At 37.9% G+C, this 72089-nt stretch overlaps 2 protein-coding genes across 4 annotated transcripts in view; one reads left to right on the plus strand and one right to left on the minus strand.

Annotated features, from left to right (window-relative positions):
* Positions 1 to 278: 278 nt before the first annotated feature.
* Positions 279 to 34663, plus strand: tmem259 (transmembrane protein 259). 3 transcript variants are annotated; one of them, XM_056468036.1, is made up of 12 exons: positions 279 to 911; positions 1017 to 1281; positions 7586 to 7882; positions 13553 to 13715; positions 18744 to 18854; positions 24574 to 24696; positions 24784 to 24884; positions 28911 to 28968; positions 29064 to 29147; positions 29277 to 29409; positions 31413 to 31512; positions 31601 to 34663. In XM_056468036.1, the coding sequence occupies exons 2-12, from the start codon at positions 1057 to 1059 to the stop codon at positions 32291 to 32293; spliced, it is 2088 nt and encodes a 695-aa protein (XP_056324011.1). In that variant the 5' UTR covers positions 279 to 911; positions 1017 to 1056; the 3' UTR covers positions 32294 to 34663. The 3 variants fall into 3 exon arrangements, with proteins under 3 accessions (XP_056324011.1, XP_056324013.1, XP_056324012.1); XM_056468038.1 differs by having other exon boundaries at positions 279 to 1281; positions 13553 to 13661; XM_056468037.1 differs by having other exon boundaries at positions 279 to 1281; positions 7586 to 7876.
* A 10214-nt stretch (positions 34664 to 44877) lies between these two features.
* Positions 44878 to 72089, minus strand: part of grin3bb (glutamate receptor, ionotropic, N-methyl-D-aspartate 3Bb) — a 221657-nt gene continuing 194445 nt past the window's right edge. The window contains exons 6-9 of the mRNA XM_056468617.1: positions 70146 to 70297; positions 58453 to 58617; positions 57453 to 57520; positions 44878 to 46370 (exon numbers count right to left, since the gene is read on the minus strand). Coding sequence (XP_056324592.1) covers positions 45857 to 46370; positions 57453 to 57520; positions 58453 to 58617; positions 70146 to 70297 — 899 coding nt within the window. The 3' untranslated portion in view covers positions 44878 to 45856. The remainder of the gene's footprint in view (positions 46371 to 57452; positions 57521 to 58452; positions 58618 to 70145; positions 70298 to 72089) is intronic.

The raw sequence follows: 72089 nt of genomic DNA on the forward strand, positions 1-72089 counted from the left end.
ACTTCTTCTGCGTGACCTGTACCGTAGATGCTGTACTGAATAGCTTTTCCACTCTATTATGACGTGACGCAATAATACATTAATGCGATTTGGAGAAATCATAAACAACATTAAGTGCATGTTCTTTATGTTTATATATTTATTTATTCGTTCATTCATTCATTCTGTTGTTGTGGAATGAGTTTGATTTTTGAGGAAAAAACAAATCGTTGGGCCAAATCACGTGACTCAACGCGGAAACGAAAACAGAGTGGACATGCTTCCCTCATTAAAAGCTTCTTAACTGCTGCTCCCAAGTCCGCTCCGCTTCAGAAAATGGTTGTGTAAACAGATGATTCGTAAAACAGCTTACAGTTGCTGCCATCGGATGGTTCTGTTGGGAAATCATCAAGTATCTGATGTCTTGTTTTATCGAAGAGTGTCAGCGTTATGTGAGAAGGCGTTTGTCAAAAAGTAAACAGAACATACGGGTTCTTCACTGGAAGCTCGGCTAACTTGTTAGCTTATGACTATTAGCAGACTACGCTATATGTGCTATTTCAGTTTTCATTCATTTTTTAAAGTTCAGCTAGACTGTCTAAGTGAGATTTAACTTCCATACCAAATATTGTTAGTTGGTCTGGTGTCTGAGGCAATAAATGAACGAGTTTGGTTGGGGTGACAGTGGATGCTGGAGGCCTGAGTCACAATTGCAAGACAAATTGAGCTTAAAACACAATTTAACGCACTGGCATGCTCCTCTGGTCTGACAATATTAAAGCTGCATGTCCAGCAAGTTTGTAAATGCTTCAGAACTAGAGTAGTCTGTTAGCTCGTGAGATTATGACATGGTAGGAGTGGAAGGAGCCTTGCCCACCAACATCCTAACAACATTCAGCATCTCCTGGGGCTTTTGGTGCCGATACCTGAAGGTCAGTTCAATTTTGGAGAACCAGGCACATCAATAGTGTGAGCTGATGTTGTGTGCTTGGCCTGTTCATCTGGATCTTATCACATAACTTTCTCCCTGACCTCAGTTGGTCCTTCTCCTTATCAAGTTACTGAACAATCATCACCATGTCTGACAACCAAGGCAATGTGAACAACAACAACGTCCCACTAAACAACAACAATAATAATGGTGGGCCAAACCGGATTCGTAATCCCGCAATGAACCAGAACCCCTTGATTAACGTGAGAGACAGACTCTTCCACGCCTTATTCTTTAAGATGGCAGTCACATACGCCAGACTATTCCCACCATCCTTCAGACGAATATTCGAGTTCCTGGTCTTGTTAAAGGTGAGATTTGACATTTGCATTGAGTGTGTTGATCCTCTTTATTTTTTTTAACCCTTGTGTTCTGTTGGGGCTGTTTTATCCACTCTGGGGTGATTTTTGAGTCTTAATGACCACAACTTTCTCTGTTTCAACAAACGTAATGATTTTGGTGACATCTTATTTTGATACATATTTTGAGAAAACGCTTGACGGATTTTCAAAAAATAAACTATACACTGTGGGCAAATTTACAGTACTACCCTCTCGTTATGTTTTTGCCCCACTGACTTCCATTATAATGACACCATATAATCATACATAGAAAGAGGAAGAGGTCAAATTTAATTTTTTTTTACAGTTGATCATCACTTGGAGTGCAGAAAAACAGTTTCTGTCTTCTATATGGACTATAGTGTGAGAGAGAGAGACCTTTGCACGCTTGTATTAAAATGTCTGAGAAAATCAAAATGAGTAGCTCAGCTGTCAGAACATGGTAAGCATAGCAAGTGTACCCCCCAAAGTGTACTTGTGCACACATACTATAATCTGCTGTTTTACACCATAGAACTCCATATAAAAGTCAAACTTTTGCACAGGCCTATCTAAAGGGTTAATGCTGCCAATAGACATAGGACGATAACCGTTTTCAAGGTATACAGCGGTTTTTGAATAGTCAAGGTTTTAAAACCACCAAAAGTTTTCTGTAATACTGTTCCTAAGGTATGAGTAAGATTTTTTATTTAGATTTTTTTTTGTTTTTGTTTTTTGTTTGTTTGTTTTTTAGGACAACAGTATCTCCAGCAACAAAAATATCCAAAGACACTGTTGTTAAGAAATCAGTGTTTTTCAAACGAAGGCAGCAGAAGTCAATCATTCATTTTCATTTGTTTAGCCTGACATGTTTACTGTTCCAAAATATTTTTAATGTTTCTCAAAATAAAATATATTGTGTTTTAATGAGAAAAAAAGTATTATTTTTTTTTTATCTAGACATTTAAAAATATTTTTTTAGAGCAGTAATCACAATGTCGTCAAACAGTAAAACCGTCATATTTTTATCCAAGGTTATCATACCGTCAGAATCTTATACCGGCCCATGCCTAACTGCCAACTGATAATCAACAGTAAAAATTATAATGGAAGTTAACAGGGCATAAACAACCAGGGAGTAAATTTTAAGAGTACACAACAGTTAAATGCGTAGTTCTTTTCAACTTAGATGCAGTGACATTCTAAATGAGCATCAGGATAGATGCTGGGGTCTGTATTTTGTTTGTGGATTACTCAATTAGCTGGAGGTGGTCATAGACAATTTGACTCGATCCAGGATTGTTTCGTTTTTCAAAACTCATCTGAGATTTGTTGTCATAAAAATATATTGTATACAAAAACTCTCTAAAGGTTTTCTCTCCGCAATGGTTTAAAAAAGAACTTTTATAAATACTTACTATTTTAAGGTACCGATGCATCTTTAGTACAGTTTTGTTTTTATTTTATAAATTATTAATAATTTTCCAGTAGTGCACATGTTTTGTCGGCTAATACGCCAGTTGCAGATACCTTTACCAATATCAAAATGAATTTAAACAGCCATTTATTAAAAAAAACAACAAAAAAACTTGTTGCCTACCATAATGTAGAAAATCCGCTCTAAAAGTTAAACTAATTAAATTGTTAAATATTCTTGTTGACACTTGAAAGCATAAAGCATGCAGCCCCCAACAAATGTGGAAAGTCATTGCGCATCATATTTAGCAAACAGTTTACTATGAATTTTATGTAAATTTGCTCACATTGATAATTGAATATTAATCAGATGATGTCTCTAAGCTGCTGTGCCTTCAGACAATTGTTGCATTACTGATCATAATGTTGAGGATCGATAGATCTGTCCATCACAACACGCGCAGAGATCTCAGATCAGTTCATTCAGCTATTTTCATTTGATTGGGGAACTTGTTTGAACAACCAAATTAGCCAGAGATCAGTTATCAAGATTAAAAGATCCAGGATCTGCCAACTCATCTTAGGTCATTTAAGCGAGGTATGAAGAATGGACCCCTGGTCATCAGTAGGCATGGGCCGGTACAAGATTCTGATGTATGATATTCTTGGTTAAAAATATCACGGTTCACGCTTACCTCGAATTGTGATTACAGCTCTAAAATATGTTTTTTTAAATGTCTGGGTAAAAAACATAACTAATATATCTATATAAGAAAACACATAACCTAAGACAGACTATGCAGGTATTTTTACATTAGACGGAACAATAAGTCCTTTGATGATCAACCTTTAATGATCCCAAACCTTTGAACAGTATAAAAATAAATATGAAATGTAAAATATTTACTCATTTACAAATATGTTTTTTTCCTTAAAATATTTAATGTCCGTTAACAAGGCTGAGATCAGACTTTGGAACTGACACAAGGTGCCTCGACAAGGTTAACTTGCAAAATGTCATGGTTATCAGCCAATGGTGATAATCTTAAAACTAACAGTTATTAGCTTATTAATCAGCCTGAACTGTCATAAAACTACTGTAATGTGTGCGCACAAGAATAAATGCATACAGATGTGTTTGACTATTGACGTGCTTCAAGAAATACCTGTTAAGTTGGTGAGGCAGCATTTTAATTGTCTCTTGGTTAACCACAAGAACATTGTTGCAGCAATGATCTTGCCATAGAACAATTGCACAAGTTATTGATCTGTCTATTTATCTGTCTGTTTGTAGGGCTGGGAAAAAGGATATTTTGCAAGGGTTTGAAAGTGTGGCATTATCCAGCTAAAGGGATGAGTTTGTAAATGTACCAAATAGGGCTGCACAATATATCATTTCAGCATCAATATCGCAATGTGATCATTTGCAATAGTCACATTGCAGGATATGCAATGTTGAGTCATACTTTATTATTTATGTGTGATTTTGATGCATGTGATTGTATAATGATTTTAAAAGCATTCAGCTATAAGACATTGTACCATTTGTGTCCTTAACTATGATTAAGTTTATTGAATAATTTTTATTTTTTATCATTGAGTTACTGTACTTGAATACTGTTAGACTCAGGAAACCGTAAAGCACTTTATTTCAATTGTATCTTTTTCTTGATTATATTTATAGGTTGTTATGCATGAAAATACTCACAACACATACAAATACAAAAATGCGCTGCAAATAGCACAGACCACAATGAAAATGTGTCGAGGAACCCCGAAAAGATTATAGATTGTTTATTAGATTTTATAGAGATGCAAATAGTAAACATTAATTAATCAATCCCTGACTAAACACATGCATGAAAATACTCACAACATATGCAAATAAAGAAACGCACTGCAAGTAGCACAGACAACAATTAAAATTGTGTTGGGGGACCAAAATTTTATAGATCGTTCATTAGATTTTATGGAGATGCACTCCCACTGCAGAATCATCCTAATCGATCTGCCATTATACACTCTTTCCAAATAGAGAGAAGTCATCTGGTGAAATTGTATTCAAATCGCAATATATATTGCAAAATAAAGAAATATCACAAAGTTAGATTTTTCCAATATCGTGCAACCCTAGTACTGATTATTTTGTTTATATAAAACATAATTAAAAGTCAAGGGATAAAAACATTTTTCTTTATTTTCACCAAATGAACATAAATAGCATTAGCATGAGAAATGTATTCCTATAAATACAGTTGAAGTCAGAATTATTAGCCCCCCACTCACCCACCCCCTTTTAATTATTTTTTCTTTTTAAAATATTTCCCAAATGATGTTTTACAGAGCCAGGAAATTTTCACAGTATGTCTGATAAAAATTTATCTTCTGGAGAAAGTCTTATTTCGGCTAGAATAAAAGCAGTTTTTTTTTTTTTTTTTAAATCCATTTTAAGGTCTAAATTATTAGCCCCTTTAAGCAAATTTTCTTTCCCGATAGTCTACAGAACAAACCATCATTTTACAATAACTTGCCTAATTAACCTAACTTGCCTAGTTAACTCAATGAATCTAGTTAAGCCTTTAAATGTCACTTTAAGCTGTATAGAAGTGTCTTGGAAAATATCTAGTGAAATATAATTTACTGTCATCATGGCAAAGATGAAATAAATCAGTTGTTAGAAATGAGTTATTAAAACTATTTTATTTAGAAATGTATTGAAAAATCTTCTCTCAGATTAAAAGAAAATGGGGAAAAAATAAACAGGGGGGCTAATAATTCAGGGGGGATAATAAATCTGACTCCAATTGTATATTTACCTAATCTCAATATTGCTTTAACTGAAGTTCTAGCCCAATTATAACTTTGACTAAATTATGCTAAATAAAAATACAACTAGACAGAATTTTTAAAAATATACAGTTGAAGCCCTCCTGAATTATTAGCCCCATGTGTTTTTTTCCCCAATTTCTGTTTATTGGAGAGATTAATTTTAAGTTTCTAAACATAATACTTTTAATTACTAATTTCTAATAACTGATTTCTGCAATTTAAAGGCTTAACTACGTTATTTGGCAAGTTAGGGTAATTAGGCAAGTCACTGTATAACAGTGCTTTGTTCTGTTGACAACTGAAAAAAAGATTGCCTAATTGGGCTAATAGTTGATCTTAAAAAAAAACTGCTTTTATTCTAGCCAAAATAAAAGAATTAAAGGGCACCTGTGATGAGAATGGACTTTTGTAAGCTGTTTGAACAGAACTGTGTGTAGGTATAGTGTGTCCACATTCACACATCATATTGGTCAAATTTCCTGACGTTAATATAGGAACCAAATTTCTGCAATTCAGAGGCCCACCACAATGTTGACGTAAGAGTGCGGTTTTCCCCGCCCACCGAATTGATTGACAGCAGCGTATTCACCTGACTTCATTGTAACGGTTATAATCATGATCACAAGACTGGACATGTTCAAAGCAACTGTGACTAAAAGGTTTGTTCAGCTCTCCGTGATCATCTGCACCTCAAGGATAGGTTTTACAAGTTTGAAATGATTTTAAATCCGTTCATGTTTGTAATAAAGAAAAGACCGTAAAATCGATACGTAATTCAACACTACAGCCGCATGTCAGTGCAATTATAAAAGAAGACACTTCAATCCTGGTTTGTGGAGGATTATTTTGTACATTAACAACGGATATCTATACAGCAGTGTATATTGGCGTGTGTCCTGTCACATTTGCCACTCAAAAACAGTGCTAAGCTAAATGTGTATGTGTGCTCGCAAACTTTAAAACGACATTGTGTGTGACTCATCCTTGAAGAAAGACATGAATTAACTCCACAACAAATACATCAAATAACTCCTGGAATAGTGCTTACTGTTGTAAATGAGATCTGCTTCATTCTTGTCTGTCACTGTACTGTTTATCTACATGAGATACAGCAGGTAAAGGCTATGCACATCAGAGCAATCTCTGCGACTTTGACTTGCACATGGAAACTGTAGGTGGGAGAACCAGCTCATTTGCATTAAAGGCACAGGCAACAAAAACAGTCTCCTACAGTCTCCTAAAAGCTCAAATTTCCTAGATTTAGAAAGGTGTATTTAAAATAATCTAATGGGTATTTTGAGCTGAAACTTTACAGACACATACTGGAGACACAAATAACTTATCTTAAATCTTAAAAAGGGGTAAAATAAGACTAAGACTTTCTGCAGAAAAAAATATGATTAGAAAATAAAAAAAAAATCAAAAACCACAAGAGGGTGAATAATTTTGACTTCAACCTTATATTTATATCATGTTGTATACTAGGCATGGGACAATAATCGTTTTCAAGGTATATTATGGTTTGGTTTTAAAACTGCCAAAATTTTCTGTTATACCGTTCCTAAGGTATATGTAAGATTTTTTTTTATTTACATTTTTTATTATTATTATTATTTATTTATTTATTTTTTGTAGGACAACAGTATCTCTAGCAGAAAAAATATCCAAAGATGCTGTTTTAAATTGTAAAGAAATCTGTGTTTTTGAAACTAATGAAGAAAACAGAAGTCAATGATTCATTTGAATTATTTAGCCTGTCGTTTACTCTTCCAAAATATTGTAAATCTTTCAAAAAATAAAATAGATTGTTTTCAAAGGAAAAAAAAAAGGTTTTTTTTTTTTTTTTACTCAGACATTAAAAAAAGAATATATTTTAGAACAGTAATCACGATACCGTGAAACTGTGATATTTTTATCCAAGATTATTATACTGTCAGACTCTTATACCGGCCCATGCCTACTGTATACTAATTTTTAAACACATTGTTGCCTAAACTTAGTTGTGCACATTTTTGCTCTATACTCACTTTTTTTTCATGTCTTTCTATAGGCACTGTTTATGCTCTTTATCCTGGCCTACATCCACATTGCCTTCTCGCGGTCTCCAATCAACTGCCTTGAGCATGTGCGAGAGAAATGGCCCCGTGACGGCATCCTGCGTGTAGAGATCCAGCGCAACTCCAGCCGTGCTCCTATCTTTCTGCAGTTTTATGAGACTGAGGGTATCCAGGGACTCGTAAAGGAACCAGAGGAGGATGGACATGAAAGCAGACAGCCAGTGGTGCCAACAGATGCTGAAGAGGAGGAAGAGATGACCATGGACATGTTTGACAATAGCACAGTACGAGTGAGTTTATTACATAGTTATTTTTGAACTGACTAGAACTGGACCTGCATGCTACCACTAAACAGCTACTGTAATTCATCCATTGAATATGTTCTAAAATGATAACATTTTCTGATCTGACTTTAATTATTTACCTGTTTAGCTCTTGTGAAGCAGCTTTGTCACAGTCTGCATTGTATGAAGTGCTGTAAAAGTAAAGGGAACTTGACTTCGCACAGGAAACTCTATAAAGGATTAAGAGCAACACAGAATGGATAATTCTCTTGAATATTTTACAGTACCATTTCATTCCAACTATAATTATGTTACCAATGGTGCTTTCACACCTGGCTTATTTAGTTCGGTTGAATCGTACTAGAGTTTGTTTTCCCTCTTGTGGACCAAAAGGGGACCAAATAAGGAGTGGTTAGTTTGTGGTGAGAATATGATCCGAACTAAAATAGACCCAACCGCAAAAAGTACTGCGCCTTTTTGGACTAATCCAGTTGCCGTAGTCTGATGCGCTGTGCAAAATATTTGTTGACAGAGCTTTACCAATAGTTTTAATCCGAGAGAGATAGAGAAAAACATTACCTGATGGATCGTTGGTAATACTTCCGGAAGATGACCATGTCTCAGTTTAGCTAAATTAATTCACACCTCCTCCTGAAGTGACTTGCGATGTGCCTTCGCCCTTTGAAATACATTAAAACATTGTTTTCCAGATGCAGCCACACACTTCATTCTTGAAATGAATAGTTTCTCTAAAGTGATGTATACAAACTTTATAGTATACTATGAGCAGGGATACAATCAGCCAGTGCAGTCGTTCAACATTTGGGCCCAACCCCAATTCTATTGTTGTACCCCTACCCATACCTGTCAACATTGGGATGTGAAAATAAGGGATATGCCCCCCCCCCATCCCATCCCTAAATTACTACATATGTTCATTTTGAGCTGTTTCATTGTAAATAAACAGTTAAATTGTGAGTAATATGTTTTATTATTATTATTTACAAAAGAAAAAATAAATATAAATTAGCAGCAAATACATTAGCAAACAGTTCAGCTTATTAAATTAAATTAAATTAATAGCTATTATGTTGAAATAGAATCAAGCTATCAAATCTCATTAGCCACTTCTTCACTGTATAACTTACACATTCTGATTAAAGAGCAATGAATGACTCTCTTATTTATTTAGATTTTTTCGTTCGATTACATTAAATAACAGGTGCCACTTTAAAATGCACACATCTAATATTATAATGAAAGGATTCGATTGCTTTCCTAAATTTTTCTGCTCATTTAGGACGAAATTAGTTGTGTTTGGAAAAAAAAACCCACCAAGATCAACATCTTTAAATATTATTATTATTATAATTTATTATGTGTATATGTCTGTTCAAACATGCACCTAAACCAGACTTTCGCTCCGTTTCAAATCGTGTGTACAGAATCCGTTTTGGGAAACAGTGTCTATTTATCATGGAGCGCGTCAGCTGACAGTCATGCACCGCTACATGACTATTTTGAGGATTGCATATGAAGGGGAGACGGCACCTGTAATGAAAAGGAAGGGAATCCCGCCTTTTTTATATTTATTTCAAAGTGTTTTCATGCCTAAACAAAGCAAAAGCACAGAACAGACTCTCATTTAAGATTAAGGGGCGGCCCCTTGTGGTTCGGTGGTATGGGTTGCATATTGCCACCCTTCAGAGAAAGACTGAAAATACGGGAGAAATACGGGAAAATATGTTTATGGGATGATAGCGGGATAGAACTGTAAAATACGGGAAAAACAGGAGGGTTGACAGGTATGCCCCTACCCCTTCCCCTTGGCCCTTAAAACCGAGTGTGAAGGGGAAGGGCTTTAAAATTTAATCCTAAGAATTGGGACAGCACTACAGCACCTGCACACATCATCATATGTCATTGTGATATCTTGCTTCATATGAGATCAGACGACCGCGACTGCTGTAATTATTCTAGTTGTGTTATATTTTGGTATTTATCTTCAGGAAATCACTGAAGGCATATATTATGTTATCATTATGATCTAATGTGGCAATAAGATTGTAACTATACTGCGCATTACACAGTGGCTATATTCATCAAACACACCAAAACAACATTAAAATAAAATTATAGCAGACACTGTAAAAAGGTCATTCCCAGCCACTAGACTTTTCTGACAGGGTATTTGAGTGTCGAGTGTCAGAATGTTTTGGGATCGCTATACAGGAGTTATTATTATGGTTTTTAGATCGCAAAATTTAGCGGTTTTTATTTTAGCATTTTTTTTAAAAGCATGACGGTAAAACACGAACACGGTTATGAATGTATTAAAACATGTGCTTGTTTGTTGTAAAAATTTGTAATAATAACAAAAAATACTAATTTGTGGATCTCCTTTCGGGTGCTGCGATCCTGCCGTTGTGGCTGGTGTATTCTGGGAAATTTTCTTACCCCTTGGTTTCGAGTGTGGTCCTGAAAAATCTTTGCTCGAAGGGCTATTCACCCCTTCACCTTAGCCTTATGCCTTCAAGCTAAAGAGAATTGGGACACCCCTACCCCTTCACGAGAACGCGCAAAACAAGGGGTAGAATTGGGAATGGGCCTTTGTGTCTGCCAGTTTGTTTACTTGTGGGAGTTGAAAGTGGCATTTTCCCACACGTTGATTCTGACCAATTTAAAAGCAGTTTAGGAAATACATTCAATGACATCTGGCCAATGGGTGATGTAGATTTTGTCACATGACTGCATTTTAGTTCTTTTCAACTGGTTCGGACCAAAGCAGTCAGTGTGGTGTGAAAAGGACCCAAAGACGGCAGAAAATGCTACAATGTATAATTTCTTGCCCTTGGTCCTGTCCAAATGAACCGAACCACAGATGTGAAAGCACCGTTAATTGACAGTTATAGAATATAGCCTAGGTTTCAAATGTATTTTTTTTATTTGGTCCCACTCTCAACTTTAGGAGCAACCATCAAAAATGAATGAGTACTTCAACTTCAAATTGTATAATACTGCATTTATTGAGTTTGAAAACAACACTAATCAGGACTAAAAACCAGCAACAATTATCAAACTAATGCTCAATACTTCAAGCTCAATAATTCACAAATGAAAGTTTAATAGTAAGTAATCATGATGATTATAATAATAATACATAAAATTTCTCTCCATCTCATGAAAAATTAAATTATTAACAAAAAAATAACATCTGCAGTAAGAAATATACTCATTGCATTATTGTTTTTATATCCATGTCAAGTTCATAAACAAATCATACAACATTGTAAAAAATTTAAAGATGCAAAGTAGTCACCAGTAACCAAATGGAAAATCTATATGCATCTCTAGAAAGAAAGGTCAAAAGGCATCCCTAGCTTCTACAATTCTTTATAAGTTTTGGTTTTAGTTTGTGTCTATGACAATGACCTAGGCACATACTACAGGCTCTATTGGTTTGAGAAAGAGACTACAATGACGAAATAATAATTTTACTTCTAGTTGATCATTTGGAAACATGGCAGAACATAGATTTTACCGATGAATCATCTGTTGAACTGCATCCTAATAATCACAAATACTGCAGAAGTCTTATTGGACCCTGAATGGAGATTCTCATAGAAATCAGTCAAGTATGGTGAAGGAAAAATCATGGTTTGGGGTTACGTTCAGTATGGAGGCGTGCGAGAGATCTGCTGAGAGGATGGCAACATCAACAGCCTGAGGTATCAAGATATTTGTGCTATTTGTGCTGGGGTAAGATGAAGGACGAGACATTGAAGATGAATCCAAAGAATCTTGATGAACTCTGCGAGTTCTGCCAGAACGCTTTCTTAGCCATACCAGATGACTTGACAGAGATGTATGGACTCATTCCTCCAAGCTCATGGGAGTCATACACAATATTAATTCTTTTTCTACTGCACCATGACTTTATATTCTATTCTGTACATTATTTCTGTTAAGTCACAAGACTTTTGTCTAAGCAAAGTCAGACCTTACTGTCCATGATCATATTTTATGTTGGCAAAATAAGCATAATCTAGAGGCCTTTGCCTTTCATGTAATCCACTTTTGATACTAAATGATCAACTAGCAGTCAAGTATTTGTTGTTCCTAAAACTTTGATAGGCAACAAGAATTTTGTCAGGTAGTATATAAATTTAAACTTAGTCAAGGCCAGCTTTTTGTATTTCCCACTGTCATAACTCCCTGTCATCTGACAGCAGGAAGAAGCAAGTGATTGACCACCCATCGGTCAACGTTTTTAATGAAATGAAAACAAGTCTACACTACAACCATTATATGCACTTGCACAATTGCTCCCAAATGTATTTTGAGCTTATATTTATGTTATTTTTTAATTGTTTGTAGTTTAACTTCTCACACGTTTGGACCTGTGGTGTAAATGGTCTTAGTATTAAAGTATAAAATTACATGAATATTTGTGAAAAAAAACTTTAGTACACGATGATAGATCTATTGTTTGTTAATGGGCTATATGCACAGCAAGTGTTTTTCAGCCAATGACAAACTTCAAGTGAACGATTAGTGTGATATTATCAGTTTCGTAAGGTTTCTTTTACAGCACCAATAACAGGTTGTCCACGAGGACATAAAAAGGATTAAATGTTAATAAATCAATTATTAGAAAATTAAGACCCTTAAAAGGTATTAAAATGTCTTAATCACGTTTTTACGAGGTATTACATTTTGTTCATGCGTTGTCCAGAGTGTTTGACTCCAAAAAAAGCATAAATATATTTATTTTCCTTCTAATATTAACAATTGCGTGCTTGAATCATGCGATTGGTTTGGGCCGGGGCGTGTTCGGCCAAGCTCCCCCATCCGGGTGATGTCACGTAATTTGCGACAAACGTGGGAAGGTGATGTGACGCTCTCTACATGTAGCGAAACTATAGAGACGGCAAAATGGGAAAATGTAAGTTTGCGTACTCCTGTTTGGAGAAAGACGAGTTTAAACAGTGGCTCAAGCCTGTCGCTGAAAACAATCGTGTAATTTATTCTTTCAAGCTTTGTTTCTTCCGAGCTTATCTGAGTTTTGTTGCATGGTTGTGCTCCATTGATTTATTTAACTATAACTGTTCATTAACAACTGTTTATTAAGTTAAAGGTTTGATACTGATTAGAAGTTGAAGTGGCGATGAGGTCTTAAAATATTCTGAGAACTTCTTTAAAAAGTCCTAAAAAGGTATTGAAATTACCTTTAGGATTCCTGCATATACCCTGAATAATGTAATTTAATTAAAATATTATCAGTTAAATAGACAGATTTAAAAACACTCTCACACAAAATGAGACTCCAACTAGACCAAATGCTGTGGTAAAATAAATTTCCATATTTTAAAGACATGGCGTGTAACAATGTAATTTAATTCAGTGCGTCTTGTCTTGCCTGAAACCCTCTTTATATCCTATATCAATCAGACGGTGAAGATGACGGAGAAATTTTTATTTATTTATTTTTTTGTAAGAAATCAGATATTAGACATGGAGATTTTGTATTGGCATGACAGTTTACTGGAAGCTCTTAAGCTGGCTAACTTAAAATTGAAAGTCCCTCTGCATAAACCCCATTATTCCATTAAGATGACCTAATCCTGTAGAAAGATCCATATTAAAAGACTTTGCCCTCTCTCTTTAAACCTTCAGTTTGAGCTGGACATCGAGCCGCGTCTGAATCCATCGATGAGCGGTGGTGTTCCTGGCTCCAGCCTGAACGAATCCCAGGATCTGTCCTTCAGCCAGACCGCCTCTAAAGGTATGCAGCCGCTGAGGGAGACTGTCTCCGAGATTGAGATGCTAACTCGAGCAGGTAAACATCTCAAATACGCCCCACACCGTAGATATCTGGTGCTCTCCTTCTCTTTCTCCTGTGTAAACTCATTCCCTCTTTCCCCTTCATCCAGTGCAGCCCTTCCTACTTTCCCGGTCAGATTTTCTTTCTGTTCCCACATTTTTTTAAATGACCTTAATCTGCTCAGAGGCCACATGTTCTATGTCAAATGACTTAAGAAACACTATGGCTGGAAGACTTAATGTGTGTCCTGTATATTTGTTATGGTTTTAAAGGTCCCCTGAAATGCTTAGAAATGTAGGGATTTGTTTGATCGATGATGTAATTTCAAATTAACCATGAAACATTCAAGTAGACCTTTTACTTAAAAAAAAAAAATGGCCCATAAGGTTTTGTTTAAACCAGAGCTCTGCTAGTAAGGACTCATTCACACAGAACACTACTTTTCCATTGTTTTTCAATGTAAACAGGCTTGTTGGATGAACATGACCATTATGCTCATGTCATGCATCTTTTGAAGCACTGCCCACATGATCACATTCTGTGTGAATGAGCCATAGGTTTGTTTCCACTTTTAAATGCAGCATTCAGTGTACAATGAGTCTGTGGATGTTTTATGTTTATTGGAGTTCCTCTCCACATTGTTATTAGTAATACATGTAGAGGAGTTCAGATTAGTACTGTCACTACCAGTGTTTATTTTCTAATATTTGCAAGTATTTAGACTATTTGCAAGTATTGGTATTTAGACCAATCTCGCTCCTGGAGGGCTGGTGTCCCTGCAGAGTTTAAAGGGGACCTATTATGCCCCTTTTTACAAGATGTAAAATAAGGCTCTGATGTCCCTGGAGTGTGTACATGGAGTTTCAGCTCAAAATACACCTCAAATAATATTTTATAACTCTTCGAATCTGACACTTTTAGGCTTTGATCGTAATTGTGCAGTTTTTTTTAATGAGACTCTTTAAAAGAGGGCAAAGCTACAGGGACTTTGCACCTCTGAGGTCTGGCACAAAGTGAGAATGTCAATCAATGTGTTTCTGCACAATGTTTTTATGAAGTGTGATTATAAAAAAAACTAATTCATATTTTTTTACCAATTGAAGCTGCTTATATTCACAGACTGTTGTGTTTAAACCATTTATTGCAAAATAGCACCGTACGGGTCACCTTTACCAGGCTTGTGTTTCCACTGCCAAAAGGGTACATTGGTGGGCGTGGTGTATGACAGAAAGTTTCAGTCGATGTTATTATCGCTGGAGGAAATGTCAAAGTAAAGCTGTATGGGTCATTCACATATCATATGAGAAGCACTTCTTACAAAACAGATGTTTTATACACATAAATACCTGTGTATAAATGTTAATTACTAACCTTTCTATTAATATGATTTGATTATAACTACAAATCAATGTGAAAAAGCCTACTGTTAACATCTGCAGTTATATAAAATAAATAAATAAAAGCAACGTATATGACCACATACAGCCCCTTACAGTCTCCGTTATGTTACCAATTACAGAAAAACCACACACAGCATACATTTAGCCCTTTTTTGGGTTCAAAAACATCATGCAACATATAGCCCAGTCAGTGCAAACCTCTCATCTGTATCTTTAATCTTTACCAGCACATTTAACCTCTTGTTAGAAAGTATTTCCATAATTCCTAGTTCATATTAGTCCAAAAGGTGATGATAATAGTTTAACATGACAGTTTGTTCATGTTTTAGGTTGCTGAAAGCATCATTTGTTCCTTTGTTTTTTCTAGTTTCTCCTTAGTTTTTTTTGTGCTTCTTTCGTGTTTGTCCATTTCTGAAAGGATCAGGTGTCAGAAGCATTTCAATAATAACGCGCACGTTATTATCATCAGCTCAAAAAGTTCGTCATTTCAAATATAGATGCGCGGCGAGTGCATGTGAGCTCTCTGGAGAAAGTGAAACCGCCCACGCTTTTAGACGACCTCGTAAAGCAAAAACAGGACACAGCAGATTTATTATTTTATTTTTTTTGGCTTTGTTGCTGTTCGTCAAGACGACAACAAGGTTTGTTTGAGCTCGAGTTGACCATGGCTTGTTATTATATCAGGGTTCCCTTGGGTCCTTAAAGTCTTAAAATGTCTTAAATTTAAATCCTGGAAATGAAGGTCTTAATTGTCTTAAATTTACTGTAAAGTGGCTGTTAGGTATTAAATTTTTAGCCAGTGTCTTAATGACGATAGGGAAGCACAGTGGTCCACCGTAAAACATCTAATAGTTAATTTAGTATGTGTGAAACAGGAGAGAATTGACAGTCTCCGTGATTTATTAGCTTATTGCGGGAGGTCGGCTACAGACGCTTGCGCCGGTCTGCAACTGTGTGCTGACATTACGCGGTTGTTGAGGTGAGGTTCAAAATGCAAAGATGGGAAAGTGTAAATTTAATGACGTGGCATTGAGGCAATGTGTAAATTCTGCAAAAAGACCTTTTCGTTAGGGACCATGGGGCTCAAAGCAGTCGAGTCGCACATGAAAGGAGGAAAGCACCAGCGGTAAGTTACGTTGCAACAGCTAGTCATAGAGGGTCCAAGTTAATCACTGCATTGTTTGCAGCTAGACCTAACCCAACGGATGGGTTCGGACTTAATTTCTATCATTTTAGACTGGTTCAGGCCAGGCGGGCTGGGGCTTGCGCAATAAATGAACAGTCATGTGATGTATTTTGATTAGTGCGAGAAAGTAATCAAATCGTTTGTTACAACATTAAAATCCGTCCCTGCAAAGGTGAAACAAATGATGATGGAGAATTCAAAAAGAGCGAATTTTGACTGCGGTCAGGCCTGCTGCTAGTTCAGTAAGAACAGTCATTCTAGCCGCTAGGGTATTTCGGCGGTCATTTATACACTGCGTATTACGGTAGAGCACTAAACAACAATGTACAGCGAGCTGACAGGGAAGATGAAATGATTGTTTTGACTGGTGGAAGATGAACAAACAATCCTACCCAAAACATGCTAAATTAGCCAGGTCAGTAATGTACAGTGAGTGCAGGACTGCGCTAAAGCCATTTACAGTGGATTCAATAATGTTCCCCCACAAAAACACATAGCCTAATCTTGATGAGTAAAACATTTTCAAATTATAACTAAATATTAAAATTAAACCATAAAATCACAATGTAGACAGAGTATATAGGCTAATGTTGGCATTAATCTTTTATTATTCAGCTTCACCGTCACCTTAATGCAGATTGTGAAGAGAAGTGGCAAAACAAATCCCACAGAGCCTTTATCTTAATTTCATTATTGCCAAATACCCATCATCATTTATCATTTATTTTACTTAAATTTGTCAAGAAAGACTTATTTTTATTGGTGTGTTTGCCAATTTAAAGTCTAAGTGTATGTACCCAGGCTTATTTAGAGTGCTGAGATGTTAAGATGTTACAGAGGACTTTTTTTTGTTCTGAATAAGTAATGTTAACACACAAACGACTTATTCATGAAAAAAGGCAAAAGAGCTGTGCGTATGTGGACATTTGAATAATGTCGGGCTATATACGGGTTCAGGCTTTTTAAAAGCTGTCAATCAATATGTACTTGTCGGGCTCGGGCCCTATCGGGCCTAACTTTTATGGCCCAATTACAGCTTGGGATTAACAAGAATATTAAATTGAGTAGCCTATTCCAAAGAAATTATGAAATTTTTGGGTCTTGAATTATATACATTGAGATCTTAAAAAGGTCTTAAAAAGCATTAAATGTTACTTTTAAAATGGTGCAAGAACCCTGTATATGTAAATATAATTACTATTTAATGTCTCGGCTGTATATTTAAAAATGGCGGTTTCTTTGTTTTCTTTCTCCTGGCTTATGTATGCGGTAGTGACGTTTCTCTATAAACTAATTGCATTCAGCTGCGTGTCTAGCTCTGCCTTTTGGTACCCTTTTGTCATGCTAGGTACCCTTTTCAAAGGGGTACATAAAAAAGTGGTACGGTACGGTTCGCTTTTTGGTACCTTTTGAAAGTGGAAACGGCCATAAAAGCATACCGAACCGTACTATAATACTTTGTGGAAACAGGCCCATTTTAAATAATGGGTCCATTTTAACTCCAACTGGCCTCAACACACCTGCCTGGAAGTTTCAAGTAAAGCCGCAATCACACTAGAGTTTGAGCATGTAAAATTCTGTCATAAATTAATGTAAAAGGGATCAAGTTTATTAGACGTTAAAAATAGCAATTGGCCTATATTTTACATTTCTGTTTAGAGAGGTCATGTTTTGATCTTTGACCTACGAAATTGCATCATGTGGCTGCGTGAGACCAATCAGAGTTCACCAAGCTTGCACTTTCCAATGCAGCAAACTGTTGAAACTTGTCACACGAGCTTGAGTTTCCGGTCTGTCGCATTCGCATGCATATGAATGGAAGTGTGTGGGGTGAAAAGTGCAGTGTGACCATGGTTTAAGACCTTGATTAGCTGGTTCAGCTGTGTTTTATTAGGTTTGAAGCTAAACTCTGCAAGTCGCCGGTCCTCCAGGACCAAGTTTGGTGGCCACTGATTTAGACAAACACTCTTTATATTTGAATAAATGACTGATTTCAGCTGCTACAATAGCGCTTTGTTTGGAGGCTTCAGGGGCACATTTGACAGGTTAAAAATTCGAAAAATTCGACCTGTTAAAGATTCGAAATTTGAAGTGTGATCAACAAAAAAATGTTGATTCATTTAGCCTAAAGTCACAAACCCAAATCTTCTAAATATGAATTTCTGAATGTTTTGGAGCACATTAGCTTATAGATAACCTTAAGAGTAGCAAATTTATAGTGACATTACGTTTATTTCAGAGGACCTTTAATCCAAATTCACACTTTTCAAACCTGACATAATTTCCAGATTCAAAATTTATAAGATGAGCAGCACATAATTAATTTAATATTTTAGGCTTTTAATAAAGAATATATACATTTAGTAATTGTGTGTGTAATGATGGCTTTTTAGACTAATTTTAGTTTCAGTGAAGCTGTCTGCATTTTCAATCTTTATATGTTTGCTTTGTGTGTAGTGTGGCCGCAAGAAGAGTATATTGTTGAGTATTCTCTGGAATATGGTTTCCTAAGGCTGTCCCAGGCCACACGTCAGCGACTCAACATACCTGTTATGGTGGTGACCCTTGGTGAGTATTGATACCCTTCAGGAAATTCAGGTATTCACCTAATAATGGATATGCTGTTATCCTTTACTCACTTTTTCATACCTGTTTGGTTTTCTGTATTCCAGTGAATACAAAAGCTTTTTTTTTTCTTTTTTTATTGAGAAATTTTGAAAACCAGTACTATAGTTAGTTTCAAAAAAACGCATACAGTTCTGGAATAACTTGAAGGCGAGTAAACAATAAGCAATATATGCTCTTTTTTTTTATTTTATCACAATTGGACAACTCAAAAAACAGGTGTTAATGATTTAACATTGATTCTCGGATATTCTGAATGCATTGCGATCTTCTCTTGAATTAATACCGAGTTTAATTTTGTCCAAATGGCACATTATATTTTTTTTAAACAGCTGTAGTCCATATCTTTACACATATCACTTAAACATAAAATAATCATTAAAAAAATTTATGAAAGGTTTAAGCGAATTACAAGTGTGTACAGAGTGAGCTCTGTTTAAATGAATCTTGTGGCATAAAAAAGCACACACACAAAAAAGCCTGCTTTGCTTTTGTTAAAAACCAGCCTAGAGAACCATCTATTATTAAACTCCAAGCTCAGAATCGATTCCAGAGAAAATAGTGAAGCATTTCAAAAATCTAGGAAACAATACACATATCACAATGTTATCAATTTATACTTTCAGAGGGGGTTGAAAATGATTTCAAGGTGTAGACTTCTGGTCAAATGCATTCAAAGAAATGTCCTGCATTCAAAGAAATGACCTGCTCTCAGCTTTTTGACTTGATGCTTAAACATTATTGCACATGTTGTTGAAGTGTGCTTGCCAGATAGGATTAAAAAAATTACCAGTCATTTGTGGCTATAAAATAAAACGTTTAATTTTATTTCATCTTTATATGCTCTACGAAATAATACAGTGGCTTTTTAAATACAAACGTAATTAATTTAACAAAATTTCTGAAAAGCGTTTAAGACATGGGGAAAAAACAAAAGCAAAATAAATGTGCAATATCCAAAAGTTAATTTTGTCTACAATGTGCAGCAATTTTTGAAAAATTTATGAGATTTTTAAAGATTTTGTAAATTATAGCCATCTTGCACATTCTCTTTAAAAATCACCTCTATTGCAGCGCCCATAAATTTAGACATTGCTTTCTTAAATAAAAATTTACGAATGTCTAATTTTATGTAGAATAGTCTTTAATGTACTGGTAATAAATTTATTTAATCTGAATCAACATACTGTACAGGGGTGTGATGTCAGTCATCAAAATGAATGTGAAATAATCAGATTTTTAAACAAGTTTATTCGTGAAGACTCTCAATTACTTCTGTAGTTCTGGAATATTTGTTTAAAGAGCCCATATTATGGGTTTTTGAAAATGCCCTTCCATGTAGTGTGTAACATAGCTCTAAGTGAAGTGAAATATCCAGCTAAGGCTTAAATCTTTAAGTGTACAGTGTTTAAAACTATTGATTCATCTATAAAAGAGTCGACTCATAGTGCTTCAAACGAGTCGTCTTGATAACGAGTCATTAGGTGTTTCGCGATGACGCAGCTACGAAACACAAGTAGTTGGGCGCGCAAACCCGGGAGATTTGAAACCTGCGGCCCCGCCCACTAACAGAAAAAAAAGTCTCACACACACACAGAGACACACAAAGACACCGGTCGAATGAAGTCACGCTGTGCAGATGGATATTATGGACAGTCTAATCAAAGATTAAAAATCAGCAATATAGCCCAGCCTTGAGCAGTTCTGAGTGCTTCTGAAAACTATATGCTTTCAAAGAAGACTTCTTCAGTTTGTTAAAGGAAGGATCAGTATAGACTGTCTGAACATGGATCAGTGCATCATGGATCAGTTTCTACCCCCATTTCACAAGTGTAAGTAAGTGCGATTAAAATTATTGCCTCGTTTACTCTAGCTTGCAAAATATGTATTTAGTTGTGTTTTGTTACTTGTAACTGCGTGTACTGTATCAGGTTAACTCTTTTTATTCTCATATCGTTGAAAACGCGACGCGTGCCGCTTTGATTACGGATCGTCAGCTGTACACACATGCAACGGACAAGTTTCAAAATATTTCAGCTCAATATTATTGTCTCCTCGTGTGTGTGTAACGCAAGGGTATTCGCGGATATAACTGAGCGCCGCTCCTCTATGGACGCGCCGGCCCTGTGTGTGTGTGTGTGTCTGTGTCTCCTCGTGTGTGTAACGCACGGTTATTCGCGGATATAACTGAGCGCCGCGCCGCGCCCTCTCTATTCAGCCGCTCCTCTATGGACGCGCCGGCCCTCTGTGTGTGTGTGTCTCCTCGTGTGTGTAACGCATAGGTATTCGCGGATATAACTGAGCGCCGCGCCCTCTCTATTCAGCCGGTCCTCTATGGACGGGCAGGCCCTGTGTGTGTGTGTGTGTGTGTGTGTGTGTGTGTGTGTGTGTGTGTGTGTGTGTGTGTGTGTGTGTGTGTGTGTGTGTGTGTGTGTGTGTGTGTGTGAAAAGAGCAAGAAGACTGTGACCTCCTCGCCAGTTCTTGGACTTTTTGCTCAATAAAATAGTTAGTCGTCAGTATTTTCTAGTCCATCGTCTGTGTTTACATTCACCCACTGGCAGCCAAAATCCACTATGGAGCGTGTATGCACTGTGACTACTTTTATATTGTAGATTAGCAGCTGGGCATTTCACTCTCGCGCTGAAGCCTTGTCCGTGTCGACCAATCGCAGCAGGCTGTCATTGGTCCAATCAGCGCAGATTAGCTTCGCGCTGAGGAGGGGTTTGGGAACAAATGAATCGCTGAACGATTCATATGGGAGTCGCTGGGATAATTAGGTAAAAATAAATGCAGATTATAAGACCATCAAAGTGTTTTTTGACCTTGCATGCATATTAGACTGTTGTTGGAGACCCTTACAACCTAATTATGACCCTATTTCATGTATAATATGGGCTCTTTAAAGACAATAATGTATAAAAGTTAAACGTTTAAATGGTGCGCTCATTGATTTGTCTTCATTTACTCATTTAGTTATTATTTTTAATTGTAAAGTTAAAGGGCCATGAAACACCCCCTCTTTCGGTTTAAGTCTACCTCAGATTTTTTTTTTCAAAAAATGCTTCATGATGGGTGTGGAGCACTGTGAGCAGAGGGCATGGCCGGAAGAGCAGGGGAAAAAGAGGGGAGAGAACAACTGTTCACAAAATGAGACCCAAACCATGAGAGCCATGTTTTAATAGTTTATTAAGTTAAAATTCAAAGAAATAAACAGTAGGTAATTTAATTTCCTGCTACATTTGTTATTTGTAATTTTTATATACATATAACCACTATTTGTTATATCATCATAAATATAATCATGTTTATATAAACACTATAAATGAGGAGCACTTCTCTCGTCGTCATTTCCCGGGTCTGAATACAGACACAGTGGACAGCCGTGCAGCAGGTCTCTTGGCCTGTCTATTTCAACCATTACCTCTGCCGGTAATCTGGAGGAATTTTAAATGTATCGTGAACACAGCAGCATGGATATAGGCGATGTGTCTGAATGGTAATGAATTCAACTGATAAAAGACAAAATCTGCCATTCTCCAATTCTCGTACAGCTCTCCAGGCGAAAATGCTTGCTGAAAACCAACAACTTTGCTGTATTGGCCTTGACAGCATCAAAGGTAAAAACATGCAACAAACCCCATGGATCATGGAAACAGGCAAATACGACCCATGCCATGCACGGACATGGTCTCACCCAGTCATTAGGTCTCACAGCTTGGCAGGTCTGCCTTGCCTTAAGAAAGCAGTGCTCTTATGAAAAATTTAGAAACAGGGTCTTCTCATAGGATAAGAAAGCTCTGCTATGAATAATAATGAGAATCCGATGCGTCATCACTCCACTAGCTGATTCGCACTACGTCACCAATTTTGATCCCACCGCGACAATCAATTTAAACCCGGAAGACGAAATTAGCTGACAAAAGCTCAAAATTTTTATTTTTCCCCACAATTAAAGCTGATAGGTGCTAACGTGGTCTTAATTAATGCTCAACACGCACAAATCTTTTAAAATTTAAAAAAAAGTACTCCAGTGTTACTTGAACCTTTAAATTTAGGACATCATAGATTTTTTCCAAAAACACTTGGCTATGTTAAATCACTCATGCTTATTTTTCAAGATTAGATCAAAAGTTCAGACGAAGCCAATACACAGTGGTGGACATAACTTCAGAAGTATGCAGGTGTACATGGTGAACAAATTCAGACCTGGGGCCTCATGTACGAAGACTTGCGTTGAATTCATTCTAAAACATTGCGGATGCACAAAATTCAGATGTATGAAACACTGCGTACGCAGAATCCCACGCATATTCCCTTTGTGCATTCGAATTAACGTGAAATTGAGCGCACGTGCACCAGCGCAAAACCCCTCACTGCCTCCTCCCCCTAATAAATATGGTATTGACTTCTGTTACGAATCCTTTTCGCAACTCGCCTTAGGTGCGCAAAGGCGGCCTTTAGGAAACAAACAGTGAGTGATGTCATGATACATACGCAAGCACAAACAAAGACGGGCAACAGGCGTAACACTTCACTTTGGCAAAACCAATTGAAAAAGCAATGGCAAAAGCAAGCAAAAAGAGACACTTCACTGAAAGTGAATTGGAGGTGCTCCTATCGGAGGTAGACCGGAGAAAAACAGTGCTATTTGCAAGTTTGTCCTCCGGAATTAATAACAAGGAAAAAAAATGGAGTGGGAGAGTTTATCTGACGTGGTTAACACTGTGGGGTCTAAACATCGCACTGAGAGTGAATTAAAAAAAAAAAAAGTTTTGTCAGATGTAAAGTGTTATTGTGCAGGTTAAGAGGAGAACAGCGGCACACTGTCAAAGTGTGGACTGAACAGGCGGGGGAACGGGGGATGCTGAACTAATACCCTTTGAGGAGAGAGTTGCCTCAATTGTGGGCGACACACAATTTTAGAGTTGATTTGAATATTTTATCTTAAATGGTGTCAGAGTTTAATCGACTTTTACAATTTTTACATTAAAAGACATAAAGTGCTAATTCCAAAAACAGAGTCTTGTGCAATAAGCAGAACATGTTGCTACTGGTTTTATTGTATAATTTCATTGAGTTGAATTGTTTAATTAATTCATATTGTTAATCGAGAAATTAAGCCTTGTGCAACATCTGACCTATTTTTGGCTCAAACTATAACAGGAGCAAAGAATATAATTGGTTTCAAATCGAATGTCTGATAAATGTCAAACTAACTTTACCGCGGTTCAACAGCATGGTATGGAAAGCTTATATACCTGCTAGACATGCGGATGATCCTGTCCCATACACCTGGCATTGCACAACTCAAAGATACTTTTAACTAATTTAACATAATTGCCTCTAGGAGTCACCAATGGAAATAAAACACACACACAAGAAATGCACGTACGACAGACATGAAGTTGGTGTGGACCAACGCACATTCTCACGTTAATTTCATCGTTAGTAAGTCCAAACGTGAGCGTGAAATCTGGCGTACGCAAAATTTTTGTGTATGCAGCGTTTGTACATGAGGCCCCAGATGTGGCACTATAGAAGCTTTTTTTTTTTTTTTTATGTAATTTACCCAGCCCATTGTATTGATCTAAACATGTATGGCTTTTATTGTGAATCATGTAATAATCACAGTCAATCTGTGATCTCTCTGCTTGTCTGTAGACCCCATGAAAGATCAGTGCTTTGGAGACGGTTTCAGTCGCTTCCTCCTGGATGAGTGCCTGGGTTATGATGATATTCTAATGTCCAGTGTGAAAGCATTAGCAGAGAATGAGGAAAACAAAGGTAAACAATTATGAGTTCTCCCAAAAGAACAGTGCTTCCTTCTTGAGTGCATAGTTACAATGTCAGAGATTGATTGTGTGGTTTCAGGATTCCTCAGGAACGTGGTGTCTGGAGAGCACTATCGTTTTGTCAGCATGTGGATGGCTCGTACCTCCTACCTGGCAGCTTTTGTAATAATGGTTATCTTTGTGAGTACTTTTACTATAATGTAGATGCACTGTTTTTTTTTTGTTTAGATTTTACGTGTGATGTCATCACATTAGTTACAATAAAGCATTTAGTAAAATAAAGCGTTTAGTTACCTTAGGGGTGTCAAACTCTCAGCCTTGCACAGTTTTGTTTCAACTGCTTTAACACACTCAAGCTGCTGTCACACTGCACATTTCTCCCCATAGACTTCCATTTATGTGCACACGAATACAACATACTGCAGTGTTTCCTCTAGGATTTTTTCCAGCTGTGGCGGCAGACTCTGTTGGGCCTTTTACACAGATCTAAGACACTACCTGTGGCGGTTTTTCATTGACAAATGTCGTGAGCACTATATTACAAGTCGAGATCGCATTCATGTAATACGAGCATTTGTGAATCTCTGTGCTCGAGCGCCAATTTCCTCTGTACAACTTCTTGCATGCCCTCAAATACACGCTACGCAAGTGCAGATTTTCTTGTGCGCTCTCAAATAAACGCTGCTGAAGTGCGATTTAGTGCGTTTATTTAATGAGTATGCCTCCAACATTTATTAGATTTGCTAGGAATATTTATGAATGTCCCCAATAGACCTACAGAGCGGCATTAATGCGTCCTGAAGTAAAGTGAAACGGTTATAAACTCCAGCAAGATAAAGTCATTGTATGCAGAGCCATAGACTTTTATCTAAAATTAAAAGAAAATTATGGAAACTGTGTTCGTCATAACTGAAAGCTACGTCGTGTTTGCTGGCCTCACGCATCACGCACCTGTCAGTCAGCACGTCACCTTAAAGGGTTAAACAAATAACACACAGCACTACTACGATTACAGAAAAGTTCACGCTGTTATAATTCACCTACCTTTTAATGCGTTTTGGTGCGATTATAACCTGCTATTAAAAAAAAAAAAACGACTGAATGTTTTGACTGAGAAGCTGTAATGTAGCCATGACGGGATGAATTTTGGTGTGGCGCCCCGCCATGGAAGAATGAATATAGCGTAAACCATGGACTGCAAATGCAAGCTCTTGTGACAAGTTTCACAGTTCGCTGCATTGCAAAGTTCAAGCTTGGTGAACTCTGACCTGAGAAACTGCATCACGTGACTGCGTGAGACCAATCGAAGATCAAAACATGACCTCTCTGAACAATTGCTCGCTTTTTTAAAATGTCTAATCATCTTGTTTAATCCCGCCCCTTTTCACAGCACGTACAACAGAAATTCAGATGCACAAACTCTAGTGTGACCGCGGCCAGGGTTGCTCGATTATGGGAAAAATCATAATCATGATTATTTTGATCATAATTGTAATCACAATTATTTCAAACGATTACGGCTAAGGTCAAAATTATTAGCCGTCCTGTGAATTTTTTTTTTTAATATTTCCCAAATTATGTTTAACAGAGCAAGGAATTTTTTGTAGTATTTCCTATAATATTTTTTCTTCTGGAGAAAGTCTAGAATAAAAGCAGGTTTAAATATTTTGAATCCTATTTTAAGGTCAATATTATTAGCCCCCTTAAGCAATATAATTTTTGATCGTCTGCAGAAGAAACTACTGTTTTAGATTGACTTGCCTAATTACCCTAATTAAGTCTTTGAATTGCACTTTAAGCTGAATTCTTGTATCTTGAAAAAATCTAGTAAAATATTATTTGCTGTCATCATAGCAAATTTAAAAGAAATCAGTTATTAGAAATGAGTTATTAAATCTATTATGTTTAGGAATGTGATGAAAAAAAATCTTCTTTTCGTTAAACAGAAATTGGGGGGAAAAGGGTGGCTAATAATTCTGACTTCAACTGTATATAGTTATTTTCCTCCCTGTAAATAAGGAAATGGAAATAAAAACAATAGAATAAAAATATGAAACAAACTGTGCTTTAAGCATCTTCACTGTAAGAAAAAAGCTTGAATTATAGCTACAAAAGTCATAATAACTTTGTCCTTTTGTTCTTTGATTAATGATAAAAACAGTCGGCAGCATAAATATTGCGCACTGTCACTTTAAGAGCAGTACGGTTCTGATTTATGGTATCACTTTCTCATGTCTTTTGATTCTTAACTCCTTTGTTTATTACATAAATGTGGGTTAATTTGAATAATTACTGAACACAGCGTTTCGACACAAATTTGCATGTATTTAAAAGTGCTCACATTTAAGATGATTTTAGATGTGTGTGCTCTGCTTGTCTCTGAGGCTGAGCGCATACACACAACATACATTTAGGTGTACTAATTTTTGGACCGTTATTTTTGTTAAATAAGCTTCAGATTTGGCTTCAGTACTGACAAATCTAATGTACAGTTGAATTCAAAATTATTAGCCCCCCTTTAATTTTTTTTTCCTTTTTTAAATATTTCACAAATGATGTTTAACAAAGCAAGGACATTTTCACAGCATGTCTGATAATATTTTTTTTTTTTCTGGAGAAAGTCTTTGTTTTATTTAGTCTAAAATAAAAGCAGTTTTTAATTTTTTTTAAAAACATTTTCAGGTCAAAATTATTAGCCCCTTTAAGCTATTTTATTATATATTATGTACTGTCATCATGGCAAAGATAAATAAATCCGTTATTAGAAATGAATTATTAAAAGTATAATGTTTAGAAATGTGTTGAAAAAAAATTGTCTTTCCGTTAAACAGAAATTGGGGAAAAAATAAACGAGGGCTAATAATTCTGACTTCAACTGTATATGCACAAATATAGTTTTGTATAGCTTCCTATTAAAAATCTGAATTTAAAAGATTAAAAGAATTCTGATTTGTGAGGGGTGTACTTATATACTGAGCACTGTGTATGTATAGAAATAAATAAATAAATAAATAAATAAATAAATAAATAAATAAATATATATTAGATTGTTTACTTTTAAAATACAAAGAAAAAAAACACTGTGATTTTTTTTTTTTTTTTTTTTTTTTTTTTTTACACTTTAGCTTTGTAAAAAAATATGTCCAAAACAAAAGCAGAGTGACTTTGAATTTCTATTCAGCCACCCTAATATTCCAGCAGGTGGCGCTTATAGAACAGCAGTGATAATTGCATGTCATTACTTGATGCTAGTAATGTTGCATCTGTGCTGGTATTTAATATACATTATCTGTAGATTATTGGTCATGCATTACAATTAGTTTAACTAAGATCAAGATCATTATATGTAAGATTAACTAAGGATGAACAACACAGTACAGCATTTATTAATCATAGTTAAACATTTACAAATGTGTTATTAAAATCCAAAGTTGTTGTTAACCTGAACTAAGACTGAAGAACTCGATTTCAATTAACTAACTAATGTTAACAAAGATAAACTAATTCTGTAATTATTGCATTGTTTATTGTTTGCTCGGGTTAGTAAATGCATTAACCAACATATGGACTTAATGGAACCTCATAGTTAAATGTTATTAGATAATCTTACATCTGTTGGTACATCTTTTGGTCACACTTTATTTTGATGATCCGTTTGTTGAATTTAAATTGCATTGCATCTAAATTCCAACTAATTCTCATTAGATTATAAAGTAGACTGTTAGGTTGGTTAGGGATGGGATTAGGGTTAGGGTTTGTGTAAGCTGACATGTACTTACAAAGTTTCTTATAGTCAGTTAAAGGTCTGTTTAGCAGTAGTATCAGCAGATATTAAGCAGACAGTCTACTAATACTCAAATGGACCATAAAAATAAAGTGTTACCCCTCTTTTCTATATGTCGGGCCTCTGTTAACACTTGGTTTACACATTTCATACTATAAAATCATTGTAAGACATGCATGCAACTATGAGATTGGCTGAATTTCTAATTTCTGGCCAATCCATTGGTGCACCTAATAAATATATATATTTATAACAGTTCTAAAGTCATTTTGCTTTTCCACTTTCAGTAAAAAAAAAAACTATGTACGTGAGTAAAAGATTTAGGTGAACTATTCCTTTGATTCACTTGGACCATGGAGATGTTAATAAATTATACATGAAACTTCCATCATGAAAAAAATTTTCTTGTTTTTTTTCTTCAGACTCTCTCTGTGTCTATGCTGTTGCGATACTCGCACCACCAAATTTTTGTTTTCATAGGTGAGTTCCCATCAGCCTAGCAAGTCATTACCATTGCATCAGCTCCTATGATTGAGTTGCGTAATAAAAAAATGTATATATTTTTTTTTTCTCAGTGGATCTTCTTCAGATGTTAGAGATGAATATGACCATTGCCTTCCCTGCAGCCCCTCTGCTCACTGTCATCCTGGCTCTTGTGGGTAAGTTTGAGGTTCAGAACAGATGTTCCTATCAACTTGTGTTATCTGTTATTTGGTTGACTTCATATAGCTCGTTTCTTATTAAAATGTTGAAAGAAAAATGCGAGATATATTTGATCCTGCCTGTAGGGATGGAGGCCATCATGTCTGAATTTTTCAATGACACAACCACTGCCTTCTACATCATCCTCATTGTTTGGTTGGCAGACCAATACGATGCCATCTGCTGCCACACCAATACAAGCAAGCGCCACTGGCTCAGGTATGTGAACTCATCAGCACAAGTAAATTGCAATGGCTTAGACTCGTTTTACATTTGTTTTTCATTTGCATTAATGCATTTGGCAGATGGATTTTATGCAAAGCAACTTACATTGCATGCAAAATACAAATACAGTTTTCATTCTAGTGACCTTATCTGCCATTTAAGCTACAGGAAAGCTACAGAACACAAGTTTGAAACATATCTGAAACGACATATTTCAACATATGTTAACGTTTTGAAACCTATTTCATTCCAATATATATAAACATTAAAAATATTTAAGTTTGGTAGTTGAATGGGAAAGTCTGTTTTCTTGATTGTCAGAGTTTGTGAAATATACAGTAGTCAATGAGGTTCAAACTTTACATTTTATCTTGATCTACTTCAAATGTTGGCTACTGTACTTGAATCAGCCTATTGAAAAACATAATGAAATGAAAGGGGTATACAGTAGTCAACATCTGAAGTGGATCAAATCCTTTATCAAAGTTGTCCTAAAACTATTGAAAAACACCAGTTCTGATCCACTTCAAATGTTGACTACTGCATATTAGTTATGTTTTAAAACTTGCTGAGCTAGTTTTTATATCCTGGGAATGCTTTCTGTTATATCCTTACTTATAAGTAGGCCCACACGGATTCTGCACATCTAAAAATCAAATTTCAGCAGATTTTTTGCCCATCTTTGAGTCTAATTATTTACTTGTGTAAATGTGTTTAAATTTATATCTATTCAGTTTTTAAAGGACACCTATGATGAAAATAAACTTTTGTAAGCTGTTTTTACAGAACTGTGTGCAGGTATAGTGTATCCACAGTCATATTGGAGTGATCGAAACATAGCAAGTCTCTCTCTCTTTTTTTTTTTTTTTTTTATAATTTACTGACTTTAAAATAGGATCCAAATCCCAGTGATTTTGAGGCCTACCACAACATGATGTAGGAGTGCAGTTTTCCCTGCACATGTCTGCAGAACATTATTTGCAAATAAATTGGGATTAAAACATGTTTCAAGTTTCTGTGATCAGCTGCTTCTCAGTAATTTATTAAAATGGTTATAAAATGTTTAAAACATTTTAAAACAGTGCATGTTTGTAATAAAGACCGTAAAATCTGTAATTCTTAACCGAAATAATCACCATGGACGCATGGTGTCAGTAACTGCGCATATGTGTGTGTGTGTACTGCAAAAGGCATTTGAGACTCATCAATTTAGAAAGGCTTGAATAAACTCAAATACAAACTGCAAATACATCAAATAAACTTACTTTGTATTTTTGACTTGTGACCTTATTTAAGCTTTATTCATGTCTCTCTATCACTGACGGCTATTTATCTGACCTTTATCTGACATGAGAAGCAGACACCCATGTCTGGAAGCAGACACCCAGGTGGGCGGGAAGAAGCAGCTGATTTCGATTTAAAGCCACAGGCTACAAAACAAGTTACAAAACGGGCAGATTCTAAATTATATGATAAATAATTTGATGGGTGTTTTGAACTGAAACTTTACAGACACATTTTGGAGACACCAAAGTCTTATCTTGTAAAAGGGGTAAAATAGGTGCCCTTTTAAATAGATTTCATTTATTATGACAAATATGAAAATGTTCATATGATTTGATACTGTTTGTAAAGGTCTTTTAATAGTGTATTATATAAGAGACTTGCTTTCTTTACCAAGTAAGTGGATCTAATTGAATTTGCATTACATAAAATATATATATATTTTTTCATATATTAAGTTTTTAGTTACGATTCCGCATAATTCATTCCGCATAAATTTTTTTTTTTTTTTAACAAAATTCTGCACAGAAATAGTAAAAAAAGTCTGCTGGTTGTGTCTGGCTCTACTTACGAGGTTCTTTCCAACTTCAAAATTGACTCCTTACCCAAGCATGGAACCTAATTTGGTTGTTTAGGTGACTGATGCTACAAGAGCCATGGCCAAACTTTGAGAATATTGCATCTAATAGATCTTTTTTTGTATTGTTTTACAGATTCTTTTATTTGTATCACTTTGCCTTCTATGCATATCATTACCGCTTTAACGGCCAGTACAGCAGCCTGGCTCTTGTCACATCCTGGCTCTTCATTCAGGTATGTTATGTAACTTTTTTAAAAAAGTAATCTGTGGAGTTTCTAGAATTATTTGTCGCTCACGAGCTTATGTTTTTGTCTTCTACAGCACTCTATGATCTATTTTTTCCATCACTATGAGCTACCGGCTATCTTGCAGCAAATCCGAATCCAGGAGATGCTGCTTCAGAATCAGCAGGTTGGTCAAGGCAACCAGACTGCATTGCAGGACAATCTCAACAACAACACTAGCACCGCCGCACCAGCCGGCCAGGCTAACGCAGCTGCCAATGTAAATGCTAATGGCCAGGACCAGCAAGCCGCTCAGGACCAACCTCTGCTTGAAACCCACAGCGGCTTGGTGGTGAATCCCAGTTTATCCATCGATCCATCTGGCTCTGACCTCGACTGGATGGCTGAGATCGCCATCGGCCCAGACGTTCTGTCAGTTCCAAACCTAGGCGACCCGCTTTTGGAGCCGGGTGGGATCCAGGAAGCAACGTCATCCAGCGCCGCTGTAACAGAGCTTTGTGGTCCCAATACTGCGGGAGAGAACCAAAATGGGAACATAAGCACAGCTAGCGTTCCTATGGTCAATGCGAAGGGGCGGAGTTGCGCTCAGGGTCTGGGTCCCCCTGGTGGTGGAGGAGGCCAGAGGGAATCTGAAACTAATTCCAGTCCCTCCTCAGTGACCTCACACACAGACTGCAGAGTAGCAGAGTCACGCAGAGGCGCAACAGACTGGGACGACAAGGTGGAGAATAAAAGTGAAAATTCGGACTCTCACTCCACCCCAGCTTGAGTCACGCAATGCTCCGGTTTGAAATCGGCGCTCTGCAGTCGCCACCCCCTCTCTGTAAAATATTCCAGAAGGCATTAAGAGGAGAAGCCACGATGGAGCTTTCTGTAATTACATCTGCTAGACCTCCAATGTGAACATGAAGAGGGCTGAAGTAGATTTCTGCCATCTTGTCATGTTCTTAAGCGTAAATTCGTAATGAATTGTCAAAAATGATGCCATGTTTGAGGGTGTGGAGTCTTTAGATGTGATTTTTTTTTTTTTTTTTTTTTTTTTTTTTTTTTTAAATCATTGAAAGTTTTAATACAGGGAGTATTCAGCTTGAAATATGATGTATTGTTCAGTTATGGTACTTTTGGTGGCTCCTGATAATGGAGCTGCAGGTATCAGCAGGCCGCACAGGTGGCAATCTTACTACAAATCCAAATCCATGTTGCAAGTTCACACATTGTTGTGTGAGAATTGTTTTGACTTTCTTTTCATTCCTCTAAAGGTAACATTAACGCTGCCTACTTACAGCATAAACAAATTATTAAATGATTATCAAAATGAGGTTTTGTTTCTGACTACCTTCGTTCACTACAGCAAGGCGCCTTTTTTTCCTTACTTGATTTAAAATTTAGCTCTCAGCCTTCTGTTGGCTTTGTATTTCATGTATGGAGCAGTTTGACCCCTGACAGGTGTTATTGGTGGTCAGAGTGCTCTGATTATAAAATAAAAATACATTGATGGGTGATAATGATCATATAAGTCCTCCTTTAACATGATCCTCTGTGAAAACTCTGGGGGTCACTAATGTTCTAATCCTCATCAAGAGATCCTCATTTGTACTTGTGGTTAGTTTAGACAGATCTCTTTTGTCTTTTGCACGAACTGATCTTTGATTTTACTTCAGGTCTGGCTTCGAGAAAGAGCGGGTGTATAGATTATTGCCTTACGCTTCTAAAACCGTACATTTAACCTTGTATTTCCATCTTTGGGAAGTGCGTTAAGGTTGATAGCCTTACCAGAGGCTTCAAAGCCAGTGGAGAAAATAGACATTGAAGCAAGTGATGAAAGGATAAACGTGTTGTTACTTTAACAGATATCATTTAGAACCAGACATAAGCGGTGGAGGTCAGACTGTTTAACACCACATCAGCTGAAGTCGTCGATTCAGATGTCTGTTTTCTTTTCATTTGCTGCTTTTAATTTTGGATTTGTGGCTGTCCAAAGAGTGGGCAGATTTATCGATCTTAATGAATGTGTGTACAAACGTAAATAAACACACTGCAAACTAAGAGAACAAATAAAGGAATCTGTTGTGGCGTATGACTGGATGGGAGAGGGTCGCTTAGGCTATGCAACAATATGGCAAGTTAAAGGAATGCTCCACTTTTTTTTTTTTTTTTTTGAAAAATAGCCATAATTTACAACTCTCCTAAAGTTAAACAGATGAGTTTTATCATTTTTGAATCCATTTAGATGATCTCCGGGTCTGGGTTGAGCACTTTTAGCTTAGTTTAGCATAGATAATTGAATCAGATTAGACCATTAGCATCTCACTCAAAAATGGCCAAAGACATTAGATCAATTTACTATTTATTTGTAGTTACGCAATTATATTAGACAGATTGTGTGATGCAAGTGTAGAGCTTGATGCTGGGGACTGTTTTTAGGTGCTGTGTTATGCCTACTGTAGCCATGGTATGGCAGCAAAGTTGCTTGATTATTACACTATAATGAAAGTAGTTCTGATTGGCCTAGAAAATAGCAACTTTTCATTTTATATCAGTCTTACATGATGATGATGTAACTATAAAAGAGTCCAGCTTTAAAAATCGAAAAAATATTGAAATTCTTCGTTCATTTTCAAACGAGATGCTAATGGTCTAATCCGATTCAATGATCTTTGCTAAGCTAAATTAAAAATGCTCCTACCAGAACCGGAGATTAGGTGAATGGATTCAAAACTGGTTTAACTCAACTGTTTAACCCTTAGGGCACTTGTAAAATGAGCCCCTTTTTTATTATTATAATAATTATTATTTTAAGTGGAATGTTCCTTTAAAGCCATGCTCTGGAATTATTATTTTTTAATTAAATTTGTGCAATATCGTTTGAGGCTCAGATCCATAAAGGATTCCAGGTCTAAAAAAAGTGATTCATGGTTTTATGATCAGTTCCTCATTATTATATTTTTCTGTGCCTATTTGCCATTTTCAAAGGAAGCAGATGATTGTAGTGTTTAGATGCTTTGTGTAGGATGTCTAGACAGAAACTGAAAGGAGAAATTGTCAGTTCTGTGATAAACTCAATTCCTTGTCATTGAAATGTATTTAACTGTAATGTTGAAAAACTGCATAAAGAGATGAAATTAATTTCCACTTAGAACTAATTGTTTGTGATTATTTTATCTTTCAGGCATTTTCTATGAATATAGTGGATATTTTACTTCTACCTGCTGGAGTAAAAAAGATGTATCTGATATTTTTATATAGATATTCCTAATATTTTTTCATATGGTTTTTTAATACAATAATATTACTGCAGAAACGATCTAGAGTAGACCACTCAATATAAGGAGAAAGCACAGCTTTAGTACACCGTTTCTCAACCACGTTCCTGGAGGACCACCAGTTCTGCACAATATCCATGTCTCAACCAAACACCTGATTCAGATCATTAGCAGAGACTGAAAGGCCTATAACGGGTGTGATAAACAAAAGAGACATCCAAAACATGCAGTGTTGATGGTCCTTCAGGAACATGGTTGAGAAACAATGCTTTATAAAACCCCATTTATTTATTTATTTATTTATATTTAGTAGAAACTTCCTGGCAGGTGTGTTGAAGCAAGCTTGAGCTAAACTCAGCAGGACACTGGCCCTCCAGGACCGAGTTTGAACTCCCCTGTCTTAAATATTTTTAATATTAACACAAATTACAGTATTTTAGACTATTAACAGCAATGGTCACAAGATTTTCAAAGTTTAGAAAAGGAACCAAAAACATGTCAAAAACATTCCAAATGACTTAGGTCATGTCCACACTTACAGGGGTATTTTTATGAACTAGGTTTTCCCTGCTTTATTTTTTATTCTGTCCCCATGAAAGCAAAAAAAAAGGCACCATTCATTACATGTTAAGGGCATGCCAAACAACCGGTAAAGATATTGTCATGCTGGGTTCACACCAAATGGGGAATTAAGTATTATTGCAAGTAAATTGCATACAAGTCAATGCAAATGGGAACAGAGACAGATTACCATCCTGCATTGTAAACGACATGGGATATGCAAAGTGTTTGTTGCAAATATGCAGAATTTGCCTCATTCGTGTCCTCTATGTTTGATGTGAGCCCAGTAATGTTGGCTAATCAGAAAGGAGAAAACTCTGGTTGTAGTGTCCATACGACCACACTGTATCCAAAGTTTTAGTTTTCAGAAAGTTTGGTTTGTCACCCGATACGTGAAGTTCATTTATAAACTAATTTTGAGAGGATCACTTTATGATTGATCATGGCTGGCCCTGCTTTAGCTATCACATGATATACCAATCAGACGAATCCAAACATGCTTAAATAGATCTCCTAACCCAGCTAGAAATTTTTAGTCCTCTACATGTTCTGAGAATATTACCAAGCAATGTTGCATTACTGTTTTCGGTGGTTAGTTTTAAGTTCCCAGAACATTCTCTTAAAAGAAAACATTTTCTAGAAACATTCTAACCACATTCGCTGGTAACAATTTTAGAACATTGTATTCTAACATTCTTATAACATTATTAGTGGGTTGTTTTCTTTAAGTTCCCAGAATGTTCTCTTTAATGGTAGGAAAACATTCTCTAAATACGTTTCAAAGTAACATTCACTGTAAAAAAATGTTCATGACTTTAACAGTAAAAGCCTGTACAATCCACAGTGAAAACCTGTTAAATGATTAACAGCTTATTTCTGTACAAAATACGGAAAATAGCTGTTACAGATCTAACCTTTGTTTTCAAGAAACTAATCAGAGTGTCTGAAATCTCACCATTCACTAGTCACTAAATTAGTCAATTAGTTTAGTCCACTAGACAGAGTGAATGACCACATATGACAATTCAGACACTGATGAACACCTGCTGTTAACAAGCACAATCACTGAAGGAAAGAACAAGAAATAAAACTACAGACACAGCCTCACACCAAACCAACTGAATTAATAGAGGATTAAATAACTCCATTAAATAACAGCATTACCAGCTTCACTGATTACAGTTTGACTTCAATTCTCTCATGTCTGCAAGAATATTTGATAATTAACAGAGGTTTATATTTTTATTGAAATTGTTTCAATTGACCTCACCATCATGGAGATCAGGGGCTGCTTTAGTTGAGCTCTTGATCCTTTTCTGACCTATCTTAATGTTTCTCTGGCTGTTATAACTGTGTTTCTGAAACTCATCAGTTATAGCAAGAAAGGCAATGAGAACCTGTACCGTGTGTACTTGATCGTTACAGATATAATTTGAAGTATTTTAAAAATTAAGCCATAGAAAATTATTTTATTTGAAACTGTTTATGCTATGTATTGGCTTCCCATGGAGGTTCAACAAACAATTACCAAGGAATTGAAAAGAAATTAAAATTTAATTAGTTTAATGCACAAAACCTTGAGATCTCCAGCTGCACTTTAAGACAAACAGACAGCAAGAATCAGAATATGAATCTCAACCGTGGTTGAAAAAAAAACTGCTTAACTTGGCAATGTATGCTGGGTGCCAGTATAGTACAAAAATCCCAGCATGCATTGCAGCATGAATATATTATGCAGCTTAAAGTTCTTACATTCTCTTTCTTTGCCTTTTTATGCTGTTTTTGGGAGGTAATATTTCAGTAGTGTGTTTTGTATTGTTCTGGGTTGCTTTTTATTAGATTTTTTGTTTGTCACCATTATTGAGATTCAAAGACTAATTGTTGATGTCTGTGTGTTTTTGAGTTCTTCCAAAGATCATATATTTGCATTGTGAATGGTGTTTTTAGACCTGTTAAACAGTCATTGGCTGCTGTCGGTCAAGTTTCATTTACATATGGTACTCATTTCTCACTTGCAACTAACAAGATAGTCAATGAGTGCACAAGCACTCTTTGGTGAGGATGGTTTCAATAACATAGTTAATCTTATCAGACTTATTATTGTTTTTTCTTTTGGCTTCTCATGCTATACAAGTAGTGTGATTAACACAATTAGTGTTAGAGCAAATAGTTGAAGGGCCCAACTAAAGCAGACTCTGTCCTCGATCATGGTGACTTCGAATGAACAACAAAAATTTCATTAAGAGCTTTTTTTCAAGGGACAGTCAAAGGTCAGTAATAAGTGAAGCTCCTGATGTTTGTGTTGTTTAATGATCTTTGATGAGATCTTGAGAAATTACATTTTAATTGTGCAATTTGTTTTATTTTTATTAATTATTATTTTTTATTTAGAGTTTTATTCTCAGTTGATTTCATCTTTGGTTTTGGCTGTGCTTTTTTGTGTTTTTCTTTCCTTCAGTGATTCTGCTATTAACAGTTGTTCATCAATAATTATCAATCCTCCTTTAATTAGACACTTAATTATCTCATTACCTTCATCACTGTCTGAGTGTTCAACCCTCTGTAGAGAGGACACACCAGTGAGGATTTTGCTGTTGGATTTGTGGGGTTAAATTTGTTGGATGAAAAATACAGATTGGTGAATGTATTTTTAACAGAAATATTCTGTAAACTAAATTTATGAATGTAAAATGTTAAAAACAGTAGATTACTGGCAACCACAGCTGCCGTTTTTTTCCGTAAATTTAACAGATTTCTTTAACAGTGCTGCTACAACATTATACTTTAACATTATTATAACGTTTCATCGTATAGTTTTATTTAACTTTCCAGAACATTCTCTTAAAAGATAGGGAAACATTCTCTAAAACATTCTAATCCCGTTTAATGGTCCCATTGTTTAAATATTGATGTAAAGTTCGTTGTGTGGAAAGAAGACAAGGTAGGCGATATCAGGTAAGAAGTATATTTTTATTTTATAAATGTACAACATGCGTAGCTCTGTATGTGTGTGTGCTCTCTCTTCTCCTGGCTGCCCCTTCTGTTCTCCTTAAGAAGGGTGTCTCTCCGGCCCAATCACTAGAATAAACAGGTCTTATTTATTATTTCTGTTTGGCCTGCTGATTAGCCACCGGGCTCTGAGCATGCTCTCCCCCCTCATTGGGTGTTCGATCATGCTTACCTCTTCACATACCCCCACTGCCTGCCTCAGGCCGGGGAGCCGTCCGGCCTGCAGACCTCCCCCACCGCCCTGGAGAGGAAGTTAGCTACAGCCATCAGTGCACCCGGCCTGTGGACCACCTTGAATTTAAAAGGCTGTAACGCTAGATATCAACGGGTGATTCGCGCCACTGGAGAGGAGCATGATCTGAACAGAGGATGAAAATGGCCCACCTGGTCGCCAGGCACTCCTTCTCTGTGGTGCTGTTCTTAGCCTCACTCTTACTGAGTTTGCGGCTAATGCACAGCACTGGCCGTTCCACTCTTGCAACCTCCTGGGAGAGAACCGCCCTCAAACCTCGATCGGACGCATCCGTCTGTAATAAAAAGGGGAGAGCAAAATCAGGAGCGTGCAATTGCGGCCCCCCGCAAGGTATAGATTTTACCTTTGAGAAGGCCTGTTGTATTTTGTCCATCAGATGCTGAAACGTAGCCAGTGCCCCAAACAGCTTGAACGGAAGTGTCACAAATTGGTGTAATCCAAACGTCATCGTGAAGGTTGTTTTTTCACGTGATATTGGAGTTAAGGTGATCTGCCAATATCCCTTTGTTAAATCTAATGTCGAGTGATATCAAGCAGCACCTAACTGGTCGAGCAACTCGTCAATACGCGGCATTGGATGTGCGTCAAATTTCGACACAGCGTTGACTTTTCTGTAATCCACACAGAACCGGACCAAGCTGTCAGTCTTGGGTACCAAGACAATCGGGCTGGCCCAGTCGCTGTGGGATTCTTCTACTACACCCATTTTCAACATTTTACTCAATTCTTCCTGAATCACTTTTTTCTTGTGTTCAGGCAGGCGATACGGCTGGGTCCTAACGACCATGCCCGGTCTCGATATGGTGCTGAATCAAATTAGTTCGACCTGGCAGGGGTGAGAACACGTCAGAATACTCACGTTGAAGGTGCCGGATATCGATGAGCTGGCTAGCCGAGAGATGATTGCCCCCGGTGACCAGAGCACCTGGCCACTGTCGGCCAGTACTCTCTGGCCCCAGGTCATCCTCGTTTGTAACCAGCATAGCCAGCATCGCCTCCTCCGGCTCCTTCCACTGCTTAAGCAGATTAATGTTATATATCTCACGTGAACCAGCCCTATCCAAACGAACCACCTCATAATAGAGATCGCTGACTCATCGTGTGACCCTTCGGGGCTGTCTGCCATAGAGAAGCTCGAAGGGGGAAATCATGTGGAGGCTTGGGGAACCTCCAGCACAACGAATAACAAGGGCTCCAACCACTTATCCCAATTTTTCGCATCCTCGTGAAATCATGGATTTAAGTGTGCGATTAAATCGTTCCACCAGCCCGTCTGTTTGTGGGTGATAGACGTTAGTGCGAATCGTTTTAACCCCCAACAATCCGTAAAAGTTCGCGCAATGTGCATGACATGAAAGCGGTGCCATGATCAGTAAGAATCTCCTTGGGGATTCCCACTCGGGAGATTATGCGAAACAGAGCTTCCACAACACTCTTTGCAGAGATATTACGGAAAGCTATTGCCTCCAGGTACTGGGTTGCATAATCCACAAGGACTAATGCAAACCGGTGCCCGCGTGCGGATCGCTCTAATGGCCCGATGAGATCCATACCAATTCTTTCGAAGGGGATCTCCATAACTGGCAGAGGGTGCAATGGCACTTTTGGGGTGGCCGTTGGGTTTACCTTCTGACATTAACGGCATGCAGCGCACCATCTGCTGACATCTCCGTGAATGCCCGGCCAAAAAAAATCGGGCCATGAGACGATTTAGTCTGGAAAAGCATTTCCCGACAACTCTTTGGTCCTAATAGTTAGGTTGTATCTTCCTTTGTCTGAGCGTCTTCGGTCACTCGATACCCCTTATCATTAGTAATTGCAAAATATGGATAAGAGAGGCGCCGATCAGGCTGCAGTATTTGCCCATCAATGACCTGCACTCTTTCGAGTGCATGTCTTAGCGTGTCATCACGTGACTGCTCCAGGGCAACGTCTTTACACCGGGAAATTCCCGGCCCGTCTCCTGAGTCACAGCTTGGGATTCCCCCAGCTGAGCGACCCCCCCCCCCCCCCCTCTCCGACGATTCCTTTTCCCAAGAAACACCCGCACATCAGACCCCTAATAATCTATTAAATCCAGGCCAATTGGTTCCCAGAATTAGCGGGTGTTTGAGGTGCCAGTTAACTGCTACCTCTACTCTATGCTTTTTACCTCGGAATTGAATGTCTATCACCGTTAACGGGTAGTGAGTTACGTCCCCGTGCACACACCTTACCCTTACCGTGCGGCTCATTTCCAATGCCGGGTCTTGAAGCTGGCTTTGGTGAATGGAGGTCTGGTTACACCCCGAATCCACCAAAGCTTGGTATGTACTCCCTTTCATACTCACTGGTATCCGGTATAACCCGTCGCGAATGAGGGCAATGAGTGGCGGCGACGCGGATCAGCGCACTCATCTCCTTCGCAGAGCAACTCATTGGTGCGCTATCCTCGTGCCCGCAGCACCAATGCATCGGCCCAGACCTTCCCACTATACCCCCGGGGCCAGCAGGACCAACCAATTAAACCGGAGAGAGACCTGGCGCTGTCTGGGGACAGCAGTGGGATGATTCGAACCGGCCACTTAGCCCGCGGCCAGCCACACGCCTCAGCCAACTTCTTGAAAAGATCGAGGAACACTTCCAGGTCGTCCTCCAGCGCCATTTTCTGTAGCGTGATGTGTGGATTTTATAAATGCACAACACGTGTAGCTGTGTATGTGTGTGTGTGCTCTCCCTTCTCCTGGGTGTCTCTCCGGCCCAATCACTAGAATAAACAGGTGTTATTTATTATTTCTGTTTGGCCTGCTGATTAGCTACCGGGCTCTGAGCATGCTCTCCCCCCATTTTCTTACATTCTTTAAATAATATTATAATTAATACTAATTAATTGTCACTTTAAATCTGTATGCTTTGCCACTATTTTTTAAACCACAAGGTTTTACTTATTTGTCTGCAATAAGTTATTGAACATTGAACAAGTTATTGACATTTTATATATTTTAAGAATTACAGGTTAAAATTAGTATGTTAATTGTCTTTCTGTCTCGTTATTGGCATTTATTATTGCCAATATGACAAATTGCCATTGGAGTCAGCTGCACAACACTCAAGGTGTTGTATTGCCTGTAGTAAACTCAGCCTAAAGAGCTAATGAGGATAAGACATTGGCCAACATTTTTACAGTGTCATTTTTACAGTTTTTGTTTGTTTGTTTGTTTGTTTTGGCATACAAAAGTGTTCTTGGAGCTTCATATGATTACAGTTGAACCACTGAAATCAGAAGGAATGTTTTGGCTCCTTTGAACATCTCAGGACCATTGCAGTCTGTGGGGGTTGAGGTAGCTATCCGATTTTGTGTAAACTATATTCTGTGTTCTGAAGATGAACCAAGGTCTCAGGGGATGGAAACAACATGAGTGTGAGTAATTAATGACAGAATTTTTATTTTTGGATAAACACACTTTAAGCAGGTTAACTGGTAGTACATGAGCGTTTTATGTATGGGTGTTCATACCCAGCTGGGTTTAGATGCTCCATATATACCTCATTTTATTCCAAAAAGTCAATGGAGAAATGTCCATCAAATCAAAAATCACATTTTGGAAAACAAATTTGGCCAAAACTTAGATCTTTTACCAACTATGTAGGACGAGGCAGTAAATGTGCTTAACCTCATATGGCATTGAATGAATGAAGTCATATAAATATGGGCTCAGGAGTACATTAAACAACCATTGTTAATGAACATAGTCTGCTGCTGCATCAAGAAATGCAAATTGAGTCTTTGTTTCTCAAAAAAAAGGAGTGTTAGATATTTCTCAAAGTGCTTCGCTTTCCCCCGTAGTCTAAAGTTGTAGTATTGATGAACTGAATAAAACTAAATTGGCTAAACTACGTAATTGTGTGAGTGCTTCCCTGCTCTGGGGAGTTTGAGCACTGGGTTGGCCACCCAGAAGCAACTGGGTTCATTAGTCAAATATCTGATGTCTGATATCTTTTGTGGGAAGTCTATGGTTATTGAAGCAAAACTGGAATAGTTCATAAAACATTTGTGAATAAATAACTGTTTCCTTCCAGAGAGTCTAAGAGAACAAAATCGTCACTTCCTGTAAAATAGAAATAAATATCAAAAAGAAAATTGGAATTTTGGCACAGGAGAAGCCACTGTGGACCTTTTTTCGTATATAATACATTTTTGTTTTATAAGAAGGTTTTTAGAATATTTTTATGTGCATTTTCAACTCTGTATAAAATCTAGAATCTGTGTATTTTGGCAATTCCATTAAGCACTTTTTATGCTATATTCCAAAATGTGCATAAAAATACAGAAGGATCTGGCTGCAGACTGAGTCAGATATGCACTCTCAGGAACGTCTACACCCTAATGCTACCCCTCACAGTGATGTCACTGTTGAGGGCATGTGTCTGAGAGTGCATGTGCAAGTCTGCAGCCAGACACTATTGGCAAAATAGGTGAATGGAAACAGCTACTGACATGGAGGCAGATATTCAGATTGTAAAAAGACATTAAGCCATTAAAAAATGTCTTTCATGGTTATTGGATAAAGTCTTAATGTGCATGTGCTACAACAGCATCAAGCCAGACTGGGCAAACAAAAACTTAAAAAACTGCATATAAAACTTAAAAAACTGTATAAACAATTCAATTATTGTATTATATTGTATTGTATTATATTGTACTGTGGTGCTGGCCCATACAAGAAGTAAAAACTTATATAATGTATACATTCATTCCACACAGACTGATATTTATCAAGTGTTTATTTCCTTTGATTTTGAAGATTTTAATGACAACTAATAAAAAAAAAACAAATTCGCTTCCGATGCTGTCTGATGTTCAAGTAATGCTACAGCTGAAACCCATGTCCTGCATACGTCTGTGTGTAGTGGTTCTTGAAGCACTGACTTCAGCTGCAGTCCACTCTTTGTGAATACCCCCCACAGTTTTGAATGGGCTTTGTTTCTTAATTCTCTCCAGGGTGCGGTTATCCCGATTGCTTACATTTTTTTCTACCACATCTTGTCCTTTCCTTCGCACTTTATTAATGTACTTTGACACAAAGCTCTGTAAACAGCCAGCCTATTTTGCAATTAATTTTGTGTCTTGCTCTCCTTTTGCAAGGTGTCAATGGTGTCGTCTTTCCCATGATTGTGTAGCTTACAGAACTAGACTGAGACCATTTTAAGGTGATTCAGGTGTTTTGAGTTAACTAGTGGATTAGAGTGTGGCACCAGGTGTCTTCAGTACAGAAACCTTTCACTATCTTAGAATTTTCTGAGATACTGAATTTGGAGTTTTCATTAGTTGTCATCAAAATCATAAAAATTAAAAGTAATAAACACTTGAAATATATCAGTCTGTGTGGATTGAATGTATTGCTACATTATACAAGTTCACCTCTTGAATGGAATTAGTGAAATATATAAACTTTTTTGAAGATATTATTTTTATATGACCAGCACCTGTAATGTATTTAAACGTAAAGTTTATGTAACACCGTGTTAAATATGCCTCTGACCCAAATTTTGGAGTTTGTTGCAGCCATCATTATTTTTATATACACCAAAAACAATTTAACAATAAAATCTAAAAATATATATTTATCTACGCAACTCTCTGAGGTGGTCTTTCCAAGTAAGGAATCAAAGTTATGACAAGATCACGTTTATTTCTTTAACATCAAACTTGATTCAAACAGGCATCCTGGCCATTCATATGCCCATATTATTTCATTGGAGGATAAAAGATCAAAAACAATAACATTTTTTTAATCAGACAAAAACAAGCTATAAAATCATTGCTAAAGCAGCAAAATCAATGTTCTGTTCTACCTCCGACTCCGCGATGAGGCTCTGGGTGCAACAGGGGTTTATTTTGATCCATATCCACAGCTGGCCAAAGGGAAACGTCCTTCTGGGATGTGAATAAATAAAGCTCTGAGAGTACAGCATGGACTTTCATGGTGCTTTCAACCTTCTAGCATTTGTTCTTCAGGTTTCTACCTGCTAATGTCTTAATGATTTGAAAAAAGCCCAAGCAACCAGCACCTGTTTGAACGAATAGTTTACTCAAAAATTTGCATTCTGACATCATTTACTGGGTAACACTTTACAATAAGGCTTATCAGTTAATGCATTTACTAACATGAACTAATCATAAACAATTGTACAGCATTTATTAATCATAATTGAACATTTACTAATGCTTTATTAACATCCAAGTCCATGCTTGTTAACATTAGTTAATGCACCGTGAAATAACATGAACTAACAATGAACAACTGTATTTTTGTTAACTAACATGAAGAAATACTGTAGTAAATGTATTGTTCATTGTTTGTTCATGTTAGTATATGCATTAATTAACATTAACTAATGAACCTTTTTGTAAAGTGTGACCATTCACTGTCCTTTCAATTGTTCCTGTCTGACTTTCCTCTTCTTTTAAACACAAGGGGGTATTTTTTGAAGAAATCTGGAAACCTGTAACCACACAGGTAGCAAAGAATTCTGGCCCAGATTTGGCATAAAGCTGGCACAGCAGGCATTCACCCATCTTTGAGGCGGCACATAAGACTTGGGCCAGATCAAATGTAGTATTTGGCCTAGATGTTAAAAATGTATATGTGGGCCACGTGAATTTGGCCAATCTTGATCCTCTTTTAAAATACATTTCAATTATTTTTGAGTAAAGAAAAAAATTGGGTTGCTTCGAGAAGAAGTGTGGCGATAAAGCGAAATGCTTCATGTGTTTATCAAATTCATTGCAGTTGTGACACACCAACATATCTGGCCCAGTTCAGGACCAGTTATCCACCAATCATGTACCGTAATTCACTGCAGCACGTGGGCCAAGCAAAAGCTTATTGTGTGGGCCATATCTGGGCCAGAGAAATTTTGCTATGTGGGCATTGAGTTCCATATTATTTGTATTTTAATATTATTCATGTCAAAGCTTACAAGTTTTTAGTCTTCTTCCTCTGCATTCAGCAAGGATTATAACCACCTGAAGTTGAGTAATTAATGAGTACATTTTAATTTTTGGGTGAACTATCTCTTTAACAGGAGTAGTGGAGATGCTTCAGAAGATGTCACATGAGGCTCTATTAACATAACAACTGTACCAAGGATCAAAGCTGCCTTAGCATGATATTTTAAAAGAGTTTTTGTTTTCTTTTTTGAAGGCAAACGCTAGAAAAACATGTCCATTGTAATAATGTTCATAACCCTCGTAATGTGAGCATCACCTTTTTAAATCTGTCGGCTCTTTGGTGAGGGCGGGGCAAATGGTGGCTGTGACTGTGGGCGGAGCAGTCGTTGCTGCCGTGGTGAGAGCAGCAGCTGCTCTTTCTTTAGCCAGTGTTGTCTGAAGTTCAGCCCTGCGAGCCAGAGCAGCTTTCAAATGCCCGCGGATTTCCTCAATCTTCGTCTGGAGCTCTTCCAGCTCATCCTGTCCGGAGGGGCTCGAAGATCTCACTGACGAGGTGGGCCGCTGAACAGGCCCCCCATTTTCACACACTCTCGCCAATAAACTCCCAGCCCCAGAGCTCAATGTGGAAGTGGAGCTGGTCTGACCCCCGTCTGACACAACTCGGGGGAGGAGTCGGCGGGTGTTGAGGGTCTCCAGGTTGAAATGGACCCTCTTGTTGTCTTTAGGCTCCTGTGCTGCCTTGGCACTCTCGTTGTTCCACCTGGCAAATGATCCAAGGGGAGCAGGTGGAGGTGGAGGATGTGGCTGGGCTTTCTGAATGTTACAGCTGGGAAGAAAAGTGATTTAGATAGCAATAAGTTCATTTGGTTTTTTGAAGATACTCTTTTTCATATAACAGGGTTTCCACTTTATTAAATATCCAATTTCCATAAAATCAGATTAGATTAGATTAAACTTTATTGTCATTATACATGTACAAGTACAAGGCAACGAAATGGAGTTTAGGTCTAACCAGGAGTGCAATAGCATCAAGTGTAGGATACCTATAGGTATAAGTTATAAAGTGCAATTATAGAAAAACTATGGTAATATGGTGAACTATGGTCTTTCTGGCACCTCATTTTACCGATCCCCCTCCTCAACCGCCCTCCTCCCCCATCCGCTGTTCACTTTTACTTTCTTCCGCGATTCCCTAACCCTCATCAATTTCATCCGCGACACCCCTCCGCCATCCACTGTACCATCCAAAAATGTGTACTTTTACTTTCCCTTGAGTACATTTATTGTGCTGCAAAGGGATAGAATTGGCATGGCGTGTCCCCACCAATATCCAACAATTATTGAAATGTCCCTACCAATAATTAATTTGACTTCAAAATAAAGTAATGCTCCTTAAACTCTTAACCTACAAGTCCACCAAGTCGAGTTCACCGTAATATTATTAACCAAGGCTGTGCAATTAGTCAAAATTCAATTTAGATTTTGGCCTCGATGATTATGCGAAACAATAATCAGGATGATACAATTGTGTCACACACATCTCTAAATTTTTCTACATTTATACCTCATCAAAGCCGACTCAGTAAAATTATGTAAATTGACTTTTGCAACATGGAACATGATTGTTATTTTTTTTATTATGTGTTTATTTTATATCATTAAGTACTTTAATCATATATTCACATTCAATTTGTCCCCACCAATGTCAAGAGTGAATCTACGCCCTTGTTGTGCTGTATCGGTAATTTTACTCCACTACTGTCCTTCAACCTGCAGTCACTAGATTTTTTCTTTTCTATGGGGAATAGAAAAATTAGTCCTGTGATTCCCGTCCAATCAAATCGCACATAGAAGGTACATTGCCTCATAATGAACTACCTCAAGACATGGGCGATCTATAATTGCAGCAAACTGTTTGAAAGCATAAAAGTGTCCAAGCTGATGTCCAAAATCTTTACACGAATTGACCCAGAGACTGTTTAGATGCATGTCACTGATAGGAGATGACAGATGTTTACTGAATGATGATGAAAATGGCCTTAAACAACAAACAGACACAAGACGTCAACATGACGTCAGATTGATGTTGTATCCCAACGTCGTGGTGAGGTAGCATTTTGTTTGGAAATGAAAATCGGGTTAATGTCAGAACTCAACGTCAGGTTGTCCAACAACCAACCTAAAATCAATCAATTATCAACATCTAATGATGTTACAGCTTGACGTTGTGTGGGCGTTTATACTAAGATGTCTATCAGACGTTGGATTTTGGTTGCCATACCTGATGAATAAATGTCACTATTTGCCATCAATATGACGTTGGTTTAAGATGTTGGCTCGACGTTGAATTTGGTCACTTTCTAACACAACCTAAAATTAACCAAACATCAACCTCATTTGACGTCGTTATTGGAAATCAAAATAACTTTGTCCTTAGACGCTTTCTAGACATTGAATTTTGGTCACCTGATGTCACAACCTAACCTAATATTAGCGTCTTATGACGTTGTGTGACTGCAAGGCATTTACTAAATGCACTAGAGAATGTTACGTTTACACATATCCACAAAATACATGTAAATGCATCAACTTTTTATGGCGTAATAATGACTACTAACTACTCTTGAGTACTTTTAAAACAACTACATTTTACTCATACTTTAAGTAATATTTACAACAAATACTTTTATTTTATTTGCACTATATTTTAGGCAAGTAATGGTACTTTTACTTAAGTATGATTTTATTATCATATTTTCATATATTCACATTTTATAATACAGATTTGTTAAGTATGATCTAATATAATAACATCTAATAACATCTAATAAATGGAAAAACAAGCTGTTGTGCTAATACGTTAATGATATAATATGAAAATAATGTTAAAATAACACCATATATTAAAACATGATTATCATTTTGCATGACTTTGATAACCACTAAGAGAATAATGGATAATATACCTCAGATTTTGAAAAAAAAAAAAAAAAAAAACAGACATAGGCCTATTTACTGTTTGATTTCCATATTTGATAAGTCAAAAGTAGTTTTACAGACTTTTCTCTTGTCTGCTTTTAATACCCAGACTTTGAAGTGCTCATTTTGAAGACAAAGGTCTTTAAATTTATATTATCCTGGCATGTTAGCCTTAGTCAACAGATGCAGTCTGGTAACTGCGTTTGACTTTAGTGCCAGTTGATGAGTGTGAAAAGAAATAAAAATGGAGCTGAAAACAGCCTAACCGTAAAAATAGATGTCGAAACAGCATATACACTACCGTCAGCCAAAGTTTGGCGTCAGTAGGATTTTCAAATGTTTTAAATTAAGCCTATCCTGCTCACCAAAGCTGCATTTATTTCATCAAAAATACAGTCCAAATTGAGAAATGTTATTTCACTATAAAATATAAGTAGTTTATCACTTAAATTTAATTTATAATATCAATTTATTCCAGTAATTTTAATGATGAATAATTTTTTTTGATTACTCCAGTCTTCAGAGTCACATGATCCTTCAGAAATCACTCTAATATTAACTATTATTGCTGTTGTTGTTATTAGTATTATTATTATTATTAATAATAGTGATAGTAATAATAGCAATAATGACTGGAGTACTTAAACAATAAGTAATAAATAAATATATAATAAATGTTTACCAAAAAATGTTTACAAATTTTTTTACATTTATTAAATGCTGCCTTGATGAACAGAATAACATTCTTAAAAAATAAAACACACACACACACACACGCACACACACACACACACACACACAAACTGACCCCAAACTTTACATATGAAATTGGTATTGAAAAATTACATTATTACAAATATTCCTGATATTCCGTAGCCATATTCCAGAATATGAAATAATGACAATAAATTCAGACAGGGCTCTCTCGATTTCTCTCTTTTAAAATGGCTATAATCCAACTGAAGCCTTTTGAGTCTACATTTTTTATGGTACTTGACTGCTTGTCAGCTTTAGTCCCAATCCCCTTCATTATTCTGAAAGAACACATCAAATATTAATCAGAAAGAGTGTATGGAATGAAAGTAAAGGCAAAGCTTACAAATTGTGGGTGTGTTGTGCCTTTATAAGAACCCAAACCATCACCCATCCTTTAAAAGATCCACAGCTTCTTGTCATAACGTCAGCAGTAGTGTTGTAATTCTTTTTTTTAGTTCATAATATACAATTATAATGTATAATAGATATAAATATATTAAATATTACTACATACAATTGGGCGAGCGGTTAGCACTGTCACCTGACAGCAAGAAGGTCGCTGGTTCGAGTCCCAACTGGGCCAGTTGGCATTTTTGTGTGGAGTTTGCATGTTCTCCCTGTGTTCACTTGGGATTCCTACGGGTGCTCAGGTTTCCCCCAGAGTTCAAAGACATGCGATTTAGGTGAATTGGATCAACTAAATTGGCTGTAGTGTACAGTGCGTGAATGTGTGTGTGAATGTAAGAGTTTATGGGTGTTTCCCAGTACTGGGTTGCGGCTGGATATTTTAAATATTACAACATTCAACTGGGTGAGTCGTTAGCACTGTTGCCTAACATCAAGAAGTTAACTGGTTCGAGTCCCCGCCGGGTCAGTTGGCATTTCTGTATGAGTTTGCATGTTGTCCCCATGTTCGTGTGGGTCCTCCGGGTGCTCCAGTTCCCCCCACAGTCCAAAGACATGCGATACTGATGAATTGAATAACTAAATTGGCTGTAGTGTACAGTGGGTGACACTTCAAAATGACCATTACCGCCACACTTGGCGATGCGGTAAGAGGGTAAGGGACCAAAGCCGCCGTTCTACTGCACACGACATTTGTACACAACTATCGGAATACGCCCCCTTTTGGCAATCGCACAGAATTTTCAGTTTTGTTGTGTACCATGGGAGAGAAGCTGATTCTTACAGTGCCCAAAATAAAGGAGTACAAAAGCAAGAGCTTTTATTCTCTGTACCTTCACCATGGTTGAATTAATGAATACTAGAAACTCATAGACCGTTAAAAAATTTGGAGGTATTGTGGAGGCAACAAAAAAATTCATTCGTTCATTAATTTTCTTTCTGGCTTAGTCCCTTTATTAATCTGGGGTCACCACAGTGGAATGAACTGCCAACTTATCCAGCATATATTTTACACAGCGGATGCCCTTCCAGCTGCAACTCATCACTGGGAAACATCCACACACACACTACAGACAATTTAGCCCACCCAATTCACCTATACCAAATGTTTTTGGACTTGTGGGGGAAACCAGAGCACCCGGAAGAAATCCACTCGAACACGGGGAGAACATGCAAACTCCACACAGAAATGCCAACTGACCCAGCCGAGGCTTGAACCAGCGACCTGCTTGCTGTGAGGTGAACGTGCTACTCACTACGCCACAGTGCAGCCGCCACAACAAAAAATATATATATAATAAAATGATTAAAGTAAAAATAATAACTCATTTATGAATAGAAATGTTTTTTTATTATAGACATGTTTTCTGACAAAAACAAAACTACTATTCATCATCTTGCACGCACGGACCTGCTTGGAGAACACTGAAATACATCACATCCGGTCGATCGGTTGCATACGGTCTAGTCACAAGCGTTCAAATATTTTAACAGTTTCGCAGCTCAATTCAGATCCAAATTTTTCGCATTCGAAGAAGATCGGAACTCCACGCAGCTCCCGGACTACTCTCTATTGGAAATTAATGACTTTCAGTCTGCTGCTTGTCGTTTGCCATGTGCAATGGAAAGGAGGTTTAAGAACGTGTTTTTAGGTGTAACAGTAGTTTGCGACTACGCCGCCAGGGGGCACAAAGGGACGGGATTCAAACAAACATTACGGTTACTAAAGTAACCCTTCATTCCCAGAGGGGGAACGGAAATGCTATGTGGAAACTTCCACTATGAGGATTTCATCAGAAACCCATCATCTGAAAGAGTATAAAAACGGGCCAATGTAATGCCAATGAGTTGGCAGCGTCAGCGTGCACTGCTGGCGTCAATGACAATCAGTCATGCTATAAAGACGCAGCCAGTGCAATGCTCAACATCCTTTTCTAGCTGAAGAGACTTTCACACTCAACAGCTAAGGGACAATCGTTGTGTTCCCTTCGGATGGGGAACTCCAATGCTATGTGGAAACTTCCACTATGGGGAAATCTATGGAAAATGCAACAAAGAAAGAACCTTACCGTGTCCCTGGCGAAGGGTGTGCCACACAGTAGAGCGAGCGCACCTACAACGCTCCAACGTGTCCCCTGGCCCTTACCTTACTTACCTGTTCAGGAACAGCTATATTCTTCGGGGAGTCGCAATAACCCAGTAAAATAGGTTTTAATACGACAGTACGTTGGGAAAGCGCTCAGTCTCGATAGGGAGGACGCTGCGGAGATCACCTGCTACCCAGAGGGGAGACCTGGTGACAACCTGTGGACTAGCCCAGAGATGGGGAGTCCATGCATAAGGATGGTTAGTGGGGAGGGAAGACACGAGCCCGCCTTGAAGGGGGGACTAAACCATGGCTGAGTGAGCGCATGGGATCACCAGCGAGGATCACGCATAGCTGGCACCTATACCCAGAACGCGGGCTGACCAGCGGGCATGCCAACAACGTAACGGGGCAACGAGGAGAGAGAGTTCTGATATCCAGGTCCAGTTGGGCCAGAGAGGCGCAACTAGCAAGACCTGCTCCTCATCCTCCCTGACCTTGCACAGTAACTGCGCGAGTAGGCTCACTGGGGGAAACGTATATTTGCGCATGGCCCGAGACTCGGGGTGGAGTCGCCATTCTCCCGGGGTAGGAGCTGCCGCGAGAGCCCGTTGGCCGCACGGTTGAGCTCATCCGGGATGTGAATAGCAAGCAATGACTTCAGCTGCGTATGACTCCAGAGGAGCAGATGGCGAGTGAGCTGAGACATGCAGCGGGAGCTTATACCACCCATACGGTTGATATACGCTACCGCTGCTGTGCTGTCTGTCCTGACTAGCACGTGTTGCCCCTTCAGCACCGGTAAAAAGTGGCGCAGAGCAAGAAACACTGCCAACAGCTCTAGGCAGTTGATATGCCAATGCAGCTGGGTTCCCTTTCAAGGGTCCACAGCAGCATGCCCGCAACACACGGCCCCCCAACCCGTACTGAAAGCGTCTGTCGAAACGACAAAATGCCTGGACACCTGACCTAGGGGCACTCTGGCTTGTAGGAAGGAGGGGTCCCTCCAGGGGGTGAGGGCATGGCGACACAGCGCAGTGACAGCCACTCGGTGTGCCATGCACGTCTGGGGACCCGATTGTGAAGCCAATGCCGTAGTGGTCTCATATGGAGCAGTCCGAGCGGCATGGATGCCATATGCTCCAGGAGCCTCTGAAATGATTTCAGGGGGACCACTTTTTTCCTGTCAAACTTTCTCAGACAGTTCAGCATTAGCTCGGTGTGCTCTCGTTAGAGGCGCGCCTTCATGGTGATCGAGTCCAGCTCCAACCCGAGAAAGGAGATGCTCTGCCTGGGGGTGAGCTTGCTCTTTTCTCGGTTGACCTGAAACCCCAACAGGTGGAGGTGCCGGAGCACCTTGTCTCTGTGCATAATCAACTGCTCCCGAGAATGGGCTAAAATCAGCCAGTCGTCGAGACAGTTGAGCATGCAGATGCCTGCGAGCCGAAGGGGCATGAGGGCACCCTCCGCGAGCTTGGTGAAAACCCGCGGAGACAGAGAAAGCCCGAAGGGGAGGACCTTGAATTGCCATGCTCGACCTTCGAATGCAAACTGCAGGGACTGCCGGTGGCGTGGAAGAATGGAGACATGGAAATACGCGTCCTTCAGATCTATTGCTGAAAACCAATCCCGAGGACAAACGCATCGCGTGATGCGCTTCTGCGTAAGGATTCTGAAGCGGTTTAAAACGTGCAGATCTAGGATTGGCCGTAGCCCACCGCTCTTTTTGGGCACAATGAAGTACGGGCTGTAAAACCCGCCCTCCATCTTGGCTGGAGGGACCAGCTCGATTGCATCCTTCACCAGGAGGACAGCAATCTCCTCTCGCAAGACAGGGCTGACCCTGGTGAAATACACGCCCATGAACCTGGGAGGCCGTTTCGCAAACTGTATCGCATAGCCTAGTCTGATCGTACGGATGAGCCATTGCGATGGGCTGGCCCTTACTAACCAGGCAGGCAGAGGTTGCAGAGGTCGCAGGCAAATGGTCGCACCCGCACGATCGCTGACGTGTCAGCGGCGGGGCAGCGTGGAGTGAGTGGGCTCACTCGAGGAGCGCTGGGGTCCCATGGGAGAGCAGGAGACGACGGACCCAAACCCAAAAAGGAGACCGTTCTCTCGTGCTCCGTGAGCCATTGGCGAAATGCACCGATCCTGCAAGCTGGAAGGCATAGCGTCCCAGACTGGCAGTGTTCGGTCGGTCACATTCGGAGAAGGGGAAAAATGCTCTTTCATTGAGGATTTGATGGCTTTTTTATTTATTTTTTTTTATTTTGTTAAATGAAGTGCCGCACAACAATCCCGCCGATAGAGATATCGACTATCGCCTCCAACTGCTCCATCACCGGCGTGAATTCCTGGGTGAATTCACAGATGGTGTCACCAAACAGGCCAGCCTGGGATATGGGTGAGTTAAGAAAGCGAACTTTGTCAACATCACGCATATCACCAGGTGTATCCTGAGGTGGCGTTCCTGGACCACAAATGTGACCATCGTCCTTTCCAGGGCACACACAGCCGCCTTTTTTTTTTTGTTTTTTTTGGAGCATAGTCAGTTGCGGTGTGAAGCTCATGCTCAGTCCTGGGTCGGAACCATCCTCTCACTGCCGGGCCAGCGCCTGCACTTGGTAGCGCTGGTAGGTGGCCATAGCATGCATGGTGAGAGCGAAGGCGTACGCAGCGCACTGCGTGAGCCTACTGTGCCCATCCAGGAAGAAGGGGATGGGGAGGCTTAGAAGGTCTTGCCTTCATCCTCCACATCACACCCCTCTAATCGGTCCAGCTGCAGGGCTGGGGCATAAACCATCTCCAGATCCACGGCCGAAGCAGCACTTCAGGGAAGAAGGGGACGGGAGGCTTTGAAGGTCTTGCCTCCTTATATCCTCCGCATAACACCCATCTAGTTGGTCCGGCTCTTGGAGGACCGGACACAAAGGATGCCAGGCAAGGCCGAAGAACCCAGCTCGACCATCTGCCAATGCGTATACGCGCTTTCGGTCGGGAGAAGCTGCTTCTCGATCTCTCTCTGTGTAGACAGCTTGGAGAAACCCTCAATAACTCTCTCAGAAGCTCGTGAAAGGTTCTGAAAGCGAAAGGATGTCGAGCATGGCACTGGCTGCGTCTTTATAGTATGACTGATTGTCATTGATGCCAGCTGTGCACACTGACGCTGCCAACTCATTGGCCCGTTTTGATACTCTTTCAGATGATTGGTTTCTGACAAAATCCCCATAGAGGAAGTTTCCACATAGCATTGGAGTTCCCCATCCGAAGGGGAACAGAAATATACAGCTGTAAATACCCTTCTACTTGTAAATGAAGATGAAATAATTAAACAAAGCATTATAATTCCTTCATTAATCATTAAAAACTGGTTAACAAAGCTTTATTATCTTTGTAAACTTGTTAAGTGAAATAAGGATTCATTTTGGAAATTAAAACAAAAAAAAAAATAAAAGACAACTAAAATGAAAGTAGAAACATACATACCTACACAAAACAATAAATAAATAAATAAATAAATAAATAAAATAAATAAATAAATAAAGCAGTGTTTTAGCCTAAATATAGAAGGATGTACAATGTTTATTTTAAAGTGATAAGACTAAGACAGTCAATAAATAAGCTTTTTCATTTACTTTCTTTTTTTTACATTTTCGTTTTTGATTATCTTTTACTTTTTCATTGTATGTCTTAGTTATTGTTTATAAATAATAAATAAAAAATTAAATAGGCCTAAATATTTATTTAAAGACATTACCAGCGAAACACGGAGAAACGGTCCGGCACATTGTCTAAATGGTTCTTCAAGATGAATGCTTCTTCATCAAAAGTATAAAAATAAATTGACCTACCTCAAGCAGATCACTAAAATTATAATAAAAATAAGTTTGACGCAGGTGAATTGAATAAACTAAATTGTAGTGTATGTGTGTGAATGAGTGTGTATGGATGTTTCCCAGTACTAGATTGCAACTGGAAGGGCATCCGCTGTAAAACATATGTTGGACAAGTTCGCGGTTTATTCTGCTGTGGCGACCCCTGATCAATAAAAGGACTAAGCCAAAGGAAAATTAATGAATAAATGAGTTGGCGGTTCATTCAGCTGTGGCGAACCCCAATAATCAGGGACTGAGCCGAAGGAAAATGAGTGAATGAATATACAGCTGACTACTGTAAATATCACATAAAAATGTTGCCTTGTAAACTGAAATAAGTTTAATTCGGTTACTTAAAAAAAAAGAAATAAAAAAATAGGTCAAAAGCACATTAAATTACAAAAGTAGATTTCTAAAATAATTTGTTTTGCTGCATTATTTTAAATACAACGCAGTAAATATTTTTGCGTTAATTAAACTGAAATCTTAAATAAAGACAATTTTTTAAAACAAACACAGTCAAGATCAAAATTATTCATACCCCTCGCAAATTCAGTTTTTATTCAAGTTTTTATTCAAATATAAATATAAAAAGCTGAGAATTATATTTTGTTGTCACAGTGATGGTTGAAAAAAATAACTTTAAATATGAATTTACAAGGCCTATGAATAATTTTAGGCTTGACCAGTGTTGCCAGATATAGCTGATTTTTTCCAGCCCAAAAGCTGTCCAAAACCCGGCAAAACGTAAAAAAAAAACACACTCAAAATATTAGATGAATATTTAATAAAATTTTTATTTAAATCGAAATTAACCTAGTTACTTTAACTGTTATAATTTTTAACAATACAGCAACCAACACCAGCAGTCACAGAACCACAACATAACCAGGTCTCATCGAAACAACCCTCTCAACAACGTCAACCCTCTCCCCCACTGCACTTAGAATATGTTTTACTTTCAAAATGGGGTATAAATGAATCCTATTTGGCGTTTTAAATTCTTTTAAACATAATTAGGTATGGCTTGTTAATCGTACAACATCTATTTTTATTCTTGCTGTCAATTGTGGAAAAAAAAAAATCAATAAAGTGTCATGATAAAGCAGGCACTGCGTCATGCGCGTGCACGTGAATGGAAGTCAGATTTGTCCGGGAGTCAGATTTTGATACAACTTTCCTTCACCTCGTCTTGTGGGTGGCTCCAACCAAATGGAGTAGGAGCACACAGTTAGGTTTTGTTAAATAAGTTGCATATAAAACCACCCAAATTTTGTCAACCCGCCTATGCCATTTTTTTACCTCCACAATCAAATTCAAAACCGCCCAATCTGGCAAAACTGGGCTTGACTTGTACATAATTTAATAGTGTAAATCATACTAACACTACCAATGATAGAATTTTAGGTTTGTTAAATAGATTTTTTGTTTCTTTATTATTGACTGGACAGTTGCTAGACAGGGAGCGAAGTTAGAGACAGAGATAAAGAGGGAGATGGGATTCGAACTCTGCATGCCCAAAGCACATTGTCACTATATGTCGGCACATTGCCCACACTATCATTAAATTATGTGCTGACATTAAATAGAAAAACAAAAAAAAACAACTAAAACCAACATAAAAGTTAAAATTCCCTCCAAAATGAAAACTGATAATAGAAAAATATAAGATAATAGAAAATATGAAACAAATACAAATAATCCCAAATGCATTTGAGACATTCAAAGTGGAAAGTGATTTCATGAGTTGTAATATGGACAATCCTTATGCTGATAAAATAGATGAATAAAACAAAGACAAAACCTTTTCTCTGTGTTTGCCCGCTGCCGTTTCACATCCTCGTAAGTCATGTTCAGTGCTCTGTGGATTTTCTGAAAAATAAATGAAAAAATAAATAAATAAATGAGAAAAGAAAAAGGGATTTGTCTCAGCAAGGGTTCAATGGGAAAGATCAACATGATGCTTTTGATTTTAAAAATCAATATTCCAGAGATGGCAATTACTGACTCGGTTTGGCAGTAATCCTCCTCCACCCCTTCAGAAACAGTAGCTTATAAGACCCTGAGAGATCAAGCACAACTCATTTACAGAGTCAAAGCTTTGCACCACGAAAAAAAAGTCATGCTGGTCTTATTATCAGAGGATAGAAGAAACGAAACATTTTGATGGAATAATAAATTGTGCAACTCAAAAAATTTACAGAAAAAAATTGTATTTTAAGAAATAGTTCTGTATGCTTTAAAATGTGGTTCTAGTTACCCACATATAGCTAATCTGCACTGTAAAAAATGCTGGGTTCCACACAATTATTTCATGTTGTCCCAAAAACCCTTAAGAACTTTGTTTTTTCAACTCATTTTAATTACGTTGTTTGAACAAGCAGCAAAAGTCATTTTTCTGTGTGTGTGTTTGTGTTTTCTTGGAACACAAAGAGATATTTAGCAATATTTCTAATCAGGGGCGTAGCGGACAATCTATATGTGTGTGTGTGTGTGTGTGTGGCGGGGGGGGGGGGGGGGGGGGGGGTGGTGAGGGGGGGAGGGGGGGGGGCTGTATGTTCATATAATTATTAATCACTGGTCTGTCTCAAAAAGTGAGGGGGACATATCACCCCCATCCCCCCCGGTTGCTACAAAGAGGTCTGACAGCATGTGGTCACCATTCACTCAGATTTTTAGAGAAAAAGGTAGCTTGAACATTTTGGAAAGCATCTCCTTTTATGTTTTACATGATAAACAAGGTTAAATTGCTTTGAAAACACTGTGTGACTGAATGACACTTATAAAGTATGCTGATGGCTCACCTGACTGGTGTGAAGCCAGTATTTGAACTTCTGTCTGCGGCGTATATGTGGAAGAACCAGGCGATAGAAGGCATGCTCTCCTGCCAGAGTAAGTAAGGCCCCAGTCACACCAACACAAAGCAACACAAATAACCCTGAGAAGTGACGAATCCCCATTTGCAGTGTCTGGAAAGAGAGAGAGAGAGAGAGAGAGAGAGAAAAAAAGATGTGATGCACTACTTTTACACTGGAGGGCAGTGTAATTCTGCTCACTGCTATTTCATTAGCCTGAAAGAATTGTGTAACCCCCACAGAGTTCCTTTGATGAAGAAGAATTCCTACCAGCTTGAACTAATTGACATAAAAAAATCATCTTATTAAAACTGAAGCAGGATTCCCATCAACATAAGACAGAGGAGAGCTGATCTGTATGTGTCTAGATAGCTTGAACTAAGCCACACACTCTTAAAGACACACAAATCAATCAAATCAAACATAATAATAGTTATATTTATATATTAATATGCAGATGGAGAACCTCGCTGTTTTATGAAAATGGTAAATAAAACTCAAAGCAATAAGCCTACATGAAAGTGCATGTTTTTTTTTTTTTGGCTGGTTGTTTGCAGGATGCAATGCTTATCATTCTATAGAGCATTTGTATGGAGCCAGATCAGTCTCAAAAATAATATATTTACAAAATTCATACATGCACAACACAATTCACATTTACAAAATCCAATTTGTAAATTTGTAAACACACAATTTGTGAATTCATAATCAAAAATCACAACAATTTTTGTGTATTTTTAAATCGTGTTTTAAATTTATTAATTAAATTTGAGTATTTATGAATCCTGTTTTGAATTTACGAATTGAATTTGAGTATTTATGAATGATGTTTTGAGTTTTTGAACTGGATTTGAATATTTATGAATCGTGTTTTAAATTTACGAATTGAATTTGTGTATTTATGAATCACGTTTTGTATTTATGAATTGGGTTTGTGTATTTCTGAATCGTGTTTTGAATTTACGAATTGGATTTAAGTATTTATGAATCGTGTTTTGAATTTATGAATTGGATTTGAGTATTTCTGAATCGTGTTTTGAATTTAAAAATTGGATTTGAGTATTTATGAATCGTGTTTTGAATTTACGAATTGGATTTGAGTATTTATGAATCGTGTTTGAATTTACGAATTGGATTTGAGTATTTATGAATTATATTTTAAATTTACGAATTGGATTTGAGTATTTATAAATGATGTTTTGAATTTACGAATTGGATTTGAGTATTTATGAATTGTGTTTTTAATTTACAAATTGGATTTAAGTATTTATGAATGATGTTTTGAATTTGGCGACGCAGTGGCGCAGTAGGTAGTGCTGTTGCCTCACAGCAAGAAGGTTGCTGTTTTGAGCCTCGGCTGCGTCGATTGGCATTTCTGTGTGGAGTTTGCATGTTCTCCCTGTGTTCGCGTGGGTTTCCTCTGGGTGCTCCGGTTTACACCACAGTTCAAAGACATGCTGTACAGGTGAATTGGGAAGGCTAAATTGTCTGTAGTGTATGAGTGTGAGTGAGTGTGTATGGATGTTTCCCAGAGATGAGTTGCGGCTGGAAGGGCATCCGCTGCGTAAAACATGTGCTGGATGAGTTGGCGGTTCATTCCACTGTGGTGACCCTAGATTAATAAAGGGACTAAGCCGAAAAGCTAATGAATGAATTTTTTGAATTCACGAATTGGATTTGAGTATTTATGAATCGTGTTTTAAATTTACGAATTGGATTTGAGTATTTATGAATTGTGTTTTGAATTTACGAATTTGATTTGAGCATTTATGAATCATGTTTTGAATTTACGAATTGGATTAGAGTATTTACGAATGATGTTTTGAATTTACGAATTGGATTTGAGTATATATAAATTGTGTTTTGAATTTATGAATTGGATTTGAGTATTTATGTATCACGTTTTGAATTTACGAATTGGATTTGAGTATTCATAAATCATGTTTTGAATTTCTGAATTGGATTTGTGTATTTATGAATCCTGTTTTGATTTATGAATTGGGTTTGAGTATTTATGAATAATGTTTTGAATTTACAAATTGAATTTGAGTATTTATGAATAATGTTTTGAATTTACAAATTGAATTTAAGTATTTATGAATTGTATTTTGAATTTTCTAACTGGATTTGAGTATTTATGAATGTATTATTTTTGAGACTGATCTGGCTCCATAATTTGATTCAGGGAAAATATATATTTATAACAAATTGTATTTTTTGTATTTAAATAATAAATATATGGCACAACATACATACATACATACATACATACATACATACATACATACATACATGTATAAATACTGACTAATGTTATGCTACATGGAGTATTTAAAATAATTTAACTTTCTATACTCTTAAAATTAAAGGTTCCAAAAAGGTGATTTTCAGTGCCACAGAAGGTATTGTTTCCGTCAACAGTTTTTCAAAGAACCATTTTATTAATAATAATAACAAAAATAAACAGTAAAGCCAATAAAGAGTAGGCTAAAGTAAGTAGTTGCAGAGTCAATCTTTGGTGAATGTTTGTTTCCCTGAAAACAGCCTTTTCCTATTTGAGATTTCTATGTAGTCCAACATAGCAACAGTGGCTCAGCCAATGGAATGATTTCAGGGTAGAGCTATTATGTTTGTCAACCAATGGAAGCTAGTAGGAATGTACGGGGAAACTTTTTAAAACAGTGACTTCAGTTTTAATGAACTGAACATAGAATGTCTTCTATTATACATCAACATAAACAAGAGACTGCAGAAAATGAAAGATAAATTTTTTTTGAGAATTTATAACTCTTAGATCAGTGTGTGTTTGGTCATAAGGCCTGTGTTTTGGGAGAAATCTACTGCGCATTTTTACAAAACTCTTAATCAGAGACCTTGTGTTCTTAAAACCAGTGAGAAACAGGTGAAGTCAGGTTTACAAATTCAGTCCTGCAAATCTTTGTAAGGCCTCTGTGTACTGCTAAACAGAATTCTGGGGAATAACATTTCCTATTAGCTCTCTCTGAGACACTTGTCGGATCGATTCAGAAACTGAGTGTATCTTGCGTTGGTTTTAACCTGCTCACAATGCTTTGTACTCATGTTCTCGTCCTTCTGTGAGCCTCTGATGCCACAGGAGCACCAAGATTTGAAATGTAAATGAGGAATAATCTTTTCTGCTCAGGCAATGGTAATTTCCCCCCTGAAATTAAAAGATGGGTTGGAAAAACCGCACTACTGCATGCTTAATGCATTCGGCAGCACTGAGGAATCTGCATTGTAGGAAACAGGGAATAGTTCGGCCTTATTTCTTCTTCTGGATGTCAGCCGTCAGCCGATCAGCACGCTCCAAAAGTGTCATTTACTCTGGAATCTTCTGAGGTTTAGAGCAGATCTAACACACACCTCTGTCAGTACTGGAGATAATGACATGAGATAAGTTAGTGAAGGTACTGAGCCAAACCAATATGTAAGAACTGAAGCCCCTATGAAAAGCCCCCTCACTAATCCAAACATCACTTTCTCACATCAACCTGTCAGATTTAAAAGGGCTCTGTGGAAATGATAAACATTTGAGCTCTCTATTGGCTGTTTTATATAATGAATGACAGGATTGTGTCACCGTCTTTCTCTCAGGAGCTTTTTATTATTGGATAAAATATCAAGTAATTAATTAGAGTAAATATAATTTGGTGGTTTATGACAGTCTGGGGATTTGGAGGTTTGATTGGCACAAAGATAGTAATGTCTGAGCATTTAGACAGACCTTGTGAAATAGCAACTGGGGCAGAGTTTTCTTTTCTGTCAACACATTTAATATTGAAACTGGGAGCAAACTCACGAACAAATACTATAGTAGTCATGTAATGTATTGGAAATATAATAGTGTTTTTAAACCATACTATAGTTAAGGGCCCTAAATTAAGTCCTACCTGCTCCAATTGGATCTAATCAAAGTCTCTGATGTACCTAGAGTGTGTATGTGATACTCTGCTCACAATACCCCACAGATAACTTTTTAGAACTCTTTAAAACTACCCCTTCTAGGCTTTGATCATAATGGTGCCATTTTGGTGACTCTCTTTAAATTCAAATGAGACTGTGCTCCCAGGCCTCTTTTGAAAAGAGGATGGAGCTACAAATGCCTACGTGTCAGCATAGTGGCAGATTGAAAAACAAGACTGACGTCCTATGCTAATGAGGGAGAGATTGTCACCAATGGGTGGGGCTTTCCCCCTCTGATGACACATAGAAAGGGAGAATGTCAAAGTGTTTCTTCGGACAGTTTTTTGAAGTGTGTGAAGTGTGATTATAAAAAGTAAAATTCATACATCTTTACCATTGGAGGCGGCCTATATTCACACACTGTTTCCACACAACCCTGTTTAAACCTCTTATAAATGTGAGTTTTGCATAATAGGTCCCCTTTAAATAATCTGTTGTGGTAATTCTATAGTTGCTATGGCATCACAATAACTATAGTAATTTAAATAAATGTACTGTATCCAACACTGTAGTTGTCTAAAACTATCAGGGGGTTGCACACCTTTTTTTCTTTTCTTAAATATTTCCCAAATGATATTTAACAGAGCAAGAAAATTTTCACAGTATGTAAGTATATATATGATAATATTTTTTGTTCTGGAGAAAGTCTTATTGGTTTTATTTCGGCTACAATAAAAGCAGTTTTTAATATTTTAAAATCCATTTTAAGGTCAAAATTATTAGCCCCTTTAAGTTATTTTTTTTTCGATAGTCTACAGCAGGGGTTTTCAAACTGTGGGGCACGCCCCACTAGGGGGCACCAGCACCTATTTCTGACATGAGACATTGAGGCGTGCACTCGAGTAATTATGATGATGATTTTTATGCGTTCACTAAAGGGAATAATATAATTAACATTAGTTCCACACCTAACTATCAGGCACCTGTAGAGTTAATGCCTTCCAGTAAAATATATACAAATAAAATGCACCGGGTGCTTTTTAAAACTAATGACGATGAATGAATGAAAGCCAAACCAGTGAGCCGTCTGACAAAAAAGTGCCCTTTTGAATCAAATCAGCAGGATGCTCATCTGGATCTTTCACTTACTTTGAAGACACTACTGACTACGTTTACATGGACATCAGTTATTTGCCTTTATCTGAAGACAATAATATAATTACGTGAAGGGCTTTTTGAATGATGCGTTGCCAGGCTATTCACGTCTGCAGAGTCTCATGTAATTTTGGGTGTTTCATCTTTAATTTCTCGACTTTAACTGCAGTTCGGCAGTTTAACTTTCACTTATGAATATTTCATTCATGCCCCTGTGACAAACTTGGGTATTAGACACGAATATGAAGGACTGGTGGAAGAGTGTTGCTTTATTGATATTGCACGTCGAATGGAAAGAAAACAAACCTTCCGCATTTCGCAATGTGTGTGTGAGCATGTGCGGTCCTTTACTGACAGCCATGTGTGTGGATCTTGTCACAAAACGTGGCGAAAAGACCTACATATTTTGATTGCGGTCTTTACTTCAATAATGCCACTAATATATGCATGCTCCACGTCTTAATTCCATTTCTGTTTACTTCAGTTATGACTAGTCAGATTAAGATAATCAAAAATCAGTTTACATGGTAGACTCTTAATCAGAGTATTGTCTTAATTATGTTAAAATCATATTAAAGTATTGTTGCCCATGTATACCTACTCAATTTTCGACTCAACCACACCATCAGGGCTCTGCGAACTTGGCTTTGTGAAGCAGCATTTTCTGTATGTACGTACATCAAAAGCAAGTATGCTATGGCTCACACTTATTGACAGTGGAAGATGATTTACGGTTAGTCGTGTCAGGAATCCGACCACAAATTAGCATGTTGTCCTCACAGAAAAAGGCTCAGCCATCACACTGAATCAGGTAAGCTATATTTATGTTTCAATGTAATTAATTTTACGCACTTTAAACGCAGCAAGTAATATGTGAATGATGTTTGCGCATGCATTATAATTTTAGCTCTTGGGAGGGGTACCTTGGGGGGCACGAGTGAAAATTGGACAAACTTGGGGAGGCGTGTGTCCTAAATGTTTGAAAACACCTGGTCTACAAAACAAACCATCGTTATACAATAACTTGCTTAATTACCCTAACCTGCCTAGTTAACCTAATTAACCTAGTTAAGCCTTTAAATGTCACTTTAAGCTGTATAGAAGTGTCTTGGAAAATATCCAGTAATAAAATAAATCAGTTATTAGAGATGAGTTATTAAAACTTTATTACGTTTAGAAATATGTTGAAAAAATCTGTTCTCCATTAACAGGGGGGCTAATAATTCAGGGGGGCTTATAATTCTGACTTCAACTGTGTATATATATGTATATATATATATATATATATATATATATACATATATATATATATATATATATATATATATATATATATATATATATATATATATATATATATATATATATATATATATATATATACTTTATAGTATTATACACTTTACTATAATATGGTTCAAAAACACTAATATTGACCATAAAATACTACTGTATTTTTTCATGTGGAAAGAACTTCATTTTCTACACACTAGACAAAGGAAGGTGGAATTACAGACAGAGCGAGATTTTTATTCTAAAAAGCATCTGATTGGAAAGTTTAGGACATATCCACAGGTACAAGTTGACATTATTAAAATGTTCTAGTTCAATTTTAAAAGGCATCTATGATGAAAATGATCTTTTGTAAGCTGTTTAGACAAAACTGTGTGTATGTATAGAGTGTCCACTGTCATATTGGAGTGATAGAAACAACAAGTCTCTTTTTTTTTAATTTACTGATGGTAAAATAGCATCCAAATGCCAGTGATTTTGAGGCCCACCGCAACGTGACGTAGGACTGCTCACTAAATTGATTGACAGGGGCCATATCTCCATAATAACATGCATACACATTTCCACAGAAATTTTTTTTTGCAAAGAAACTGGGATTAAAATATCTGTTACAAACAAATGTGATCAGCTGCTCCTCAATAATTAATTTAATAATCTTAAAACTTTTTTAAAACAGTGCATGTTTGTAATAGAGTAAAATCTCTATGTAATTCTTAATCGCTATAATCACCACGGCCGCATTGTGTCAGTAAATGCGCATATATTTGTGCGTGTGTGTGTACTGTTTTCAGCTATCTGAATTTAATACTAGAAAGTTTAGCCACTGTTTCCTTTGTTACTGTAAGAGCTTGTGTGTCAAGCCGGACGTTTTTTCGCGCCCCGCCGCTGCAGTTTCGGGTGTTTGTTTTACTCTCGAGACGTGCCCAGCTGAGCTCAATCAGCAAAGCGCTCAGGGGTGTATATAAGCGGCTAGTCTCACTGCGGCAGCTGTCGCGGCAGCCTCGTGTGAAGACCGCCTCGTGTGAAGACCGCCTCGTGTGAAGACCGACGAGAGTAAAGACCATCGACTCTACCTGCGCGACCAAGACCGACGAGAGTAAAGACCATCGACTCTACCTGCGCGACTAAGACCGACGAGAGTAAAGACCATCGACTCTACCTGCGCGACTCCACCGAGCATAGACACCGACAAAGCACTTGAGTACTTTTTCTTTATTATTTTACTTTATCTCTGCACTCATTATTGTTTTCCTTGCACTTTTATTATGTGTTTACTAATTCCTGTTGTTACTAACACTCGCAGAGCACGGGAGGTACACTGCAGGCGCAACCCTCACAACCTTCGATCAATTCATGTATCTTCTATTTCACAACTCTCTCTTTCCGTGGGCCTCTGGAATTGTCAATCTGCTGTTAACAAGGTAGATTTTATTACCTCCATAGCCACTCATTCTGACTTTAATCTCATGGCTCTAACTGAGACCTGGTTGAGACCGGAGGACACTGCTACACATGCAGCTGTTTCTACTAATTTCTCTCTTTCCCACACTCCTCGTCAGACAGGGAGAGGGGGTGGGACTGGACTACTGATTTCCAAAAAATGGAAATTCACTCAGAGACTGTCCCTGCCAAAAATCAGCTCCTTTGAATTACATGCAGTCACCATTATCCACCCCTTGAACTGGAACTGGATGTTCTTCTCTCATCTTTTTCTGATTATGACACTCCCTTGTTGGTGCTAGGTGACTTCAACATTCACATTGAAAGACCTCAAGCTGCTGACTTCCAGACTCTGCTACATCTTTTGACCTCAAAAGAGCACCTACTTCTGCTACTCACAAATCAGGTAATCAGCTAGACCTTATTTACACTCGACATTGCCTCGCTGATCAAACACTAGTAACTCCACTACAAACATCGGATCATTTCCTTCTCTCTCTTAACATCCACATTACTCCTGAGCCGCCACACACTCCAACTCTAGTTGCCTTTCGCAGAAACCTACGCTCTCTCTCACCCAATAGACTATCCACCATTGTTTCAAACTCTCTTCCTCCATCCTGCAAACTCTCTGCACTTGATACGAACAGTGCCACTGATACACTCTGCTCCACGCTAGCATCATGTCTAGACAGACTATGTCCTCTTACATCCAGGCCAGCCCGGGCCAGTCCTCCTGCACCCTGGCTCTCTGATGTTCTCCGTGAGCATCGCTCAAAACCCGGGCTGCTGAAAGAATTTGGCGAAAAACTAAAAATCCTGAACAGCTCATAACATACCAAACTCTTCTGTCTTCTTTCTCGGCTGAGGTTACTTCTGCAAAGCAGACATACTTCCGTCAGAAAGTCAACAGTGCCACCAATCCTCGCTTACTTTTTAAAACATTTTCCTCCCTCCTCTATCCTCCTCCTCCACCCGCATCCTCCACACTCACTACTGATGACTTTGCTACATTCTTCTGCACCAAAACTGCAAAAATCAGTGCTCAATTTGCTGCACCTACAACAAACACACAAGATACACCACCAACACCACACACACTCACCTTTTTTTCCCAGCTCTCTGAGTCTGAGGTGTCCAATCTCCTGCTATCAAGCCATGCAACCACCTGTCCGCTTGATCCCATTCCCTCTCATCTCTTGCAAGCCATTTCTCCTGCAGTCATACCAACACTGACTCACATAATTAACACATCTCTTGACTCTGGTATATTCCCTACTTCATTTAAGCAGGCTAGGGTAACCCCACTGCTAAAGAAACCCAACCTGGATCAAACACTACTTGAAAACTACCGACCGGTATCCCTGCTTCCATTCATGGCCAAGATTTTGGAGAAAGTAGTGTTCAATCAAGTCCTGGACTTTCTTACTCAAAACAACCTCATGGTCAACAAGCAATCTGGCTTTAAGAAAGGCCACTCAACTGAGACTGCCCTGCTCTCGGTCGTGGAGGATCTCAGACTGGCTAAAGCAGACTCTAAATCATCTGTCCTCATCTTGCTGGATTTATCAGCTGCTTTTGACACTGTAAACCACCAGATCCTGCTATCTACGCTTGAGTCACTGGGCGTCGCAGGCACTGTTATTCAATGGTTCAGTTCTTACCTCTCGGACAGGTCATTCAGGGTGTCGTGGAGGGGAGAGGTGTCCAACCTACAGCATCTAAACACTGGGGTACCTCAGGGCTCTGTTCTTGGGCCACTTCTCTTCTCTATCTACACGGCATCTTTAGGAACAGTCATCCAGAAACATGGATTTTCCTACCACTGCTATGCTGATGATACCCAGCTATACCTCTCTTTTCACCCTGATGATCCCTCGGTTCCAGCTCGCATTTCAGCCTGCCTGTCAGACATTTCACACTGGATGAAAGATCATCATCTTCAGCTTAACCTCGCGAAAACGGAAATGCTTGAAGTTTCTGCCAACCCGACTCTACACCATAACTTTTCAATCCAGATGGATAAGGCAACCATTACTGCATCCGAAACGGTAAAAAGCCTTGGAGTAACGATTGATGACCAACTAAACTTCTCTGACCACATTTCTAGAACTGCTCGATCTTGCAGATTCGCACTCTATAACATCACAAAGGTCCGACCCTTCCTATCTGAACATACAGCTCAACTCATTGTTCAAGCTCTTGTTCTCTCCAAACTGGACTATTGCAACTCTCTACTAGCCGGGCTTCCAGCTAATTCTATCAAACCTCTTCAGCTGCTTCAGAACGCAGCATCACGAGTGGTCTTTGATGAACCCAAAAGAGCACATGTCACTCCGCTACTCACCCGTCTGCACTGGCTGCCAGTTGCTGCTCGCATCAAATTCAAAGCTCTGATGTTTGCTTACAAAGCGACCTCTGGCTTTGCTCCTTCGTATCTGCTCTCACTTCTGCAGATGTATGTGCCCTCCAGAAACTTGCGTTCTGTAAATGAACGTCGCCTCGTTGGTCCATCCCTAAGAGGGAAGAAATCACTTTCCCGAACTCTCACATTCAATCTGCCCAGTTGGTGGAATGAACTCCCTAACTACATCAGAACAGCAGAGTCACTTGCTGTCTTCAAGAAACGACTAAAAACTCAACCGTTTAGTCTCCACTTTCCTTCCTAATCTTAACTGCCTCTCTGGCTATACCACTAACTGTACTCTCTCTCTCTCAAAAAAAAAAAAAAAAAAAAAAAATTACCAATGCTTAGCTTCTTAGACTTTACACACCTAAAACTTGTCTATAGCACTTGTTCACTGCTGCTCTTATAGTTGTGTAAATTGCTTCCTTGTCCTCATTTGTAAGTTGCTTTGGATAAAAGCGTCTGCTAAATGACTAAATGTAAATGTAAATGTACTGCAACTCATCATTTCAGAAAGGCTTGAATAAACTCCACCACAAATACATCAAATAAACTTTATAAACGTATTTTAGACTAGTGAACTTATTTCAGCTTCATCAGAGTTTGTCTCTATCACTGACGGCTGTTTTCAACACATAAGAAGCAGACATGCACATCAGAGCGGTGGGCGGGGAGAAGCAGCTTATTTGGATTTAAAGCCATGGGCTACAAAACAGCTACATAGCTCCCAGACACCAAAATGAGCAGATTGTACATTATATAATAAATAATCTGATGGGTATTTTGAGCTGACATTTTACAGACACATTCTGGAGACACTAAAGTCTTATCTTACATCTTGTAAAAGAGGTAAAATAGGTGCCCTTTAATACATATTTTCTAGATCATCTTTATTTAATATGTATCAATAAACAGACACATTCAGACATAAAATGCCACTTAACATTTTTTTTATTTGCTTCATACAGCTGAATTTTATTTTAGATTAATTTACAATTATTTATTTGATAATAGATCATAATTGTCATAAGAAGGATAATGAGCATTCAATTATAAAATACAAAATTTATTTGTGCATCATATAATATTTTATTTACTATACAACTTAATAAACATATAGGTCTAGATTAAATCTAAATGTAACATATTTCAACCACAAAATAAAATCAACACAAATGCACAGAACTACATGCAGAAGCTTGGCTAACACCCTCAAACTGCTCAAATGTATGAGATGGAAAAGTGGCACCCCCATCCATGAATTAATTACATGCATCTAATCCGCTAAAAGGGATTGAGCTGATATAGGAATTATGCAATAAATATTTATTTAATTTTTAATATTGAAACCAGATTTTCCAATTCTGTTTTGGGTCACCTTAGCAGATTTCTTGCACACTTACACACTCTGTTTCCTGCTCACCTCGGTAACAGCAAAAACTCTCTTTCCGCACGGCACCACCTTGTACCACTTGTCATGCAGCATGTCCATGTAGCCGTCTGACTTGTAACGGCTGACGAATTCAGATATGTTGGAGGTTAGAGGTGAGTTCTGGGGAAGACCGATCCCGTAGCCTAAGGGGGAAATAAAATCACTTCATCACTGCAATTCATCAAAACACCACACAAAGAAAAAAAAAGAGAACATGTTACAAAGGTTTATTATACTGCCTCTTTCTGAACCAATTATAGAGTTTCTAACCATTTCTTTCTAAATAAAAACAGGATAAAATACATATTAGTTAAGTCGATAAATAATATCTCAAGCATGCTAATATTAGAGTTACCACAACATGCTACACTGAGGTTCTGTCAAATTAAATAAAGGATTATTGTAATGCCATCTCTCCCATCTCACATGCAAATGACTTCTTGAATAAAACAGCTTTTTTGAGTACTGTAAAGGTCACAAAACTGAAAGAGTTATTTCACCCCAAAAAGAAAATGATTGTTTCACACAGATACATGCAAACATACACACATACATACGTATTCATAGCACTTCACTTTTTCCTAAAGCCTTACATACAGCTTTATTCCAAAATGGATTAAATTAATTTATTTCCTCAAAATTCTATATACAATACCCCATAATGATAATGTGAAAAAAGTAATTTTTTTAAATTTGTTGCAAATTTATTAAAAATAAAAACCTGAAAAATCACATGTACATAAATATTTACAGCCTTTGCTCAATACTTTGTTGATGCACCTTTGGCAGCAATTAGAGCCTCTTTTTAATATGATGCCACAAGCTTGACACATGTGTTTTTAGGAATTTTTGCCCATTCCTCTTTGCAGTACCTCTCAAGCTTTATCAGGTTGGATGGACAGCTATTTTCAGATCTCTCCAGAAATCTTCAATAGGATTTAGGTCTGGGCTCTGGCTTGGCCACTCAAGGACATTCACTGAGTTGTTGTGAAGCCACTCCATTGATATTTTGGCGGTGTGCTTTGGGTCATTGCCCTGCAGGAAGATGAACCGTCGCCCCAGTCTGCAGTCAAGAGCACTCTGAAGCAGGTTTTCATTCAGGATGTCTCTGTACATTGCTGCATTCATCTTTCCCTCTATCCTGACTAGTCTTTCAGTTCCTGCTGCTGAAAATAATCCCCACAGCATGATGCTGCCACCACCATGCTTCACAGTAGGGATGGTATTAGCCTGGTGATGAGTGGTGCCTGGTTTTCTCCAAACGTAATGCCTGGCATTCACTCCAAAGAGTTCAATTTCAGTCTCTTCAGACCAGAGAATTTTGTTTCTTAAGGTCTGAGAGTCCTTTGGATGCCTTTTGGCAAATTCCAGGTGGGGAGTGGCTTCCATCTGGCCACTCCACCATTCAGGCCTGATTGGTCGATTGCTGCACAGATGGTTCTCCTTCTGTAAGGTTCTCCTCTCTCCACAGAAGAATGCTGGAGCTCAGACAGAGTAACCAACGGGTTGTTGATCACCTCTCTGACTAAGGCCCTTCTCCGCCGATCACTCTGCTTAGATGACCGGCCAGCTCTAGGAAGGTGTCCTGGTGGTTCCAAACATCTTCCACTTACGGATGATAGAAGTCACTGTGCTCATTGGAACTTTCAGAGCAGCAGAAATGATTCTGTAACCTTCCCCAGCCTTGTGCCTTGAGACAATCCTGTCTCTGAGGTCTACAGACAATTCCTTTTTCTTCATGCGTGGTTTGTGCTTTGACATGCACTGTCAACCCTGGGACCTTATATTATTTTCAAATCATGTCCAACCAACTGAATTTAAACACAGGTTAACTCCAATTAAGCTGCTGAAACATCTCAAGAATGATCAGTGGAAACCTGAGCTCAGTTTAGAGCTTCACGGCAAGGAAATACTTATGTACATGTAATTTTTCAG

This window comes from Danio aesculapii, chromosome 11 (genome assembly GCF_903798145.1).
Source record: "Danio aesculapii chromosome 11, fDanAes4.1, whole genome shotgun sequence".
Lineage (NCBI taxonomy): Eukaryota > Metazoa > Chordata > Actinopteri > Cypriniformes > Danionidae > Danio > Danio aesculapii.

Coding starts and splice junctions, on each gene's coding strand:
- tmem259 (XM_056468036.1), top strand. CDS start 1,057: ATGTCTGACAACCAAGGCAATGTGAACAACAACAACGTCCCACTAAAC. Junction 7,883..13,552: donor TTGACAATAGCACAGTACGA/GTGAGTTTATTA, acceptor TTAAACCTTCAG/TTTGAGCTGGACATCGAGCC. Junction 24,885..28,910: donor TTGTAATAATGGTTATCTTT/GTGAGTACTTTT, acceptor TTTTTTCTTCAG/ACTCTCTCTGTGTCTATGCT.